This window comes from Benincasa hispida, chromosome 7 (genome assembly GCF_009727055.1).
Source record: "Benincasa hispida cultivar B227 chromosome 7, ASM972705v1, whole genome shotgun sequence".
Classification (NCBI taxonomy): domain Eukaryota; kingdom Viridiplantae; phylum Streptophyta; class Magnoliopsida; order Cucurbitales; family Cucurbitaceae; genus Benincasa; species Benincasa hispida.
The window spans coordinates 12,407,825-12,479,913 of NC_052355.1; the positions used below are offsets into that span (position 1 = coordinate 12,407,825).

At 33.1% G+C, this 72,089-nt stretch overlaps 1 protein-coding gene across 28 annotated transcripts; it reads right to left on the bottom strand.

Moving 5' to 3' along the window:
* Positions 1-3,496: 3,496 nt before the first annotated feature.
* On the bottom strand, positions 3,497-53,959 carry LOC120081626. 28 transcript variants are annotated; one of them, XR_005482895.1, is made up of 8 exons: positions 53,664-53,959; positions 50,861-51,531; positions 42,853-42,902; positions 42,401-42,643; positions 39,846-39,949; positions 34,067-34,172; positions 4,268-4,344; positions 3,497-3,844 (listed from the first exon to the last, which is right to left on the bottom strand). XR_005482895.1 is itself a non-coding variant. In XM_039036658.1 (7 exons), the coding sequence occupies exons 4-7, from the start codon at positions 42,877-42,879 to the stop codon at positions 7,239-7,241; spliced, it is 603 nt and encodes a 200-aa protein (XP_038892586.1). In that variant the 5' UTR covers positions 42,880-42,902; positions 43,360-43,437; positions 50,861-51,531; positions 53,664-53,959; the 3' UTR covers positions 6,644-7,238. The 28 variants fall into 28 exon arrangements, 7 of the variants coding, with proteins under 7 accessions (XP_038892586.1, XP_038892587.1, XP_038892588.1 ...); XR_005482897.1 differs by lacking the exons at positions 3,497-3,844; positions 4,268-4,344 and adding exons at positions 32,902-33,659; positions 33,839-33,925; XR_005482893.1 differs by lacking the exon at positions 34,067-34,172.
* Between the last annotated feature and the right edge of the window lie 18,130 nt (positions 53,960-72,089).

Below are 72,089 nucleotides of genomic sequence, written 5' to 3' on the forward strand. Positions count from 1 at the left end.
GAAGGTAGCATTTTTCGATACAAACACTTTATTCTCACATGGATCAAAGAAGTACCCACCTCTTATTTCCTTGGGGTAGCCTACAAATAGGCATACTTTTGAATGAGGTTCCAACTTTTTGGGATTTTCCATTAGCACATGGGTTGAACATCCCTAAATTTTGAAGTGGCGTAAACTACCTTTACGACCTCTCAATAACACAAAAGACATTTTAGAAACACTATTTGAGGCAACGTTGTTCAAAATGTAAATAGAAGTCTCTATTACACCCCAAAGTGAGTTAGGAAGCTGAGCATAACTCATAAACTGAACCATGTCCAATAGGGTTCTGTTTCTCCTTTCCGATACACCATTCTGTTGAGGTACTTGGGGCTAAGAGTTGAAATGTAATTCTATGTTCTATCATATAGTTCTGGAATCTTAAGTCCATATACTCTTCATCATGATTAGATCGTAGTGTTTTTATTTTTTTACCTAACAAGTTTTCAACCTCAGTCTTGTACTCCTTGAACTTTTCAAGTGCTTAAGACTTGTGTTGCATTAGGTATAGATACTCATATCTAGAATAATTATCTATGAAAGAGATGAAATATTCATACCTTCCTTGTGCTCTTACATTCATCGGACCATAGAGATTTGAATGTATAAGCTCCAAGGTCTCTTTGGCTCTATAACCTTTTCCAGTAAAAGGTCGTTTTGTCATTTTGTCTTCAAGGCACAACTCACATACAGGTAAAGAGTTTTCTTCTAAATCATTTAGAAGTCACTTTTCACAAATCTCTCAATCCTATTGAGACTAATGTGACCTAACCTTAGATGCCAAAGATGGACATTTTTTTTTAGGAGAAACTCTCGGTCTTTTGACAGTTGTTGTCATTTTGAAAATTTTAATATTTACCACGACTTTTGTAACTAATGACCTTAATACATATAAGTTACTTTCCATTGAACCAAAGTCTAGTTCCATTCCATTCTTAAAAATAAATACTTTATTTTCAGAGAAGGATAGGGAATACTTTTGTTCAATCAGGCAAGAAATTGAAATTAAATTCCTCTTGATCTTAGGAACTACATATACATCATCCAATAACATATATTGTTTCTTGTTAAAAAAATAACTTAAGCCTGCCTATAGCAACAACTGAAACGGACTCACCAGTATCAAATCTAAGAGTCATCTCTCCAGCTACCAATTGTTTCCAGGAATTAAAATCCTGATGAGAAGAACATACGCGATTAGTAGCTTCTGAATCAACTATCTAGGTAGACTCATCATTCTTTACTAAGCACGTTTACAAGACAAATAAATCAAATTTATTTTCTTCGGAGTTCTTCCTTTTCTGGAGAGTAGCGGGATCAGCTCCATAATTCATATCATAAACTCCAAGTTTCATCTCAAAGGACAATCCTCGTTGATTAATTTCACTAGATTTAGCAACATTTGCTTTTTCTATTAGTCCCTTGACATTCAATATGGACTAGAGTTTATCTAGGGAGTTGACATTACTGGTTTCAGCATCATGAACTCCATTTTTCTTGAATTGTGAGGACTTTCACTCAAACAATTCATGCATTGATCGCATGATTTGATGTGCAGTGACCATACTCTCAAACGTTTTGGCTAAAACATCAGGTATGCTTGCCAAAATGTAAACTCGGGCATTTTCGTTAGCCTTTGTCCACATGCATCACGAATATTTCGTGTTGCATTAGGAGTTGGGACTTAAGGACAATCCTCAGTCAAAACGATGTTAAGGTCGTTAACCACGAAAAACGTTTTAATTGAATCTTTCCAAGTTGTATAATTAAAAACGGTCAAATTACTAGAGACAAGTAACGGGAAAATACAGCTTGGCACTTTTGCTGAAAAGAAATAAATTGATCTACATTAGATTTTAGCATAACTCTAAAATATCCAATCAATTTTAGCAAAAACTATATGAACCCCATTTAACATCTAATTTTTATAATGATGCTTTAGTGATTTAGGAAAAAAGCCACCAAACGGTAGTCAGTTATCCCTTCATTGAACTGAGACATTCTCAACAAATTATTACACCATAATAACTTTTAATCCTATAACAATTAGTCACCATTGATTTGGTCAAGAAATCATTAAATAGTTTAACAATTTCTCGTAAATTGACCCTTCATTTTAGACCCTAGAGTTTCGACCTAATGAGCCAACCGAAGGAAAAAATCGATTGGGGCAAAAACTAAAACGATCCTATCCATTTTTGGAGTACGCCTTGACATTGACCTAATGCACAAACCATCTAAAGGGGGACACTTCTAGGGTGCCTCGAGGCCGTGCAAGAAGATCTCACAGTGAAAACCAATGAAGGAGACCATAGGACACGTTGACACACATCCCTCTCCCACTTACTATAAATACTCTCTCCATTCACTTTGATATTGACCCATGCAAACACCATTCGAAGGGGGACGCTCCCAAGGTGCCTCAAGGCCAAGCATGAATCTCACAATGTGAATATTAAAAGATAAACGTGAGTAAAAATTGGCATATCGTATACATCTTTTTGGTCCCACTGAGTATTTTAATAACCTAGGATTTATTTAACTTAGGAAAAATACGGCTAATTATTTTTACTAAGTGATTGTTTAAGTGTGCCCGAAAGTAACACTTACTTTGAATAGTTAAACAATTTTTATTAATGTTTGTTAAACACTTTAACAAATCTTAGTCAACAATTGCATGCTTGTAGTAAATCTATCTATTAGTAAATCTATCTATTTCAATTTTCCAGGCCAGTTCCCAAGTAGGAGTGTTCTGTTTCCGTTAGCTTAAATACCCCAGCCTAGACAAAACTAGCCTTAGATAAAAGGTTCCTTATATATATGTTTGCTACAAATTTAATCTTTTATTAAAATCAATTTAATTCTACTAAACTGATTAAAAAGATTAAACTAATTTCTAGTCTCATTAGAAACTTGTGATCTTAGGTCAAAGTAAATTATTTTTTAAAACTATTTTAAAAAAGCGATATTACTTAAGTTTGCATGTAATTCTGAATTATTAATTTTAATTTCTAATTTCATTTCATTATAACGATTATAAAATAAATGAAATAAATTAAAATAAATCAATTGCATCGAATGACATACTTTATAAAAATATAATATTTATAAAATTATTTAAAGTAGTGTCATGCATCATGCAATTCCCATTTTATTACTAAACATACATAAAGTAATGAGATAATTAATAACATACATTGTATCCATACATCCAAGCTATATATTCACTTATAATATAATGCATGACTATGTTATTAATGCATGCAAGCATATAGTATAACTCTTATATTATATGATGCATGGGTGTGGTATAAAATAAAATCATGCAACTATATATTATAACATTTATAATATAAATGATGCATAAATAAAATGCATAACCTATATTGGGATTTTTACTATATGGCATAAATTATGACATATAATAACAAATATAAATCATACATCAAATGCACAATAAAATAATTATTGGATTGGAATTGGATACCTAAATAATTAATTAAATTAATATAACACTTATATTAATTTAATTAATTAAAAAAATCTAACTATTACAAAATAATAGTCAACCGATTTGAAACAAGTGAATCGGGCCTTGAATTGCTCGAACTGAACCACCCACCAACGATCTCTCAGCAGCGATCTATTAGCAACAATCTCTTACCAAACACTGAGTGATCGCTAATAGCAAACACTAAGCGATCTCTTAACAAACGTTGGGCGATCTCTTAGCAAATGTTGAGCGATCTCTTAGTAGAGATTTTTTTCTCATCGTAGTGTTACTTTTTTTTTCCTCCAAAACTCACTGGGAACAACACGAGCGACTCAAAACTTTAAATTGCAGACTTGCCCAAAAAAAGGGACCTTACAAAGCATTTTGTAAATTGAAAGCGATAAATGTAAACAGTCCAATCCTGAAAACATCCAATAATCGTAAACTATTCACATTCACAAACATTTATCACATAAACATATACAGAATGCTACCCACTAATTTTGTTAAATTAATTATGGAAAATAAGAACAAAATTTGGACCAAAACCTGGCTCTGATACCAATTGAAAGGAAACCGATGAAGGTACTTATGCGAAAGCGTGGGGTTCGTTCCCAATTTCTAATTTTCACAGACTCACAAAACTTTTACAGAACAAAACAAAATTATTCATTATAAGATTTAAATTACAACATGCTAAAAATAGCAGAATAAGTAGGGAAGAAGAACGCTTACCCTTGAAGCCAATCTTCTTCATGAATTTCCTCTATCTAGATCACGAACTCTTCGATCTGGATCTAGATCTTCAAAAACTGAAAACACAACAGGACACCGCCACAAATGAAAATCCTGTATTCTCCTTAGAGATTGAGAATTAGCATGAGGGGTAGGCTCTGCTATGGAATTTGGAAGAAGAAAGAAAGTTTTGAGAGAGGAATTTAAAGAGTACACTCATTGTGAAGAACACGATTGAACACCCATCAAAACTAAACAAAACATCCAACTGCAAAACTCTTTACACGTTTTTCTTGAGTGAAAAAAGAGGGAAGGAGTTATAACTCCCTCCTTTTATTAAATTCAAAGTTTAATTAAAAAAGATATATATTATATGATAACAAACTTATCATACAAAATATATTAAACTATATATTATATAGAATATAACATATAACCTATAGTTTTTATGTTGTATCAAACGCAATATAACCTATAGTTTATATTTCTCTCAATAATGCATGACATTTAATATAAATCACGTTTATACTAAATTCAATTATATGAATCTCATCCATATAATTAATATTTGAATCACATTCAAATATTTAATTCCTCTCGAATAAACTTTATATTATAATGTATGAAATACATTATATTAATTATATCGCATATAATTAAATTAATCAATTATATTATATATAATTACTTTTTTCAATTAATTTGAACAATTCAAATTAATCCAAAATTAATTCTCAATAGTCCATGATGAGCTACAAAGGGGACCTTATAGAGCTGTAGATTGAAACTCCAATGGTACTTGGATAATTAATTAAATTCTTTAACTAAATTACCCAACATTCATTAATTGTTAGTCACTCCACTAAAGACTGACATATGTACTTTTTGCACTACAGATATATTTTATGTCCATTGGATATAACTGGTCAACAGTGCGATGACTCTTCACAAATTGCTCGTATGTACAACAGGGCAAAAATTACTATTTTGTCATTATAGTTACATCTAACTTCTTAAGTACCACTGATCCTTCTAATGAACAATAAATCAGAGTCTAACTATGATAAGTCTCTCTCGGGCCAAGAGAGGGTGTGACCACATTGTTCAAGCCCCAGAATCAGCCCCTAAAGGAGCAATTTATCTACTTATTCCGACATCAGGGAAGGAGTGAATTCCGTCTTGTGTAACTGTGTTTTTAGCTCCCCAATCAGACGAATCTCCAAAATGGTAGGCATATTGAGCTGGTAATCAAGCCACTCTTACCCATACAATTCAAAGGAGTGTCTTTATAGGCAGGAGTTCACAACTCACTAAGGATTCGAGTCATGTCACCTATGGTTATCCAGGTGAAATGCAAGTCTCCATTATCAACGAGTTTATATAATGAGACTAGTCATTTCGTGATCGATCTTATACAAACTCTTTGTATAGGATACCCTCACTCACATGTCTCCATATGAATAATTAGGATAAGATCATTTGTAGCATTTTACAATACTTGTAACATCTACAAAATGGGCCGTATCCATAGTATCACTAGGATATAGTACCCAGCCTTATCTATTTATTGCAAACTGTTTTGGTTATCATTTAAACATGATCCACTCGTATGTCTCTATATACATATTTAAATTACATAAATAACCTAGGATCTTAGTTTATTGGATTGAGTGTGCTCATAAAATAACAATTATTTTATTAATAATAAATTGTTTATACAAAGTTTACAAACTATAGGAATACAATAGAGATTTAAGACACCAATCCCAACAAGTGAGTAACAAGTTTTAATAAATTTTTTATGATGTGATTTTTACGAATAAATTCCAATACATAGGAAGTTCATATGAAGTTTTTATACACAATTTTCTCCAACGCATGCCTTAGAAATGAATCAGTTATGTATTAGCAAACTAGGGCATATAAGTGTGATCCATGTTTTTAAATGACAAAGTTATTTATGAGTAAACCTATGTTATGTATGTTAATGTTGATATTTGTGTTGTGTTGTATATAATACAAAAGCCGTGTGCTAGACGGTTTTAGAAAATGTAAGCCGTGTGCCAGAAGGTTTTGGAAACCACACTGATATTTGTGTTAATGTTGATATTTATGTTAATGGATTTAGAAACCACACTTATATACAACACAAACTCTACAACCGAGCTTAATTGTGGTATATAAGTGGTATAAAAACTTCGATGTGTTGTGTTGTATATAAGTGTGGTTTCTGAATTTGTTATGTATGTTAATATTGATATTTTCGGTTAACAGTAAATTATATGTTTTAAACTATTGTTGAGATTGGTAAGTCCTAGAGAATTATAAATTGCTAATCATGTTTAACAGGTGCTAAGAATACAGGTTTTCATAAGTATGTTGGATAGTAATTGTTATAAGAGGGTTGACAATTATTATCTTCACATCTCTTCTCGAATTAAAAGGGTAATCTGGGAAGGGGATGTGACACCAAATTTATTCTCTTTAGCTTTGATTTCTTTTTTTGTTTGTAATTCAAGTTAGGGAAAAATACTCTTTGCCCACGAGGTTTGGTTAATGTTGCATTTTAATCTTTGAGTTTTCAAACTCGAAATTTGATTTTGGTTACAATGTTGGTCCCTCCATTAATTTATTTGTTAACTTCTGTTATCATATATGAATATCTAATTTGTAAGTTATCCCTAATTTAGGCTGGACATAGACTTCCTCTATTTATTCTATATTTTGTGTATATTTACCCATGTATTCTCATTATAAATCAATCAGGCTCGTTAATAAAATACCAATATTTTGACATGGTATCAAAGCTCCACATTTAAGGGGTGTTTGTTTCAAGGGTTGGGATTAGATGGGTTAGGCATCCTAAACCCAACCTTTGATTGGGGCATGGATTTAGGAAGTCTTGATTCTATTCAAACCATGGGTTATTTTTTTAAAAAAAAAAATTATTTTAATCTAGGAAATATATCGGTCAACTTTCGGACACCACTTTCAGTGACCACTGCGGCCAACTCTGCCCGCCTCCCTTCAACGATCGTCGCGGGCCAACTCCGACAACCGCTGTAGGCCAACTCTGGCGAATGCCGCCGGTCAACTTTGACACCACCTTTGGTGACCGCCGCCGACCAACTCCGGTCGCCACCTCCAGTAACCTCCGTTGACGAACTTTGGCTGCCACCTCCGGCAATCGCCACCAACTCTGGCCGCCACCTTGGTGACCATCGTTGGCCAACCTCCAGTCGCCACTAGTCAACTCCGACCACCATCGACAAACCTCTGGCAACCCCCCTTCTCCCTGGCAAAATTTTGGCCACCAACTCGATTGCCCACCATCCGACTGCCACATCCGGCGACCGCCACCAACCAACCTTGAAAAACGTTAATAAAAATACTCTTAGTATATAACAAACTAGACAAATTTGTATATAAAAACACTTTTAAGAAAGAATTGCAATACATATATGTTTTTTTTTTTAATTTTAATGAGTTTTTATCAAAAGTGTTTAATTAAAAATGAATTTTTGAAAGATATTTTTTTTCTAAGTCATTTCAAACACGGCAATAGATTGTAATTGTATAGTTATATTTATTTAGATTATATGTGTAGAACTATATATGTTTGAAAGCTCAAATTTAAGTTAATAACATTTTAATTTTTTTTGTTGGTCACTTTAACTAGCTTGAAAACTTAAAATCATTTTCTAAATGTAAAGATTTAAAATGTTTAAACAACTTAACGACCAAATAAAAACTAAAACTCAAAATTTATGATTTTTTATTCCTCAAATATAATCTAATAAGAAAAAAAAGTATATTTTTCCAATTTTTGAATTTAATATTAAAATATTAGTTTATTTCAATTTTAAGTTAGTATATTATGGTTATAAAAATTGATAATTATCAAATTAGTTAAAGTGACAAAAGTCTATAAAATTTTATTTCAAAATCTAGTAGGATTAAAATATCAAATTATTAAAACAATAGATTAAATAAAATTATAATTTTAGTCAAAATCTCTATTTTAATTTTTTTTGAAAAAAAATATTCTTCTAAATTTTCTAATTTATTTTAAATTTAACTATATTAAAATAATTAAAATGATAAATTTAAACTAATCTAAAATTTAACCGATAATTAAACACAATAAATTATTTCACAAACTAAATATTTATAAATCTTAACTTCTATAGATTTAAGATTCCAAACCTATGTATCAAATGCCCCTTAACATTATAAGTCTGCCTCTACCGTGCCTTGTTTTCCGCCCTGGACCAGTCCTACGGTCGACCAGATCCACCGTTGACCAGCCGCGCCATGGTTCGTTCAGAACCGTCCAGTACAGATCTGGGTAGATCAGCTTCGACTGCCTCAGATCACTCCCGCTCAGATCCGTGCGCCTATCTACTTTCCATTCCACTCAACACTGCCTCTACCAAATCTGCACCGTAGATCTCTATTCCAGTACCAATTCCGTCTGCCTAGATCCACGCTGTTCGGATCATCCAGCATCGTCGCCCATCTCTGCTCCATCGCACTTCAGCTCACGAATCGTCAAATCCACGCTGCCAAACCTCTGCTCTATGCCTCCGTGGTTCTCTCACCGTGGGTTTCATTCTCAGATTTACACCACTCAGCGTGGGTTTCATCCTCAGAATCCTTCAGTTTTATGCCGCTTTATTGTCTATCCATCATGAACTGATTGATTCCATCGAAGATTTGAGGGTTCAAATTCCTCCTTGAGTTAATCGTGACATTCAGCCAGTTCGGTCTCATCAAAACTGGTTTGGTTAGATTGGTCCAATTAATTTGGGTCTGGTTCAGTTTAGTTCCTTGAGTTTTGTTCATTGGTTTGAGTTGGTCTGATTGATTTGGTTCACCCATTTATAATGGTCAAATACTATGAGTTTCTTTTCTACGCAAATGGTAAAAACTACATGGTCATAAATTTGTTGATTGTGCTACAATTGAGTTTAGGTATAGTAAGAAACATGATCATATTTTGGAAAATTGTGCTATTCAACCACCTCGCCATTTAGGCTGATCCATGCAATCAATGAGCTTTTCTAAAGCAGATTCCTCATTTATTGCTTATGTTGCCTCCCTCTTGGATGATCCTTCTCCTACTAAATTTTTCATCACTATCCTTCAAAAGTTACTTATACAGGTAATCTCTTCCAATTTTTCTACCCTTGCAATTAGATCAGGTAATTTTTGGCTTCTTGATTCTACTTATTGCAATCACATGACCTCGATATTTCACTTTTATCTTCCTTAACTCATTCTTCATCACTTCCCCCCATTCAGGCTGCTATTGGAAATTGCATGTCTATTTCTCATATTGGTACTATAACCACACCCACCGTAACTCTTCCCAGTACTTATCATGTCCCTAATCTTAACTTCAATCTTGCCTTTGTGGGCCAACTTTGTGACTTTGGTCTAACTATTACCTTTTCCTCTAATAGTTGTCTGGTTCAGGATCGGCACATGAGAAAGATAGTTAGTATAGGTTGCGAAGTGAGACGATTGTTTGAGCTCGCATCTCTTCGAATTTTTGATTCCCCATCTATCTCTGCATCTGTCACTAATTCTATTATATATCAATGGCATTGTCGTCTTGGTCATGCTTCTCCGGACAAACTTCACAAGTTAGTCTCTTTTGGAAATTTAAATAATATTTCAAAAATTGATTATTTTGGTTGTCTAAATTGTAAACTTGTTAAACAACCTACATTGTCTTTCCCTAATTCATCAACTTCATGTGATACACTTCTTGGCTTGGTTCTTTCTGATATATGGGTCTTGTTCCTACCCTAACTGTCAATGGTTATCATTATTTTGTCTTATTTATTGATGACTATTCTCGGTTATTTGGATATATTTTCTTAAAAATCATTCTACCTTGTCTCAAGTCTACATTGCCTTTGCCAATACGGTTCAAAAATAATTTTCTCGTACTATTAAAATTCTTCGCATGAATAATGCCATAGAGTAAAAAGGTTTGAGCATTATCTTTTTTCTCACCTAGTAGGGCACCTTTAGTCAACGTTCTTGTTTTCATGCATCCCAACAAAATGGTTGAGCAGAATGAAAACATCATCATATCTTAGATTCTGTTTGTATCCAACCTCTCTCTGCATCCTGTCCAGAGAAGTTTTGAGGTGAGGTTACTCTCAAATCTGTCTATATCATTAACCGTCTCCCATCTTTCATTCTTCATAATATTTCTCCATTCTAACGCCTATATAGCACTTCTTCTTTTTACTCTCACTTGAAAGTCTTTGGTAGTGCTTGTTTTGTCCTACTTCAGCCTCATGAACACACCAAACTTGAACCACAGGCTCGCCTATGCTACTTTCTCGGATATGGAACCAAGCATAAAGGTTATCATTATTGGGATCCTATCTCGAGACGATTATGCATATCTCATCATGTTACCTTTTGGGAACATAGTATGTTTTTCGGTCTATCATTCTTTCACGCTTCTCTCTCTAGTTCCCAACCATTCTTCTGCAGATGGATGTTAAAAATACATTTCTTAATGACACTTTATTTGAAGAGGTGTATATAAAACCTCCCCTTGGAACCTCACCTCCACCTTAGAAAGTCTACCTTTTTCGTTGAGCTTTATATGGTCTGAAATAAGCTCCACGTGCGTAGTTCGCCACATTCAGTTCAACTATTATTCAACTTGGGTTTATCTTTAGTCCCCATGATACATCTCTTTTTCGACATCAGACTCCTCAGGGTATTATCTTTCTACTCCTTTATGTTGATGACATGATACTTATAGGTGATGATCCTCATGTTGAGGTTTATGCCCTAAATCTTGTGATTTCTTAGTTTGTAATTTATTTGTACAAACAAATTATTTATTTAATAAAATAAGTTGCTATTTTATTTGACATTTAGTCGCATTGATCCAAAACCAATAAACTAAGATCATAGGTTATTTAATGTAGCCTAAACATGTATGTGGTGACATACAAGTAAATCATGTTTAAGTGATAACCTAAAAAGTCTGTAGTAAATGGATAAGGTTGGGTACCTTATCTTGGTGATACTACGGATACGACACACTTTGAATTGTTACAATTGTTGTAAAGTGTCACAATTGATTTGATTCTGATCATTTATGTGGAGACATGTAAATGAGATATCCGATACAAAGAGTTTGTATAAGACCGAACCATGAAATGACTAGTCTCTCTTTATAAAGCCGTTACTTGAAGAGACTTCATTTCATTAGGATGACCATAGGTGACTTGACCTTAATCTTGAGTGAATTGTGAATTCTTGCCTATGAGAGCGGTCCTTTGATCTGCATGGGTGAGAGTGGCCAAATTCGCTGACTCAATAAGTCTACCATTTTGAAGATTCGTTTGAGTGAGGAGTGAAGGATTGTATCAACAGCAGCGGAAGCACAAGGATTATCTAAGGATTGTATCTTCTCTATATCTTGTTGTAGACCACCTCAAGACATTCTCCACTATTCTCTTGGTGCTCTAGATAGAGTTGTGGGACTCAAAACAAGCTTGAATCAAGGGATGGAGGAGAAAAGCTCACTGCAACAACCTTGTTAAAGAACCTTTCTTCAAACCGAATTTTCTCTAAAATTCTCTATGGATTGCATGCCCGATTTTCACTCCAATCTCTTCATTATATTACAGATCAACATGCAAAGAGAAGAGTTGCATGAGTTGCAGCTCATGCTTGGAGAAGACAAGGCCAAGATATTGCTTCATGTGTAGCTACTTAGGTGATGGATAATGGAAAAACTCTTTTTTCCATTGTGTCTTTTTGGTTTTCCAATTTTCCAATTTTATCTAAAAATCAAAATTTGATTTTATAAAATCTATTGATTTTAAAAATGAAAATTTAATTAGTTTCATAAATTAATTATTAAATAAAACTTAATTAATTTAATATCAAATATTAAATTAATTTTAACACATATTCATCATTATATATTTAAATCATATTTAAATATATAAATTCTCCTATTCCGTTTAATTCTAAAATTAAACATATAATTATATCTCATATAATTACTAAATCCCTTAATTCTAATTTGAACGTTTCAAATTAACTTATCACGCTATTCTAGAGCTAGTCCGTTACGAGTTAGTAGGGGGACCTCGCGAACCTACAGATCATGGGCTCCAATGATCCGAGATTAATTGGCTAAACTCATTAGACCAACTTAATCTCCATTCGTTAACTAATGAGTCACTCCACTAAAGCCCATAGTTGTACTCCCCTCACTTAGATATATATTATGTCCACATGATTTAACCATAATCAGCAAGTTGACCATTCACAGGTTGTTCGTAATAACGACTAGGTCAAATATCTGTTTTACCCCCGAGATTACGTCTTATTCCTCAAGTCCCTACTGATCCTCTAATGAACAACTGGTTTGTGATCCAATCACTAAACCAAACTCTCTTAGCCCAGTGAGAGGGTGGGGCCCCTTATTCAAGACCTAGATTCAGTACTTGAGAGAACAACCTTTCTTCTATCCCTAAATCGGGTAGGTGTGTACTCCATCTTGCAAGGCTATGTCCCCAGCTATTCATCTGGTCTTATCCCTAAAATGGTAAGCTTATTGAGCAGTGCTGTTGGACTACTCTCACCGTTTGTAGATCAAAGGATAATCTCGAACAAACAGGAGTTCATGGCTAGCTCAGGATTAAGATCGAGTTAACCTAGGTTATATAGGTGAAATAGTCAGTCTTAAACAATAAACAACGTTATAAAGTAAGAGTGACTTATTTCTTGGTTCTGATCTTATGAAAACTCATTGCATAGGATGCCTCCACTCCTCATGTCATAACATGTACAAATTAGGATCACATTGTATGTAGCACTTTACAACTCTTTGTAACAACTACAGAGTAGGCCGCATCCAATGGTGTTACCAGAATAAGGTACCCAACCTCATTCATGTACCATAGATCATTTTGACTATTTACTCGAACCTGATCCACTCTTATGTCTCCACATAATGTTCAAGTACTCATATAATAGTCATGGATCTTAGTTTATTGAATTTACAATTTATGAGATCAATAACAAGTATATTAATATAGAAAATATTTATTATTTTACAAACTGCGAGTTTTTTAGGACATAAAACCCAATAGGGAGTTGGGAATGCAGCTACACAAGAAAGAATTCATGTAAGGGTAAGTAGATAAATTGCTCCCTTAAGGGTTGATTCTGGGTCTTGAATAATGAGATGCCTCACCCTCTCACTGGCTAGGAGAGATGTAGTTATAGTTAGACTATGACTTATTGTTCATTCGAGGGATCAGAGGTACTTGAGGAGTTAGATTTAACTACATGGGTAAAACAGTAATTTTAAGCCAATTGTACTTACGAGTAATTTGTGAAAGGTCAAATTATTGTTGATTAGTTATATCCAATGAACACAGAAACATATCCACGGTGCAAAGAATACAATTGTAGATCTTTAGTGCAGTGACCGGTAGTTAATGAATGTTGATTAATTTAATTAAAAAGTTTAATTAATTAATTTTATGTCATTAGAGCTTCTAATCTATAGGTCCATAAGATCCGCTTGCTCGCTCAATAAGGGTTAATGAGAATCAATTAATTTTGGATTAGTTTGAATTGTTCAAATTAATTAAAGGGAATTAATTGTATAAGATACAATTAATATAATGTATTTGGATACATTATAATAAATTTTAATGGGAAAAATCAATATTTGAATATGATTCAAATATTAATTATATGAATGAGATTCATAAAAAAATCGTCGGTTAAAATTAATGTGAATATGATTCACATTAAAACTATCGGTTTGTTGGGGTTGATGCCCTAAATCTCTTAGGGTTCTATAGTTTATAATTGTAATGTACAAACATTTTGTTTATGTAATAAAATTTTTCAAAATTAGTTGCATTAATCATAAACCAATGAACTATCATCCAATGTTATCTTGTAGCCTAAACATGTATGTAGAGACATATGGGTGGATCACCTTTAAGTGATAAGTAGATAAATTGCTCCCTTAAGGGTTGATTCTGAGGCTTGAACAATGTAGCGCCACACTCTCTCCTGGCTCAAGAGGGGTTTGGTCATAGTTGGACTAGTTCATTAGAGGGATCAGTGGTACTTAAGGAGTTAGATGTAACTACATGGACAAAATAGTAATTTTGGCCTAGCTATACTTACGAGCAATTTGTGAGGGGTCATTATATTGTTGATTGGTTATATCCAATGGTCACAGAAATATATCTGTAGTACGAAGAGTATAGCTAACGGTCTTTAGTGAGTGTTCGTTAGTTAACGGATGGTGAATAATTTAAATTAAAGAGTTTAAATTATTCACGTACCGTTGGAGTTTCAAGCTACAGGTTTATGAGGTCTTCTCGATAGCTTAACGGGATTTCATGAGAATTAGTTTTTGGATTAATTTGAATTGTTCAAAGTAATTAAGGGAATTAATTATATGTGATATAATTAATTTAATTTAATTATATATGATATAATTAGTATTTATGAGAGGAAATAAATATTTGAATATGATTCAAATAATAATTATATAAATTGGATTCATATGGTTAAAATTAATATAAATGTGATTTATATTAAAAGTCACTGGTGAGAGAAAAGTGTTGGGTTTGATGCCCTAAATCTCGTAGGGTCCTGTAGTTTGTAAATATGTGTATGAACAAACATTTGTGATGTAGTAATATGGGATATTTTCTTCATTATTATCTGTGAAATATGGGATATTTTAGTTGCATTAACCACAAACCAATAAACTAAAGATCTCTGGTTATCGTTGTAACTTAAGCATGTATGTGCATACATACAGGTAGATCATGCCTTAAGTGATAATCTAAATAATTTTTAGTATGTGGACAAATAAGGGAAACCTTATCCTGGTGACACTAAGGATACGACCCGCTTTGTCGATTACAAGTGTTGTAAAGTGCTACAGATGTCTGATACTGATCATTTATGTAGAGACTTGCGAGCGGGGGTATCCTATACAAAAGAGTTTGTATAAGACCAACCACGAAATGTTTAGTCTTATTATATAACGTCGTTCATGACAGAGACTTTCATTTCACTAGGATGGGTAACATGACCTTAATCTTGAATTAGTTGGAAACTCCGCCTATGAGGGCGATTCTTTGATTTGCATGGATGCGAATGACCAGATTTTCGACTTAAACCTACCACTTTGGGGATTCGTCTGATTGAAGAGCTGAGAACTCAACTACACAAAATGAAATTCACTCATTCCCCAAAGCAGAGGTAAGTAGATAGATTGCTCCCTGAAGGGCTAAATCCGGGCCTTGAACGATGTGGCGCCACACATTTTCTCATGGCATGAGAAATGTTCACTCATAGTAGAACTATGATGTATTGTTCATAGAGGAATCAATGGTACTTAAGGAGTTAGATGAAACTCTAGAGGAAAAACGGTAAATTGGTATAGTTGAATTTACGAGCGATTTGTGAAGGGTTATTGTACTGTTGATTGGTTATATCCAAGACAAAAATATATATGTAGTGCGAAGAGTGCAACTATCGATCTTTAGTAGGGTGTCCGACAGTTAACGGATGGTGGATATCGTGATTAAAGAGTTTAGTCAGTTATTCACATACCGTTGGAGCTTCAAGCTACATGTCCATAAGGTCCCCTTGATAGCTCAATGAATTCAAGTTGAGAATAAGTTTTTGGGTTAGTTTGAAGTATTCAAATTAACAACAGGGAATTTAATTATATATAATATTATTAAATTGATTCAATTATATGTGATATAATTGATTTGATGTATTAGATACATTAATTGAAGTAATTGATATAAATATGATTTATATTAAATAAAGAAGAAAAGAACTATAGTTCAAATATTACATATGATGTGATATTAATTCTATAGGTTATAAATATAATATGATAAGTTAGTTATTATATTTATTAGATAATTGTTTTAGTTGGTTTCTCCTTTTACCGTGTGTGAAGTGGGAGTTATTTTCAGTTTTAATAACTGAAGAATAAAATGAAAAGAGTTTTCATTTTTGGATGATCACTTCATTATAGAATTACTAATCGACTGCTCACGAGAGACTATATGATAGCCCTTTCGAGAGAATAAACGATCGAGCGAGAGATTGTTAGAAGGTTGCTCACGAGAGAGAGAGATTGCTAAACGATTACTCACAAGAGCAAGAGATTGCTAGATAATCGAGTACCACAGTCTATATGATAGACTAAACCTTTCTCCCACTTACTCGATCGTGTAGCTTGATCGTATACTTCCTCCTTCCCTCTACCAAATTCATACAGAGCTCACACCTCCTGGATTCTCACTCCGAGAATACCAAAGTTGTCGAGTGGTAGTGTCGAGGGTTGCCGTTCGAGGATCAAACAGATCGTGATTGTGATGAGAGCGAGAGTTTTTTAGACGATTGCTCACAAGAGCGAGAGATTGCTAGAAGAAGAGTTCTTCAAAGGTATGTCTCTCAATTTCTTTGTTTTAGTAAGAAAGCATGCTGTAATTTTCTCTATATGCATAACTGTTCTAGTATGTTTGTGAATGTGTTTATTGCTTGGAAAGATCTTGCTTCCGCTCACTAGTTCTCTTGAATAAGAGTTCCTTCGAAAGGTATGTTATATTTGATATAACATATAGTTTAATATATATTAAATGATAAGGTAGTTATCATATGAATATATATTAAATAAGGAGGGACTTGTAACTCTCTCCCCCCTCTTTCTCTCTAGATCATATATGTGGGTTAGTTATACTTTCTTCTTATTTGTATGGTGTAGGAAAAAAAAAGAAACTTTTTTTAAGTATTCTAATATCTCAGGCTTTCCCCTGCTTTTCTTTTCTTCTCCTCTCTCAACCCATTTCTTCACCAAAATAGTTAAGCCCATTTCTCTTCGATTCTTATCCAGTGAATACCGAGGTTGCTTTTGTAGTAGTTCCCTTTTTGATGTCGTGTTTTTCACAGTGAAGAAAAAACGTAAAGATTACGTTCTTCAAGGGTAAGTCTTCTATTCCCATTATCTCTTCTTAGTTTCTCAAGTATGCTATATGTTTCGTTTAATTCAATGCATGATCTATTTTGTTTCTTTGTAAAATTTCATTTTGTAAATTTTTTAGAATTGGGACGATTTGCTTCTTCTTTGGACCCTTCATAGGGATCCTTCAATTGGTATCAGAGTGGCATTTTTGGCCCAAATTTTTTTCCAAAATTTTAGATTAATTTTTACAGTTTATTGTGGGATTTAAGCATTATGTAGTTTTTCATGGGATGAATGTTTAAGAATGTGGGTGTTTGAAATTATTGGATAATTTACGAGATTGGCATTATTAGTTTATTGCTTTCGATTTACAAATTTATTTGTAAGGACCCCTAAGGGCTTATTTGTTTGTGATCGAGTCTGTAATTTAAAGTTTCGAGTCGCTCATGTTGTTCCTCGTGAGTTTCAGAGGAAATTCAAAGCAATGCTCTGATGAGGAAGAAAGATTTTGTTAAGAGATCTGTAGTTTTTTATATGAGATCGCATAACGTTTGTTACGAGATCTGTCGGTGTTTGCTACGAGATCTGCTAGCTTTTGCTACGAGATCATGTGGCGTTTCCTACGAGATCTGCTAGCTTTTGCTACGAGATCGCATAGCATTTCCTACGAGATCTGCCAATGTTTGCTATAAGATCCGCTAGCTTTTGCTACGAGATCTACCAATGTATGCTACGAGATATGCTAGCTTTTGTTACAAGATCGTGTAACGTTTACTATGAGATCTGCCAGTGTTTCCTACAAGATTTGCTAGCTTTTGCTACGAGAACATGTAACATTTTCTACGAGATTTATCAGTGTTTACTACGAGATCTGCTAGCTTTTACTACGAGATCGTGTAGCATTTGCTACAAGATCTGCCAGTGTTTGCTACAAGATCTGCCAACGTTGGCTACGAGATCTGCCAGTGTTTGCTAAGAGATCGCTGTTGACAGATCATTGGTGGGTGGTTCAGTTTGAGCAGTTCAAGGTCTGGTTCACCTGTTTCAAACCTGATGATTTTATCTTGTATATAGTTACTTTGGTTAATTAAATTAATATAAGTGATATATTAATTTAATTAGTTGTAGGTGTCCAATCCCGGTCCAATAATTTTTTTTAAATTATGCATTTGATCTATGATTTATTTTTATTATTATATGTCATAATATATGTCATATAGTAAAAAAAAAAAAAATCCTACCATAGGTTATGCATTTAATTTCATGCATCGTTTATATTATAAGTGTTATAATATATATAATTGCATGATTTAATTAATATAACATGCTCATGCATATTATACTATATGTTTGCATGCATTATTGCCATGCATCATTTATACTATAAATGTTATAATATATAGTCTTGAGTATGTATGGATGACTGTTATTAAGTATTTCATTACATTATTATATAATTGTTGTATATAGTTAGTAATGAAATGAAAATGTATGAAGCATAACATTACCTTAGGTAATTTATAATTGTTATAATTTTCTAAGTATGTCATTCGATGCAATTGATTGGTTTTAAGTATGTTTCATTTTTTATAATCATTATAATTAAATGAATTTAGAAATTAAAATCAATAATTTAGAATTAGATGCAAGCCTTAGGTTAAAATCATCTTTTAAAATTGTTTTAAAATATGATTGACATAAACCTAAGATCATATTTCTAATGAGATTAGAAATCTTAGTTTAATCTTTTAAATCAGTATAATAGGATTAAATTGATCTTAATAAAAGATTAATAATGTAACAAATATATCTATGATGGACCTTTTTTCTAAGACGAGTTCTATCTAGGCTGGGGTATTTAAGTTGATAGAAACGTAACACCCTTACCTAGGAACTTACTTGGAAGGATGAATTAGATAGATTTGTTACATGTATGCAAGATTGATTAAAGTTTATTAAAGAGTTCAGTAGATTCTGATCAAACTTGTTTAACTATCCAAAGATAAATATTGTTTTTGGGCAAATTAAACTTTTACTTAGTTAAAAATCAGTAGCCGATTTTTCCTAAGTTAATTATGTTGGGATTGGTATCCTAATTCTCCCGGAGTCTCGTAGTTTGTAAACTTTGTACACATTATTATTAATAGAATAACAGTTATTTTATTTGCATTTACTCATATCTAATAAATAAAAATCCGCGGTTATTGTATGTAAACTTAAGCATATATATGAGATATACAAGTAGATCATGCCTTAAGTAATAACCTAAATGGTCTATAGTATAAGGATAAAGGAGGGATACCTTATCCTTGTGACACTACAGATACGACCTTCTTTGTAGATAGTTACAAGTGTTGTGACGTAGTATAGATGGTCTGATCTTGATCATTCATGTGGAGACATGTGAGCGGGGGTGTCCTATATAAATAGTTTGTATAAGACCGGACCACGAGATGATTCGTCTTTTTGTATAACGCCGTTGATAATTGAGACTTCCATCTCACTAAAACGACCATAGGTGATATGACCTTAATCATGAGTGTTTTGGAAACTCCTGCCTATGAGGGCAGTCCTTTGATTAGTATGAGTGAAAGTGGCCAGATTGCCAACTCAACAAGCCTACGTTTTTTGGGGATTTGTTTGATTGGAAAACTGGGAACTCAGTTACACAAGACGGAATTCACTCCTTCCCTAAAGTAGGGGTAAGTCGATAGATTGCTCCTTTAAGAGCTGATTCCGAGTCTTGAACATAGTGGTCACATCCTCTCTTTGGAAGAGAGGACCCAGTCATAGTAGGACTTTGACTTATCGTTCATTAAAGGAATTAGTGGTACTTAAGGAGTTAGATGTAACTACAGGGAAAAAACGATAAATTAGCCCAATTGTACTTACGAGTGATTTGTGAAGGGTTATCGCACTGTTGATTGGTTGATATGGACACAAAAATATATCTGTAGTGAGAAAAGTGCATTTGTCGGTCTTTAGTGGAGTGCCCAACAGTTAACAGATGGTGGATCTCGTGTCTAAAGAGTTTAGTCAGTTATTCACGTACTGTTGGAGCTTCAAGCTACAGGTCCATAAAGTCCCCTTGGTTGCTCAATGAATTCAAGTTGAGAATAAGATTTTGGGGTTAATTTGAAGTATTCAAATTAACAAGAAGAAATTCAATTATATATGATATAATTGGTGTGAGGTATGAGATACATCAAGTGGAGGTATTAATGTAAATATGATTTACATTAAGGACCATAAAATAGAAAAAGAACTATGGTTTATATGTTTCATGAGATGAAATTTTAAAACAATAGGTTATAAATATATACATTATCATATTTATTTATAATATATTAATTATATGATAATTAGTTTCTATTTCTCTAATAACCGATTGAATGAGAGGTTATTAGTAGTTTTATGGTAACCGTGAGATAAAAGGAAAACTGTTTTCCTAAATTTAGAGTGTTGCTTCATTCAAAAAGAACTAATGGATAAGCTATCAAGTGAAAGAGTTTCACTAAGCGATAGCATTGAGAGACTAGACGATCAGCTAAGCGATCGCTTACCTTTGACCATACAATAGTCCTTTAGTTGATCATATCTATATGATCGAGTGGCTAAGTCCATGCGATAGGCTGCCGTTTACTAAACGATCGAGCACATCGTATATACGATAGACAATGACTTATTTCGCCTTTGCTCAATTGTCTACTTGATCGTAAACCTCCATTCTCTTCCTCAAGCCAAGATCAGATAGAGCCCACAACTCCTGGATTCTCACACTGAGAATACCAAGGTAACCGTTGTAGTGGTGTCTTTACTCAGTTCGTGAATTGAGTAGGACTGGATTGGTTTCGTGGAGGTTGTGTTCGTGTTGTGTTTTGTTCATTGTAATCGAGGGTTGTGTTGGACTCTTGGGGATTGATCGAGGGATTCGTGAAGAATAGTTCTTCAAAGGTATGCATCCTCTATCCCTTGTATCATCTGTTAGCATGCTGTAATTTCTATATTTTCATAACCTGTTAGTTTCCGTTTTAAGACTGTAATTGTGTATGTTTAATTCGAATGGAATTTGGAACGATCTCTTCTGCTGCTCATGGAAATCTTCGTATTTAATTTCCTTCAAATTAACCCTAGGCAAAATACTTAATGGGAGGAAAATGGGGTATATGATACTTCATTTTATCCTCTTCACATTTCTCCTTAAAATTTACACAGTGAGGTCTATACTCGGTCTTGAGGCACCATGGGTGTCCCCTTATGAGTGAAATTTGTATAGATCAAGATCAAGGTGAATAGAGAGAGTATTTATAGTAAGTGGGAGCGGGATGTGTGACAACACATCCTTTGGTCTCTCTCATTAGGTTGAACTAAAGATTTATGCATGGCCTCTTGGCACTATGGGTGTCCCCCTAAAGGATGACATTTTTGCATGACACTTTATTCAATCTCTAGAACTGGATAGAGTTGCTTTAGTTCATGTCCCAATCGATGTTTTCCTTACAGTTGGCTCATTAGGTCGAAACTCTAGAATCTAAAATGAGGGGTCACACTTACAAGAATTGCTAAGCAAGTTAACAAATTTTGGACCGAACAATGGTGACTGTTAGTTACAGTGACAAGGTGTTGTTTCTGTCTAATAGTTAAGAATGTCTTATTTCAGTGAAGGGGCACTTGATCACCTTATGGTGACTTTTGTCCTGCCTCACTGAAGCATCATTTCAAAATAGATGTAACTTAGGGTACATTAGACTATTTTGCTAAAAACTGATTGGTTGTCTTAGTGGTTTAATGCATATAAACTAAAATTATAAATAATTTGTATGTTTCAGAAAACTTGTTTCAATGGCTACCGCTTCTTTAAATCTTCTCGCCTCTGACAAATTAATGGACGCTTCATGGAAAAACACGATCAACACAAATTTAATAATCTATGACCTTTGTTTTATCCTAATGGAGGATTGTTCTCCCATTCCAGCTCAAAATGCTGCTCGAAATGTTCGAGAAGCATACGAGCGTTAGACACGGGCAAACGAAAAGGCCCAAGCATATATCTTGGTGAGTCTTTTTGAAGTCTTAGCCGAGAAGCATGAGCCCATGGAAATCCCTCCATAACACTGAAATGTTTAAAACTGCAATAACTCAACATAAAAAGTTTAAAATTTCTCTTAAAGAAAATGCCCAACTTTGGCACCTGAGGTTTGGACACATTCTCAATAGGATTGAGAGATTGGTGAAGAATAGACTTCTAAACAAGTTAGAAGAAAATTCTTTACCTGTGTGTGATTCATGCCTTGAAGGCAAAATGACTAAGAGATCCTTTACTAGAAAATGTCATAAGGCCAAAGAACCTTTGGAGCTAGTATATTCAGACCTCTGTGGTCTGATGAATGTAAAATCTAGGGGAGATTACGAATATTTCATCACCTTTACTGATGATTATTCAAGATATGGGTATGTTTATTTAATGCAATATAAGACTGAATCTTTTGAAAAGTTCAAAGAGTTCAAGGCTGAAGTTGAAAATGTATTAAGTAAAACAATAAAGACATTTTGATCTGATCGAGGTGGAGAGTTTATGGATTTAACATTCCAAAACTATTTGATAGAATATGAAGTTGTATCCCAACTCTCAGCACCTAGTACATCTAAGAAAAATAGTGTATCAGAAGGGAGAAATTGAACCGTGTTGGACATGGTTCGGTCTATGATGAATTACGCTTGCTTACTTGACTCGTTTTGGGGTTATGCAATGGAGTCTTTATTGTACATTTTGAACTATGTTTCATTCAAGAGTGTTACCAGAACATCTTTGGAGTTATAGAATGGTCGTAAAGCTAGTTAACGTCATTTCAGAATCTGGGATTGCCCAACACATGTGCTTGAGGCAAATCTTAAGAAACTAGAATCTTGTTCAAAATTGTGTCTATTTGTAGGCTACCTCAAAGGAACGAGAGGTGGTTACTTCCTTGACCTAAAAGAAAAAAAAGTTTTGTATCGACAAACACTACTTTTCTTGAAGAATGCCATATAAGGGAGCACAAGCCCCACAGTAAAATTGTGTTAAATGAACTTTCCAAAGAAACTACTGAACCTTAACCAAGAGTTGTTGAAGAACCCAACACCTCAACAAGAGTTGTTGAAGTTGGATCATCTAGTAAGTCAAATCCACCTCAAGTGTTGAGGGAACCTCGCCGAAGTGGGAGGGTTGCAAACCCACCAGTCCGTTACATGGGTTTAACTGAAATCTTAGCTATAGTAGCCGAGAAGATGTTGAAGATCGATTATCATACAAAAGGGAAATGAGGGATGTTGACAAAGATGAATGGATAAAAGCTATAGATCTCAAAAGGGAGTCGATGGAGTCGATGTACTTCAATTCAGTATCAGATCTTGTAGATCAACCTGATTTGGTAAAACCTATTGGTTGCAAATGGATCTACAAGAGAAAATGGGGTGCTGATGGGAAGGTGCAAACCTTCAAGGCTAGACTAATGGAAAATGGTTATACTTAAGTTGAGGGAGTTGACTATGAGGAGACTTTCTTACCTGTTGCCATACTTAAGTCTATCCGGATCTTTCTGTCCATTGCTTCATATTATGACAATAAGATTTGGCAGATGGACATCAAGACTACCTTTCTAAATGGAAATCTTGATGAGACCATTTATATGGAGAAACCCGAAGAATTCATAATCCAAGGTCAAGAACAAAGGGTTTGCAGGCTTAATCAGTCCATTTATGGATTGAAGCAAGCTTCTCGATCTTGGAACATAAGGTTTGATTCTGCAATCAAATCTTATGGCTTTGATTAAAATGTTGATGAGTCTTGTGTTTACAAGAGGATAATCAACAGTTCAGTAGCTTTCTTAATGTTATATGTAGATGATATCCTACTTATTGAGAATGATGTAGGTCTACTGACTGAAGTTAAGAACTGGCTAGCGACCCAATTCCAAATGAAAGATTTGGGAGAGGTGCAATTTGTTCTGGGAATTCAGATCTTTAGAGATCCTAAGAAAAAGTTGTTAGCTCTGTCTCAAGCATCGTACATTGACAAGATGCTTGTCAAATATCCGATGCAGAACTCTAAGAGAGGCTTACTACCTTTCAAGCATAGAGTAATATTGTCTAAGGAGTAGTGTCCTAAGACACCTTAGAAGTTGAGGAAATGAGACAAATTCCCTATGCATCGACCATTGATAGCCTAATGTATGCAATGTTATGTATGAGACCTAACATCTGCTATGCGGTGGGGATAGTCAATATATATTAGTCTATCTAGGATTTGATCACTAGACTGTCGTTAAAAATATCCTCAAGATCTGCGGAGAACGAGGGACTACACGCTAGTGTATGGTTCTATGGATCTGATCCTTACTGGATACATGGACTCTTATTTTCAGACTGATAAGGATTCTAGAAAATCCACTTTAGGATCAGTGTTCACTCTTAACGGAGGAGTAGTAATTTGGAGGAGTACCAGCAAGGGTGCATTGCTGACTTCACTATAGTGAAGGAACTCTAACAGGGAGAGAACCTTGAGCGGAAGCGGATTGACCAAATTTCATTTTCATTGAATACAAAGTTTACAGTAAACAATTAAACAAGATATGCATTTGTTTCTAAATTACAACATGCTTTAAAAAAGGTTTCAAGAAACCTCACCTTTGAAGACATTTTCTTCACGTTTTCCCTCAAACAAACCATGAACTCCTTGAAGACCTTCTTCTAGATTAACATCGAACAAAACAAGACACAACCACAAACGTTACCTTAGTATTTCTCAGGGTAAGAACCCAGGAGCGATGGGCTCTGGCTATTTTGGTTAAGTGGGAAAATTTAATGTGTAGGAGGAAAAATTGAGAACTCTCAAAACTCATGAAAAAATATATAGAAGTGAGACATTCTGAACGATTAGACAGAAACAACTCTTTATCACTATAACTAATAGTCACCATTATTCGGTCTACAAGATCCTTGTCACTGTAACTAATAATTCATTTACAACCTATAGGTTTAAACCCATCAGGTTGATCTACAAGATCTCAAACGAAATTGAAGTACATAAACTCCATTTCGAGATCCATGGCTTTGATCCATTCATCTCTGTCAATATCCTCTATTGCCTTCTTGTAAGATAATGGATCCTCAACTTCGCCATCAGCTACCACAGCTAGGATTTCAGTTAAACCCATATAGCGAATAGGTGGGTTCGCAACCCTCCCACTACGTCGAGGTTCCATCAACACTTGAGGTGGATTTGACCTACTAGATAATCCTACTTCAACAACTCTTGTTGAAGTACAAGGTTCTTCAACAACTCTTGTTTAAGATTCAAAAGTTTATTTGGAAATCTCATTCAACATAACTCCAAAGGTGTTCTGGCAACACTCTTAGAAGGAACACAGTTCAGGATGTGTGCTATAGTTTCTATAGCATAACCCTAAAACGAGTCAGATAAGGAAGTGTCACTAATCATAGATCGAACCATGTCCAATAGGGTTCGATTTCTCCTTCCAATACACCATTTTGCTGAGGTTTACCAAGTGCTGAGAGTTGGGATACAATTCCATGATCTATCATATAATTCTGGAATTTAAATCCATAAACTCTCCACCTCGATCAGATCGAAATGTTTTAATGATTCTATTTAATGTATTTTAAACTTCAACCTTGAATTCTTTGAACTTTTCAAAAGATTCAGACTTATGTTACATTAAATAAACATACCCATATCTTGAATAATCATCAGTAAAAGTGATGAAATATTCATAACCTCCCCTAGCTTTTAGATTCATCAGACCACAGAGGTTTGAATGTACTAGCTCTAAAGGTTCTTTGGCCTTGTGACCTTTTCCAGTAAAAGGTCTCTTAGTCATGTTGCCTTCAAGGCATGACTCACATATAGGTAAAGAATTTTCTTCTAACTCGCTTAGAAGTCCATTCTTCACCAACCTTTTAATCCTAATGAGGTTGATGTGTCCTAGTCTTAATTGCCAAAGTTGGGCATTTTCCTTAAGAGAAATTTAAATCTTTTATATTGAGTTACTGCAATTTTAAACATCTTTGTGTTATGGAGGGCATTTTTTGCTAACGGCCTTAGCACATACAAATTATTTTTCAATTTTGAAAAACAAATATCAACACCATTCTTTGTAATACAAATTTTATTAAAAGAAAAGTTGATATGATAACATTGTTCTAACAAGCACTTTACAGAAACTAAGTTCCTTTTTAAATCAGGAACTACAAATACATCTTTTAACATTAGAAATCTGTTATGTAAAGTCAATTGGAGACATTCTGCTGCCACGATTGAGATGACGTGCCCAGTTCCAACTCACATCGTCATCTCACCAGCATCTAGTTGTCGCCAGGAACTAATTCCCGAAAATGAAGAACAAACGTGGTTAGTGGCCCAGAGTCAATAATCCAGGCAGAATCATCATTTTCCACTAAACAAGTTCCCAATACAAGCAAATCATTTATCTTGTTTGGCCTTCTTCTTTTTTGCCAAATATCTTGGGCAGTTTCTCTTCCGGTGCCCATCTTGGTTGTAATGGAAACATTTTTCTTTGTCAGCCTTGATGGGTTGTCTATAACTATTTGCAGCAACTATTAGGTTAGCAGCCTTCCCCTTTCCACCCTTCTTCTTATTCCACTTTTGGTGCCGGAGGAAGAACGTATAGACTATTGAGGTTGATGCCTTAAATCTCGTAGGGTCCTATAGTTTGTAAATATTGTTGAACAAACTCATTATGTATTTAATAAAATATATGATATTTTATTCCAATATTTGATATTTTAGTTGCATTAACCACAAACCAATAAACTAACATTCAAGGTTATCTTCGTAACTCAAACATGTATGTGGAGACATACAGGTGGATCATGTTTAAGTGATAACCTAAATGGTTTGTTGTAGATGGATAAGGCTGGGTACCTTATCCTGGTGACACTACGAGTATGGCCCGCTTTGTAGGAAATGTTTTTAGGATACCAATTGAAGGAAATCTTAACAAAGAGAACCAGTGAGCGGAAGCAAGATGGTTCTAAATCTCATTGTGACAGAACATACACATTTACAATTAAACAAAAATAGTTATGCATAAACTTTATATTACAACATGCTTCATAAAAATAACACAAAAGATCGAGTGAACATACTCTTGAAGAAATTTTCTTCACGTATCCCTCGATCAAATAGCACGAACGTTCAACGGCACGAACGTTTAACAACACAACAATATCCTCGAACAGTAACAAGCAACACTCAACCCTCGAACAGCAAGCAGACACCACCACGAAGCTACCTTGGTATTCTCGGTGTGAGAATCCAGGAATTGTGGGCTCTGTATGGATTTGGTAGAGGGAATGAGGAATTGAATGATCGTGTAGACGATTGAGTAAGTGGGAGAAGACAGAAGTCTACCGTATAGACTGGGTATTTGATCGTGTAGACTTGGTACTTGATCGTTTAGATGTGAGCAACTATCGTATAGAACAACTCGATACACGATAGTTTATTTTCTCAAGCTATCGTATAACTTTTCCTTTTCTGTATACGAATATCATTCAATATTGAAAAAATGAAAACTATTTTCATTTTATCCATCAGTTACCATAACTGATTACAACTTCTAATATTTGGTTATTAGGAGAAAAAACCAAAACCAATTATCCCATAATTGATTTAATTATAAATAAATAATATATTGATAATCTATAGTTTTAATATCACATCTCATGCAATATATAAACCATAGTTCTTTTTCTCCTTTATGGCATAGCTCTCACATGCAATATATAAACCAATTTTCTCATGCAATATCACATCTCATGCAATATATAAACTAGTATACTAGTCCACTCGCGTGCAAGCCTCAATCGTTTAGCTCAGCGCCCATTGCATAGCTCTCGCTGTCGCTCATCATGTAGTGCTGATGCCTATCATGTAACGCATCACCCTCATCGTCTAATGCTCACGCCTATCGTGTAGCGCCATTGCCTATCGTGTAGCACTATCGTCTAGCGCATCACTTAGTGCCAGATGTAGCTACACAATCGTTTGCGCGCACAACACTCCAACGCCCAGCGCCCATGCTCGCGCACACCTGATTCTGCTGCATGCATGCTAAACTCCAAAATTTGGTTGCCGCATGTCTTGTCCAATACATGGCTTTTCTTCACTCGGCCACACTTAACTTCCTTAAATGCCCAACTAACCTCTCAAATGAGTAAAGCCAACTCCCTTGACTCAACTCCAATGCCTAGCACAAGGCCAATGCATGGGCAAACACTTAGCCAATTTTCTAGCTTCCAACGCATGGGTTACACTTAGCTAATTTTCTAGCTTCATCCAAGAGTCAAGCTTCCAACTTAATTATTTCTTCTAACTTCTTGCCCTTTTCCCTACAATTAAACATTAATTCTCACCTTAACCTACTCACCATACTGGTCTCAATAGGGAATATACACAAGCCGAGAAATTAGGGCTCAGGGTTTACAAATATTTTGATTTTCATTCTCACGTCCTAAGAGTTTTGGACTGTGAGATTTATGCGATGCTTCGTGTCACCCTGGTAGTGACCTTCATTCAAAAAGTGTTTGCATGAGTCAATATCAAGGTGAATGATGGGAAGTTGTTCAATATAAAATCAAATATACGATATATTGATTTCAATTCTCACGTCCCTAGAAAGTTCACACCGTGAGATTCATATGATGCTTCGTGTCACCCTGAGAGTGACCTCCATTCGGAAAGTGTTTGTATGGGTCAATATCAAGGTGAATGGGGAAGTAGTTCATAGTAAGTGGGTGAAGGATATGTGTTAACGTATCCTGCGGTCTCTTCCATTTATTGGGACTGTGAGTTTCCTATGTTGCACCTGTTTGTTGTCTTTAAATCGGCCTCGTTAGTCGTTTAATGACGACTATCCCCTTGGAAAGTTGTAACATAGGATTCAAAACAACTCAAACTCCAAAAATGGATAAGGATTTCTTAGGTCGTTTTCAACTTTGACTTTCCAATTTAGTAGCATCATTGGGGCCGATTTCTGAGGTTTGAAAACAGAGGGTTACATTTACAGAATAACTTAAGTGTTAGTAATTTCTGACAAAAAACGGTAGCTAAATGACTACCAGAATATGAGTTACTCGGGGGATAATATTTAGTCAAGAATGTCTTGCTATAGTATCGTTGCAAAAATAATGAGAATTTTGTGTACAACTATTGGCTTCTGATAAACTTACCGGAGATAACTATGCTACATGGAAATTGAACCTAAATACTATATTGGTGATAGATGACCTTCAGTTCGTTTTAACAGAGGATGTCCTCCCATTCCTCGCTCAAATGCAAATGAAAATGTTCAGGATGTATACGAAAGATGGATCAAGGCTAACGAGAAAGCCTGTACCTATATTCTTGCCAGCATATCTGATGTATTGACCAAGAAACATGAGAGCATGAGTACTGCCAGGGAGATTATGAAATCTCTGCATGAGATGTTTAGACAACCGTCATTCTCCCTGAGGTATGATGCTATCAAATACGTTTACAACTACCGTATGAGGACCTTTATTAGAGAACACATCCTTGACATGATGGTCCATTTCAACTTGGCAAAAGTAAACGGTGTTGTCGTTGATGAGAAGATTCAAGTTGGTTTTATTCTTGAATCTCTCCGAAGGGTTTCTTGCAGTTCTGTACGAACTCATTGATGAATAAAATAGAATAAAACTTGACTACGCTTCTCAATGAGCTATAGGCTTACCAAACCATGATGAGGGCTAAAGGATTGGAACCAGAAGTAAATGTTACTACTGCTAAGAAAATAGGATCGTCCTCTAAAAAACCTGATATTGCCTCTTCTTCAAAGAATAGAAGTATTCCGGTAAAGAAGAATAAAGGGAAAGGGAAGAAGAAAACTACTGGCAGAAAGGGCAAGGCAAATGTTGCAAATAAAGGAAAATGTTTCCATTGCAGTGACGACGGACACTGAAACTACCCACAATACCTTGCGGAAAAAAGAAAAGAGAAAGCAAAACAGGAAAACTAGTTCCTGAGTGTTGCTTACTGTGAGATAGTACTCCAAATTGTGTATATAAGAGCATATCTCAAAAGGACCAGTGGGAGATATTGCAGTTACTGTCAGAAGATAAACTTGTTTACTTTTTGTAATGAAAGTTATTTTATCTTGTTGTAAATAACAAATTGTAATAAACTTTTTGTTATAAATGAAATGTTCATTAGCAAATGTTATATTTGTTATACTGTCAAGAAATTTCTGTTAGAACCAACCTAGTTAAAAGCCATTTGCAAATATTTAGATATTTAAAAATGGCTAGCAAACAATAAAGGCAAACAGTTATTTAAACCTAAATTATAAGTTCAGAACACTTGAAAGGTTCAAAGTGTATAAAACTTGTTATGTAAAATAAGATCCATAATACTTTGATTGGATCAAAGTAAGGAATATAGAAAGTTTGAGATTTCTAAAGCTATTCTGAGAACATGAAATCAAGTGAGAACTTTTTACACCTAGTTGCCTTAATTGTTTTGAACATTATTTCAATCTTAAAGGTATTTCTGAAAATCCATATGAGATATGGAGAACACATAAAAGTTGTTTATGATATGTAAAAGATATTTACATAGTTCATAAATCCAACACATATGTTAGTGTCAAAACCTTAAGAATTGGAATACCGTTCAAATAGCATGCCTATATGTAGGCAATCTAAAAAGTAGTATACTTTTCATGTAAAATAAAAATCAAGTGTTTGTGTTGACAAACACTAAATTTTCCTATAAAAGTATAAGAGATCACCATGTATTATTTAGTTTCAATAAAAGCATGTGTATATTAATAAGAGTTATTAATTAAAGTTGACATTGTAAACAAAAGTTGTTTGGACAAGTCAAATACATTATACTCAAAGAGTTGAGGGTATTTTGATGTAGTGGGAGGAATGTATGACTTCCTAGTCATTATTTGGGTTTAATAAAAACTCAAGTCATCAAGTCTTGGTGACAATATCGAGAAACAAAAGTTGTGCAAATAAGATGCATTCCTTATATAGTTTAATAAGAAGTTTAACGTGTTTATAACGGTTCTCTCGGCTAAAGTGTTTGAGAATCTCGTGGTAAGACTAGGACTACAAGGTAGATAATCTAGGGCAAGTGGGAGAAAAACCCATAGGTATATGATACCTAAAGGCAAACCATGGGTATGTGATGCCCTAGTTTATTGCATTTATCCATAAAACTCAAAAACTCAGTATTATATATACATATATATGTTATCATTGGAGTTTTAGTTTAAGTGAGAATTTGTTGGATTTTATGTCCTAAAGCTCGTGATTTGTAAACAATAAGCTTATTCTGAAAATTCAATAAGTTGTTATTGAATATATGAATTGCTTATTTCATTTTAGAAATAAATTCAATAAACTAAAAGATTCATAACTATTATATGAGTACGTGAACTTTATATGGAGACATAAAAGTGGATCTGGTTTGAGTAAATCGTCAAAATGATCTATAGTATATGAATAAGATTGGGTGTCTTATTCTAGTAACACTATTAGATATGATCCACTCTGCAGTTGTTACAAAGAGTTATAAAGTGCTACAAATAAAGTGATCCTAATTCATACATGTGATGATATGAGGAGTGGGGGCGTCATATGCAATGAGTTTACACAAGATCGGACCACCAAATTAATCACTCTTACTTTATAACGCTATTTACTGTTTAAGACTGACTATTTCAAAATGATGACCTAGGTAACTTGACCTTAATCTTGAGCTAACTATGAATTCCCTTTTATTCGGGATTATCTTTAAATTTACATAGGTGAGGGTTTGCTCAATAGCGCCAGCTCAATAAGCCTCCCATTTTAAGGGCAACACTAAATGGATAGCTGGGGACATAGGGTGCAAGATGGAATTCTCTCCTATCCACTTTCTGGGATAGAAGAGAGGTTATTCCCTCAAGTACTAACTCCGAGTCTTGAACAAGGAGCCTCACCCTTTCATTGGCTTGAGAGGGATTCGGTTTGATGATCGAATCAAATACTAATTGTTCATTAGAGGATCGGTAGGACTTAAGGAACAAGAGGTAATCTTGGGGATAAAACAACCTTTTGACCCAGTCGTTATTACGAACAACCTGTGAAATGTTAACTTACTAATCATAGTTATATCGAGTAAGCACAATATATCTACAGTGAGAGGAGTGCAACTCTAGACTTTAGTGGATTAACCCAGTAGTTAATGAATGAGGGTTAATCCGCTGTAAAGAGTTTAGCCAATTAATCTCAGATCGTTAGAGCCCATGATCTATACGTCCACTAGATCTCCCTACTAGCTCACAAATGGATTAGTCTTAGAATAGCGTGATAAGTTGATTTAAAACGTTCAAATTAGAAATAAGGGAATTAGTAATTATATGTGATATAATCACACGTTTAATTTTGGAATTAAACGAAATTGGAGAATTAATTATTATTAGGTAGAGAGAATAAACGATAGAGAGAATTGATTAAGACGATTGGCCTTCACGACCGGTATCACTCGTCGTGTAGCGCTATTTATTAACATATGAAAAACCACATGGCAAAGTATCAATGGTCCAACATAACAACCATGAAAGAGAAAATACATAATTAATCACCAAAAAGTGGAACCTGAAGCTGAAGAAGAAAATGCAGAAAAATGAATGGAAAAATTTGTTATTTTCTTCAGTAAACGTTGCACTCATTTATCAGTAATTGAGAATGAAAAGTTTTTATATTGAAAAGAGTTTTCAAACCACTATATCTATGTACCTTGGTGATTAACCATATGTTATGTGAACATATTTCCATAGTATAATATCGCACTCAGACCGTAGGGGATGCAGGAGAATGTCGGGGCTATTAGGGTTTTACGTTTTCTTCTTCTTCACAGAAGTGGAGATCACAGAAGAGATCTGTGTGTATTTCAGTGGAACTCTCCCAAAAAAAAATTCTATTGCTCACAATTTCTTCCTCCCTCTCCCAAAATCATAGCAAGACCCACACATTCCTGCTAATTCTCAACCCCAAAGGAGAATACAAGAGGTTCACTTATGGTGGTGGCCAAATTGGGTTGCTGCAATTTTTGGTGTTCGAGATTCCAAGAGGATGGTTCATGACGAATCTAGGATGAGTTTCGTGAAGAATCGGTTCTTCAAAGGTATGTAATTTTAACCCTTCCTCATTCTCTTATTTTCATGTTGTAAAATATGTATATAATGCAATAATTATTTCTCCATAATTTTGTATTCTGTAAAAATTGGAAAATGGGAATGGTCTGTGCTTCCACAGTATATCTCACGGTTCCTTCACCTACAACATGCATAGTATGGGCGAACGAACATATGAGTTTTCATGATAAAGTTGTCAATTTAATATACTAATAAGTTCATCCTAAATATTCAAACAAGGAAAGGAAATCAAGAACAAGCAACAATTCCCAAGAACATATATCTAAATATCATAAAATCCAAAGAAAATGCCCAACAAACCTCAAAATCGACGTTTGGGTCTTTCACCGATCACCTACAAGTGTGACTCAACATGATATGCAAATACTGAAGGAACCATTGAAAGTCCTTGAGCAAAAACGAGATCGGATCCAAATTCCAAATTTACAAAACATCAATTTTACAGCAAAAAACATACAGATTATTCGATAATTACAGCATGCTTAAAAGAAAAATACATAAAAGGAAAATGGGTTTTAAAACTCTTACCTTCGAAGAACTATTCTTCAAGAAGAATCTCTCGAACTAAAGGAATCACCACCACGATGTTTCCACTGTATTCTCTAGATGAGAATCTAGGAGGTGTGAGCTTTGACTATTTTGGAAAAGGAAAAATTGGAGAGAAGAGATCAAGAGGTTGGGGAAGCTTGAGAGGTAAATTACAGAACTCTTCTATAATTTTTTTTTTTGGAAGAAGAAGATGAATAACATACTTCCCACTCTCACATTCTACAGAGAAAAAAGGGGAGGGAGTTACATAAAATTATTTTTAAAAATAAAATTAATAAAATAAATTAATTTTAATAAAAGCCTTAATATATATTTATATGATAACCACTTTATCATATAAATATCTATTAAACTATATGTTATATCAAATATAACATATAACCTATAGTTTAATTCTCTCAACAATGATATTTAATATAAATCTCATTTATATTAAATTTACTTATATGAATCCAATTCACATAATTAGTATTTGAATCATATTCAAATATTTATTTTCTCTCAAATAAACTTTATATTATAATGTATCAAATACATTATAGTAATTATATCATATATAATTAGATTAAATTAATTATATCACATATAATTAATTTCGTCAATCAATTTGAACAATTCAAATTAATCCAAAGATTGATTATTATTTATTCTCATTGAGCTACATAGCGAATCTCATGGATCTATAGCCTGAAGCTCCAACAGTACGCGAATATTTAATTAAACTCCGTTAATTAAATTGTTCACCATTCGTTAACTATCGAGCACTCCACTAAAGATCGACAGTTGCACTTTTCGCACTACAGATATATTTCTGTGTTCATTGGATATAACTAGTGAACAGTACGATGACACTTCACAAATTGCTTGTAAGTACAGCTGGCCCAGAATGATTGTTTTGCCTGTGTAGTTACATCTAACTTCTTAAGTACCACTGATCCCTCTAATTAACAAAAAATCATAGTCAAACTATGATCAGACCTTTCTCGGGCAAGGAGAAGGTGTGGCGTCACATTGTTCAAGCTCTGAAATCAACCCTGAAGGAAGCAAATTATCTACTTATGCCGTTGTAGGGAAGGAATGAATTCCTTCTTGTGTAACTGTATTCTCAGCTCCCCAATTAGACGAATACCAAAAATGGTAGGCTTATTGAGTTGATGATCTAGCCACTCTCACCCATACAAATCGAAGGACCGCTTTCATAGGTAGGAATTCATAACTCACTTAGGATTCAAGTTATGTTACCTATGATCATCTTGGTGAAATGTAAGTCTCTCTTATGAATGACGTTATATAATAAGACTAAACATTCCGTTGTCCGGTCTTATAGAAACTCCTTTGTGTAGAATACCTCCTCTCACATGTCTCTACATGAATGACCAGAATCAGATCACTTGTAATACTTTACAACAGTTATAACATCTACAAAATAGGTCGTACTCGTAGTGTCACCAAGATAAGGTGTCCAGTCTTATCCATCTAGTACAGACCATTTAGGTTATCACTTAAACATGATTCACCCGTATGTCTCTACATGTTTACGCTACAAGATAACCTTGGATGTTAGTTTATTGGTTTGTGGGTTTAATGCAACTAAATGTCAAATAAAACATCACATATTTTATTAGATAAATAATATGTTTGTCCAATGCAATTACAAATTATAAAACCCTACGAGATTTATAGCATCAATCCCAACAAATATATCTAAAAATATAAAGTAAACTCATGGGTTTTGGCCAAGAATTGCCAAAACAGAACTTAGAGCTCTAAGAAACAACCTCTCCTCCTCTTAACCTAAAATTGAAAGTTCCTATTTATAAAAATCTTATGGCGCTACGACACTAGAGGAAAATAAGCCCCCTTATCAAAGCATAGCAACACTGTGTGCTTGCACGAATGTCCATCAAACTTCAAAGTGTTGCGGCACTCTCACCTTTGTGCAGCTACTGCATTTTAGTGTTGAGCGTGGCACCATGATGCTAGACCTCCAAGCACATATTCATCTTTTTAATATCTCTTTTGAAGTTTGGTTGCTCTTTTTAGCTTCTAATTGCTCCATATTAATCCTAAACGACGTATAATGCTCCAGAATGCATTGTTTGCTCAAATCTCTATAAATTTATACATTAAAATACATTAAACATCATAAACGAGCTTGATTAGAGGCACTGAGATAGACATTTTGGGTGCTATTTAAAGGGATCGAATCCTCGTGCGGAACCATGTGAATGTATGTGCCGTTGATTTTAATTTAGGAAAAAACTGAACAAAACTGAAAAAGAAAAAACATAAAACATAAATATAGTGGGAACAGAAACTCACCCTTGAAGACTATCTTTCAATCGTTTGGACAAAATTCCAATAACACTTCTGATCATCTAGACAAAACTCCATGAACAGTAATAAGGACGCTACCACTTGATTACCTTGCTATTCTCAAGCAAGAATCCCGATTGTGGGATCCAAAGGTTTCTTAGAATAATGGAGGGGAAACAATTCTTCCAGAGAGAAATGTTCTACATATTCTTAAGAGAGTGAGAGATCTTTAGAGAGAGAGCGTTTGCCAATTTTAGTAGTTCTAATAAAAGAATGAGGGAGAGGGGAGGTGGGGGAGGGTGGGTGAGTACAGTAACTTCCCATCTACATTAAAATTAACTTCCCACATTAGAGGTTAATTTTATTATTTAATTGATAAAATATAAATCAATTTAATATAATAAATTAATTAATTAACCATTAATTAATTAATTTAAATTAAATATCATATATATAATTAATTATGCACTTGAATCATATCAAAGTACATATCTCATTCATAATCTATAATGTAAATGTGAATCAAATTCATATTAATTTTAACCTGTAGTTTCTACATGAATCTCATTCATATAATTAATATTCAAATTTTATTCAAATATATATCTCTCTTATATTCTATAGTTTAAACATAAATCTCATTCATATAAATTTTAACCTATAGTTTCTATATGAATCTCATTCATATAACTAATATTTGAATCTTAGTCAAATATATATTTCTCTTGTATTATAATGAATTTCCCTATTATATTTGAATAGTTCAAATTATTCCAAAACTAATTGATTCTTATTTTATCCTCTGTGAGATAGCAATGGGACCTAGTGACCTACAAATCAAATGCTCCAATGATACGAGATTAAATTAATTAAATTATGTAATAAATTAATCAACATCATTAACTTAGACTAAAGACCCACAACTACACTATTCGCATTATAGAATATTTCTATGTCCATAGATATAACCATTTCTAGTAAGTCAACCCTTAATGAATTACTCGTAATTACAACTGGGTCAAATTATCATTTTACCCCTATGATTACCTCTTACTCCTTAAGTACCATTAATCTCTTTAATGAACGAGTAGTTTATAGTCCAACCATAACTAAATCTCTCTCGAGTCAATGAGTGGGTGAGACCTTATTGTTCAAGACTTGAGATCAATACTTAAGGAGAAAATCCATCTACTTACCCGAAAGACGTAAAGAAGTGAACTCCATGTTGTGTAGCTATATTTCCAGCTCCTTACTTGGACAAATCTCCAAAATAGTAGGCTTATTGAGTCAGCGACTCAAACTACTCTCACCCATATAAATCAAAAGAAAATTCTCATAGATATGAACCCATAACTCACTCAGGATTGAGGTTGAATTACTTATGGTCATACCAGGAAATGTTAATCTCTTCAACCAACGATGTTATAAAGAGAGATAAACCATTTCGTAGTCCGGTCTTATACAAACTCTTTGTATAAGATACCCCCACTTACATGTCTCCACAAGAACGATTTGGATCACATCGTTTGTAATACTTACAACTCCTGTAATATTCCTAGAGTAGGTCGTATCTGTAGTGTTACCAGGATAAGACACTCAATCTTATCCATATACTACAGACCATTTATGTTATTACTTGAACATGGTCTACTTATATATTTATCACATACTGTTCAAGCTACATAAAATAACCTTGAATTTTAGTTTATTGGATTGAGTTAATGCAATTTAAATGTCAACTAAAACAACTCCTTATTTTATTAAATAAATAATTCGTCCACACAATTTACAAGCTACGAGAACCACGAGATTTAAGGCACTAACTCCAACACTATCAAGTACTTAGGAATGTGCCTCTTCCTAATTATGGTCTTTAATTCATCCCAAGTTTCAATTGACTCTTCATAATTTTTTCTCCATTCTAGTTGCAAGGATGTCCACCATACATTTGCATAATCCATAAATTCAGCTACAACAAACTTCATTTTCATTTTCTCACTACAATTATGGCAATAAAAAAAACATGCTCAATTTTGCTCTCATATTGCAAATACTTCTATGGATTCTTTGTCCCATGAAAGGTAGGGATTGTAAGCTTCACTCTCCCTGCCTCTCTTTCCTCTTCTCTCTTATTTTGGTACTCCCTCTTAGCCCTTCTTAGTGGTAACGTGTCCCTCCCCCTCTTTTTCCTCTTCCTTTACCTCGACCTACAACTCTTCCTCCCCTTGGATATTGTCTAGCTATTAGGTTTTCATTGTCACCCTCTTCTTCATTTTCAACCCTTTCATTACAAACCATTTCCCTTTGTTGAGGATTGCTTAAAGCTACCTCAATCCTATAACTCTGTCATGCCAAAGTATTAGTTACTTGGGTCAAATGAGTCATAGCTCCAGCTTGTGCTTCTTTCCACCTAGTTTCACTAGTCTCCCCATCATTTCCCGCGTCATTATTCATAGTCTTCAAACAGTAAGTAAATTATATTTAGGATCTAACACACTTACCTCATTGATTGTTCAATTGGGAACACTCGTGTTTGCACACGAAAGGTAGGCTATTTGGGAAAGTAACTAAATTATGATATTGAGAAGACTTATGTTGATCGAGAAACTCTTAAAATAGAAAGCTATTTAATACAAGCAAGAGAAGTTAATTATGAAAATAACAACAAAATAGAACAAGAAAACAATGAAAGGAAGAAACAAGTAAGGGTAAACTCAAGGCAGTTTTTAAGATGCAACTGAACACTGAAATGGAATAATAAACAAAAACGTCTTACGTTATGATTTTGATTAAATGCCCTTCTTAATAATTAAAGGTAAGAGTCTAATCTCAACTTTTGTTGAAGAACACATAATAAAATTCAATCGTTTGCATTGAGTTAGTATACAAAAGAGAAGAAAGAAATTCAACAGTTTCAGATTGGAACAATTTACAGCAAATAATGATTGGAAGCTAAATAGACACTTAAAGAATCGTGAAATTGATCTAATAATTTATAGAAAATAGAAAGAATTGATGTAATAACTCAGTTATATCAGATCAGTTCAAACACACAATTTGTATGAAAAATTGCAATAACAATTTATGGCGCTTTTTTCTTTTTTCTTTCTGCAAGATCCAAATGTGATCTATAAAATGGAAATGAGATCAGAATAAAAAGATAAAGAATAAAAAGATAAATAATAATGGATCGAATGAAAACAAGGATATGAATGGGCAGAATTGAATGAAACGCAAGAAAGCAACAAAGAAAAATCAAATCAATTCTAGAATAGGCTACAAAGATGCAACATATACTCTGATAGCAAACTGGTAAGGCAATCCTAATCCTCAGCCCAAAGACCCAAGCTTTGGTTGAAGCAAGAACCTTTGAACCTAAGCAACTAATACCCTCTTACACGAAATTTAGATCAATCCAGAAAAAAAGACAAAGATAGATTACCTCTTAGATCGAAGACCTAGAAACAAGATTTGGAACCTTGTTCTAGATTGAGTCATTGCACAACCAAACATGATCAAGACATGATTGAACAGTTCACCTGTACTCTATCCAAAGAATTGCAAGAAAAAACTTAGAAAATGCAAAAGTAATTGTTGAATACTAAGTAAAGTGGCTCAAACATCAAAAATATAATATATTAAGAAAATTCTATTTACATCCGAAGACTTTATATATTCTTTTATAGATTGTAGTCTATTTAATCTAAGGAAAGCAAAAGTAAAATAAACATTAAAGAAATATGTCATCTTCTTAACCTCCATCTTTTCAATTATCATCTTTTATGCATCTTCATTAATAGCGGCTTCAGTCTTTTTAACCACTATTTTTAATATGCACTCAGATATATGGGCCAATAGGAGATAAGACATTTAGTCTTTTAGGACATTAAGTATGTGCATCTAATTTTTCTTATAATATATATAATAGAAACACAATGAAATACGATAACCTTAATTGCAAAGCACGAAAGGTCGGTCAAGTGGAATAGTGACATTTATGAATATGTATTAACCATTGGACCAACAATTAGACACAAGAGTAATGGACAAAGACATGGCTTTTTATGTTGGCTAGTCAAATTTATTTTGTTGGTTCTTTCTTTCTTTCATTTTTGGATCAAAATATATTTTAGAGATCTAGTGAATTTAAACCCTCGATTAAAACTCGAGTAATACTTGGGTGTATCTCTTATCATTAACATTAAAAATTAATTAAAATAATTTGAAAAAATATATGAAGAATTTTCCACAAGGCAAATTACGATTTGACAATTTGATATGATGCACAAAGATAGGCACTGCCTTAGATACATCTTAGTATTTTTCTTAAAACTCTAAATTGTTAACGCTTTGTTGTTGGCTACATTTTTTAAGTGTGATTTGTTATTGTTGGTAACCTTGTTCTTCATCTTGTCCCATAGAATGTCTATAATCTTGTTTGTCATCTAGTCCCACTGTGTTGTTTTCTCTGGAAATTCTTTCCTTATCTGAAAAATTATGTGGTTATTTGTGAGGATTTTTTTCCTTCTCCAAGGCTTAGTGGTTATGCTAATTTGTGGTGCATATTTCAAGGTTTATGATGTGAGGTTTGTGTGCATGCAAGTGTACATGGTCAAGTTATAATATAATAAAATGGGTTTAAAAGTCGAGTATTGTTTAGCTATCTCTGAATAGTGTCAATTTTAGCTAATGAAATGAAAGAGAGTTTGAATTTTTTATTGAAACAATAAAAGAAAAGCAATAAAATCGTTTTTAAAATCCAAGAGCAAAAGTGTTATAGGGGTATTGAATCTATTATTACTTCATTAGATCTATTCTAGTCAATTCATGGAATTATGTATAAACCTCATGCCTAAGTGTAGAAACTTAACTCAAGATTTCTTCCACTAAAAGGTAACCTATTTTCCTGGAACTTAAATGATAACTAATTTCTTGAAATCAAATTAAGAAACAATGCACTAAGAATTGTCATCAACAACTTTCACTATTAACCTAACTATTTTTATGGAAGATTAATAATGGTTTTATGATATAAATCTAGTTAAACACTCAATATCTCAATTCCACATTCAAACTAACAATCATCGATGACCAATCAATAAGAATGAAGCACAATATCATTAAAAAAAATAAGTCCAACAAACATCCATGAAAAGACTAAATTTAACCTAATTTCATATAACTTCATCAATACCCTAAAACTATCAAATTTAGCCATTCATAACTTGCAATAACATATTCTCATACATAATTTCAAGCAAAATTATTAAAGAAAGAAAAGGAACCAAAGAATAATTCTTTTGAAGACTTCCTTGATCTCTTGAATCCTCCAAGTCCGCCTCGATAAAACTCAAACAGTCTCCAAAATATTCCTCAAATTCTCTAAATTTATAACATAAACTCTCTTTTAGGTCTAAAATTAGGTCTGAATGTCATCCTCTCCAAAATTTTGTGCCTTGAGTGTTGAAGAGCCTCCAAATATATAGATGATCAAAACTTGGAAACCAAGATATTACCAAAAATGCAAAATTTTTCATTTATAAAAGTTTGGTGCCGCAAGGCTCAATTGCAGTATTGTGACGCTGGTTTGATGTTGCCGCAATGTAATGCTATGCTCTAGGGCAGTGTTGCAACACTAGCCTAACATAGCGATGCTCAATTGAGCCGTTACAACGCTTTTCAAAACCTTGCTCTCGGATCTACAGCCTAAAGGGGCAGGGTAGTTATACTATGTGTTATGCTGTCCTACCTTTTGAAGTTTTGCCTTTTCCAACTCTTTTCTTCACTCTCTTTGATCCATTTCTCGATTTTGACTTCTTTAGGCATAATTTTTGTCTTTTTAGCTCATTTTGAATATAATTTTAATTCTTAATCATAACCTCTGAAAATCACTAGCAAAAACATTAAAAACAATCCTAAATCTAAGGTAATAATGTGCATTTTATGTGCATTTCAGTTTATTTTATTCATTTTAGGGCTATGTGTAATAAAACTTACCTTTGCTCTTGAAGCTCCCAAAGGCCAACGACTATAATTTTTGTTTTCCCTCTTGTAATAAATTACTTTGTTAAGCTGTTAAAACAAAAAACAGTTAGTTAGAGTAAATGTCTGAGAGAGGTCTATAAAAACATAAGAGTATCGGGTGAGAGATCTTATCTAAAAAAATCTGTAAATGTTTTCTTTTATTGCTTAATAAAATCTTGGCTCCCTCCCTTCACAATGGATGTAAGCTTCTTTAAGCTGAACCACTTAAACAAGTTGTGTCAATCTTCTTCATCCTTATTCTTCTTCTTCCTTAATTCTTGAAGAATTGGTAAATCGTGCAACAGAACATCTCGTCTACAACTCACTTTTCCATCTCTCCCCTTTTCTTTCTTCAAAATTGTTTCTTAAAAAAAGATTTGGAATTGATCTCATTCGGGCATAAAGTGCATGCAATATTAAGATACCTGCATGGCAACTCCCACATCACACATGTGTTCGCAAATCCTAGTGCCACCTGCAAGCATAAAGTAACAGTAGTATCTAAGCTCCAAAATACAAGAATTAGATTCTTGAAAATTCAAGAATGGCTATGGCAAGGTATGAAATCGAGAAGTTTGATGGAAAAACTAACTTTGGGTTATGGAAAACTAAGATCAAGGAGATCTTGGGGCAACTAAAGGCATCCAAAGCTATCCTAGACCCTTCAAAGTTACTAGCCACCATGTCAATTAAAGAAAAAAAAAAAATATCGAATTTGCAACGTATGGAACAATTATACTAAACCTTAGTGATAATGTTTTGAGATAGATAATAGAAGAAGAAACAACCTATATGATCTGGAATAAACTCAATGAGTTGTATGAATCCAAGACTCTACCTAACAAGATGTATCTTAGAGAAAGTTTATTTATGTTTAAGATGGACCTTGCAAAGAACCTGAATGAAAATCTTGATAAGTATAAGAGATTTACAATCGAGTTCAAGTCAATAGGTGAAACCGTTGGAGAAAACAATGAAAACTTTGTTCTGTTGAACTATCTTCCAGATTCCTACAAAGAAGTTAAAGCTTCCCTAAAATATGGCAGAGACTCCATTAAAGTTGATACAATCATCACAGCTTTAAAGTCAAAAGAAATGGAGTTGTTATATGCTACCGAGAAAAAGACACAAAAATGCGGATGGCTTGTTTGCCAAAGGGAATAAAAAATTTAAAGGAAAATAAACAAAAATCAGAAGAAAAGGAGAAAGGAAAAAAGAAGACTAAACGCACTTATTGTCACAAAGAAGGCCATTGGAGGAAAGAATGTTATTCTCTAAAAAGAAAGCAAAATGCAAACAAGAATAACAAAGCAAAATAGAATGAAACTCTGCACCTGTAGAAAACTCTTTCTCCTACACTAACGCACTAACCATCTCAGACACTTAAGACAGTCAGCTTTTGACAGAAGATTAGGTGCTGGACTCAGGTTGTTCATGTCATATGACCCCCACAAAGGTTTGTTTAGAACTTATAGAGAATGGGATGGTAGAATGGTGTACATGAGAAACCATGATGCTTACAAAATTGTAGGAATAGGATTACTGTCCCTAAAATTCAAAGATGGATTTGTTAGGCTTATACCAAATGTGAGGCATGTTCTTATTCTAAAAGGGGACCTGCTTTCACTTGGAATGCTTGATGCTATAGGTTGTGAATACATAGGGAGTGATGGAACCTTTAAGGTTCTTAAAGACTCCAAGGTCATGCTGATAGGTGTTAAGAGAAATGGGCTCTACATCATCAAAGATGTTCAAATGGTAGAATCAGCTCTGGTGATCACAAATAAATCATTAACATGGGGAGATTATTGGCACAGGAGACTATCACATATCAATGCAAAAGGGATTGAAATTCTGTTAACACAGGACATACTTCCAACAGATATATCTAAAACTCTATGTTTCTGTGAATTTGTGTTATAGGTAAATCCAAGAGATAGAGCTTCAAACACTCACAACACAGAGCTAAGGACATCCTAGAGTACGTACACTCAAACCTTTGGATCCCAAATCAAACCCCTTCCCTAAGTGGGTCCAAGTATTTTTTTATCCTTAATTGATGACTATTCTAGAAGAAGCTGGGTGTTTATCCTTAAATCTAAAGATCAAGTGTTTGTCAAATTTAAATAATGGAAGTCCCTAGTTGAAAAACATACCAATAAACAAGTAAAATTCTTAAGAAGTAATAATGGGTTAGAGTTTTGTAATGATGAATTCAACCAATTTTGTAAGAATTAGGGAATTAAAAGATATAGAATAGTTAGGTACACCGCTCAACAAAATGGAGTGGCTGAGAGGCTTAATTGCACCATAGAAAGGGTTAGATGTCAATTATCTAATGCCATACTTCCTGAAAATATTGGGCAGAGGTAGTGTCCTATACTGTTTATACTCTTAATATATGCCCTCATACTTCAATTGAATTCCTAACCCCTATTGAGAAATGGTCTGGAAAGCCCCCTAAAATAGAACATCTTAAAATATTTGGATATGAGGGCTATGTGCATCAAAACCAAGGGAAGTTGAAAGCTAGAGCTGTCAGATGTATGTTTCTTGGGTTTACTGAGGGAGTAAAGGGCTATAGACTATGGCACCCAATTGAGAAAAGATGTATAAAAAGTAGAGATGTTATCTTTAGAGAAAGGGAAATGTTCATGTCTGTGGGAGTTAGCTCTAAAGAAAGATCCCATAATGAATCCACACAAATTGAGGTGGAGTCTAATATGAATCCTAACTCCCTAAACCCAAACAACACATCTAAAACATTAGACACTGAGAATCAAAATACTGAACAAAGAAAAGACACAGAAATTCAACAACCTGACCTAAGAGACTGAAGGAACTCTAATTTACAGAGGACCTTTGAGCGGAAGCGGATTGTCCAAATTCCATTGTGAATGAACTCATATATTTACAGTCATACAGAACAGATTATGCACAAAACTTAAATTACAGCATGCTTCTTAAATGAAAAACAAAGGATAAGAGATTATACCTTTGAAGAAACCTTCTTCAAGTAAATCCCTCGATCAAACTTGCTCACAAACACAGCGAACAACTTGAACTCCCTCGAACAAGTAGCAACTCGATCCTCAAACAAACCGGATGCTACCACTAGATTACCTTGGTATTCTCAGTGTGAGAATCTAGGAGTGGTGGGCTCCGACTTATTTTGGTTAGATGGGAAGGTTTAGAGTTTAAGAGGAAGATGATCGACTAAAGGAAAATATGGTCGTGTAGAAGATGAATTCTATCGCATAGACAATGTACTCGATCGTGTACGTTCTCGAGTGATCGTATAATAAGACTCTCTTACTCAATTACTGATAATGTCAGTCGTGTGAGATTTTGAAATCAAATTTCATTTTATCCCAAAATTGCCATAAAACCGTATAACTACCCACTAAGGGTGGTTATGGAGAAAAGAAATTAATTATCATATAATTAATAAATTATAAATAAATATGATAACTAACTTATCATATTATATTTATAACCTATAGTTTTAATATTGCATCATATACAATCTATAAACCATAGTTCTTTTTCTATTTTATTGCATTTAATATAAATCATATTTATATTAAATTTAATAACTATGAATCTAATTCATAAAATATATATCTGAATCATATCCAAATATTAGTTCCTCCAATCAAACAAAAATGTATGAAATACTTTATATCAATTATATCATATATAATTGATTAATTTAATTATATCATATATAATCAAAATCCCTCTGATTAATTTGAACATTTCAAATTAACCCAAAAACTGATTCTCAACTATCCATTGAGATACCAAGGGGACCTTATGGACCTATAGCTTGAAGCTCCAATGATAAGTGAATAATTAGCTAAACTCTTTAATCACATTATCCACCATCCATTAACTGTCGAACACTCCACTAAAGACCGACAGCTGCACTCTTCGCACTACAAATATACTTCTGTGTTCATTGGATATAACCAATCAACAGTAGGCTGACCCTTCATAAATTTCTCATAAGTACAACTAGGCCAAATTACCGTTTTGCACCTATAGTTACATCTAACTCCTTAAGTACCACTGATTCCTCTAATGGACAATAGATCATAGTCTCATTATGACCGAACCCCTCTCGGGCCAAGAAAGGGTTTGGCGCAACATTATTCAAGACCCAAAATCAGCCCTTAAGGGAGCAATTTATCTACTTACCCCTGCTTCCGGGAAGGAGTGAATTCCATCTTGTGTAGCTGGGTTCCCAGCTCTCCGATCAGACGAATCCCCAAAATGGTAGGCTTGTTGAGTCGAAGATCTGGCCAGTCTCACCCATGCAAATCAAAGAACTGCCCTCATAGGCAAGAGTTTACAACTTATTCAGGATTAAGGTCATGTTACCTATGGTCATCCTAGTGAAAGGAAAGTCTCAATTATGGACGACATTATAAAACGAGACTAAATAGTTCGTGGTCCGATCTTATACAAACTCCTTTGTATAGAATATCCCCGCTCGCATGTCTAATACACGATGATGAGGATCAGATCATTTGTAGAACTTTACAACATTTGTAATACCTACAAAGTGGGCCATACTCATAGTGTCACCAGGATAAGGTACCCATGCCTTATCTATATACTACAGACCATTTAGATTATCACTTAAAACATGATCCACTTATATGTCTCCACATACATGTTTAAGTTACAATGATAACCATGGATCTTAGTTTATTGGTTTATGGTTAATACAACTAAAATACCACATATTTCATAGACAATGTGAATAAAATATCATATATTATTAATCACAAAATGTTTGTTCATACAAGTATATACAAACTACAGGACGCTACGAGATTTAGGGCATCAACCCTAACAGGGACTACTCCCTAGGTAGGGATAGACAGTGAAGAACTATAACACCTCTTGCTAGGTACTTTGAAGCTGATTTAGCCTCCTATGTTTTTAATGTTGAAGAGTTCATAAAAGATTACGAGCCTTCTAACTTTTACCAAGCCATAAATAGTACAAATGTAGGCAATGGATAAATGCTATGAATGAGGAGATGGACTCCCTATCAAGAAATGAAACTTGGATTTTACAACCTTTACCTAAAGGATATAAACCTATAGACTCCAAATGGGTTTATAAAATAAAAGAGGGAATCCTAGGTGTTCAAGAGCCTAGATATAAAGCAAGGCTTGTGGCAAAAAGCTGTACACAAAAAGAAGGGATAAATTATAATGAAATCTTCTCACCTGTGGTTAAACAAACATCTATTAGATGACTTTTTTCTTTAGTAGTTCAAAATAATCTTGAAATTAGATCAATTAGAGGTAAAAAAGCTTTCCTTTATGGTTTCTTGGATGAAACTATATATATAAAACAACCACAAGGATACATTGCAAAATGAAAAGAATACCCATACTGTCTTCTAAAGAATCCATCTATGGCCTGAAACAGTCGACTAGGTGTTGGTATCAGAGGTTCAATGAAACATAGCTAAACTAGGCTTTATTCGAAGTTCTTATGATAATTGTCTACATAACAGTCATATAAAGGAATAATCTACCTTCCCTTATATGTTGATGATATGTTATTAGCAAGGGAACACATAGAGGACTTGAACCAAGTTAAACATCTCCTAAAAAAGGAGTTTGAAATAAAAGACCTTGGTGAATCTAGGAAAATCCTTGGAATAGAAATTGAAAGGCCTAAAGGTGATTCAAGCTTAACTATAACACAAACTTCTTATAGTGAAAATTTTTTGTAAAAATTTAAAATGACCAATGAGCTATCACTATTTCCCTTGCCCTTCATTTCAAATTATCATAAGAAAATTCACCTAAAGAGTATGAAAATGAACACCAAGCCTTAATGAAAATAGTACCTTATTTATAAGCTATAGGTAGTCTAATGTACTTAATGATTTCAATTAGACCAGGCATATCTTATGCTACAAGTGTCGTTAGCAAATATATGGCAAACCTGTTGGGGTTGATGCCCTAAATCTCGTAGGGTCTTATAGTTTGTAAACCTTGTATGAACAAACATTTCTGTAATTAATAATATTTGATATTTTATTCACTTTGTCTATAAAATATATGATATTTTAGTTGCATTAATCACAAACCAAAAAACTAACATCCATAATTATCATTATAACTTAAACATGTATGTGGAGACATACAGATGGATCATGTTTAAGTGATATCCTAAATGGTTTGTAGTATATGGATAAGGCCGAGTACCTTATCCTGATAACACTACGAGTATGACCCGCTTTGTAAGTTTTACAAATGTTGTAAAGCACTACAAATTATATGATCCTGATTATTCATGTATTAGATATGCGAGCGAGGATATTCTATACAAAGGAGTTTGTATAAGATCGGACCATGAAATGTTTAGTCTCATTATATAACAACGTTCAACTTTCATTTCACTAGGATGACCATAGGTAACATGACCTTAATCCTGAGTGAGTTGTGAACTCTTGCCTATGAAAGCAGTCTTTTGATTTGTATGGGTTAAAGTGGCCAAATCGCCGACTCCACAAGTCTATCATTTTGGAAAAGCTGGGAACTCAGCTACACAAGATGGAATTCCTTCCTTGAAGCAGGGGTAAGTAGATAAATTGCTCCCTTAACGGCCGATTTCGAGTTTTAAACAATGTGGCGCACACCCTTTCATGGCCAGACAGGGGTTTAGTCATAATGGGACTATGATCTATTGTTCATTAGAAGAATCAGTGGTACTTAAGAAGTTAGATATAACTATAGAGGCAAAACGGTAATTTGGTCCAACTGTACTTACGAGCGATTTGTGAAGCTTCATCATACTATTGATTGGTTATATCCGATGGACATATAAATATATCTGTAGTGCGAAGAGTGCAGTTGTCAGTCTTTAGTGGAGTGCCCAACAGTTAACGGATGGTGGATAGTATAGTTAAAAAGGTACATTAATTATTCACGTACCGTTGGAGCTTCAAGCTTCCCCTTGGTAGCTCAAAGGATTTATTTGAGAATCAGTTTTAGGGTTAATTTGAATTGTTCAAATTAATAAGAGATAATTTAATTTTATATGATATAATTCAATTAATTCAATTATATATAATATAATTGACATAATGTATATGATACAGTATAGTTCAATTCGAGGAACAAATTTTTGAATATGATTCAAATATATTTTCTATAAATAAGATTCATAGTTGTTAAATTTAATATAAATATGATTTATATTAAATGCCATAAAATAGAAAAAAATAACTATGGTTTATATATTGTAAATGATACAATATTAAAACTATAGGTTATAAATATAATATGATAAGTTAGTTATCATATTTATTTATAATTATTAATTATTTGATAATTTATTCCCTTTTTCTCTCTAACCAACTTAGTGGGAAGTTATACTGTTTTATGGCAAAATGGGATAAAATAAAATTTGATTCTATTATTTCAAAGCCTCTTAGAGTTACACGACTTGCTAAGTCTTCTACACGATTTCCTTGAGAGACTATACAATCAACTTAGAAAGTCTATGCGAAAGACTTGATTGCCTACAGGATTGAGAGATCCTTCTATGCGATAGAGTTTGTCTTTCTCGATCGTTTTCCTCCTCCAACTCCTAAACTCCCTCTAACCAAAATAGCCAGAGCCCACTACTCCTGGGTTCTCACACCAAGAATACCAAGGTAACTAAGTGGTAATGTCCTCTTTTGGTTCGAGAGTTGCGTTGTTGTTTGCTGCTATTTGAGGAGAGTCCTTGCTTGTTCGACACGTTGGTGAATGTTTGTGGGATTTACTTGAAGAAGTGTTCTTCAAAGGTATAATCTCTTGAACTTTGTTTATTTTTAGAAAGCATGCTTTAATTTAGTTAAAGTTGTTAATCTATCTATATTACAGTAAATATTTATGTTCAATCGAAATGAAATTTGGATGATCCGCTTCTGCTCAAAGGTTCTCTATAAAATAAGATCCTTCAAAGCCTAGATAAAAGACACTGGAAAGCTACCAAATGGGTTCTTAGAGATCTTAAATACACTCAGAATGCTAAACTAATATATAAAGCTAATAAACCTTTACATAATGAATTGTTTGGCTATGTCAACTCAGATTTTGTAGGTGATCTAAACAAGCAAAGATCTCTATCAGGCTACACTTTCTTATTAGGCAAAAATCTTTTGAGCTGGAAAGTTTCACTACAACCAGTAGTGGCCCTTTCAAAAACTGATGTAGAATTTATAGCTTTGTCAAAAGCTGTAAAAGAAGGTATTTGGCTAAAATCGTTGTTAAATGACTCTGGAATTCAACAAAAAACAGTGCAAATTTTTTTGTGATAACCAAAGCACTATCGCACAAAACATATAGATGTTAAATTCCATTATATTCGAGAAGAACTAGAGAAAGGAGAAGTTGAAATTCTAAAGATTCATACCACAAAGAATGTATCAGATATGCTCACCAAACCCGTAACCAAACAGAAACTGAAGTTTTGCTTGGATCAAATCGAGTTCACACTGTCAGAAAGTGGATAGATGAATAAATCAAAAGGAAAGGTTTAAAAGCTTTCGAAGCTTCAAAGGTGGAGATTTGTAATCAAACTTATCTTTGCTCTTGAAGATCCCAAAGCCCAACAACTATAATTTTTGCTTTTCCTCTTGTGATAAATTACTTTGTTAAGCTGCTAAAACAAAAAACAATTAGTTAGAGTAAATGTCTGAGAGAGGTCTATAAAAATAGAGAGTATCGAGTGAGAGATCTTATCTGAAAAAACCTGTAAATGTTTCCTTTGATTGCTTAATAAAATTTTGGCTCCCTTCCTTTACCGTGGATGTAAACTTCTTCAAGCTGAACCACTTAAACAAGTTGTATCAATCTCCTTCTTCCTTCTTCTTCTTCTTCTTTAATTCTTGAAGAATAGGTAAATCGTGCAATAGAACATCTCGTCTACAACTCACTTCTCCATCTCTCCACTTTTCTTTCTTCAAAATTGTTTCTTCAAAAAAGATTTGGAATTGATCTCATTTGAGCATAAAATGCATGCAATATAAGGCACCTGCGTGGCAATTCCCACGTCACAAATGTGTTTGCAAATCCTAGTGTCACCTGCAAGCATTTAAAGTAACACTACGTTACAACTTTTGAAAGAGAAGGCTTGAGTTGTTTATTGTGTTTTACCGAGAAGAACAAGATTGTTAATTCGTGTGATTGTGAAGTGAGAAGGACGGTAGATCTTGAGTTCCCTACAAGAAAACCAAACTATTGCAGCGGTTTATGTAGTCTACAATAACGTTTTATAACCGCTACAACATTTATAGCAACGGTCTCACAACCACTGATAAAAGCAGTGTTGAAAGCTCAATTGCAGCGATTTTTAAAAGTGCTGGAATCAAAATGCAAACCGCTACTATATCCTTATCTATAGCAACATTTTTTTTGTTTGTAGCAATAAACGATTTAATTTATAGCAACATTTTTTTTGTTCATAACAACAAATGGTTCAATCTATAGTAGCACTTTTGTTGGTTTATAATAACAAATATCTTAATCTATAGCAACACTTTTTAGATTTATAGTAACAAAGGTTTTAATTTATAGCAATATTGACAGTAGTCTATTAAATCAGTTAAAAGCCCCAACTTCAACAAAATTTTCAAATAATTTGCAACAGTTATATTGTTATGAATCAATTCTTTAACAATATTGCTAATGTATTCCATTACTTTTTTACACAAAATTAAATTAAATGATATAATTGTTTAGTAATGAAAAATATATGCTAAAAAGGATATCTCCAAATTTTATCCGTAATATATAAAGTTTAAATACAAAAAACATTCAAATAGAAGAATGTTCAAATAAGATATCTAATGTCATCTAAAATATACATCATAAACAAAATATTAGTATTTAGGTTGTTGAGATATTATATTGCTTTACAACTACAAAAAGAGATACTAAATTATATGAAAGATGCTTGGTTGAGTTCATGGACGTGGATTCATCATTTCTTGGAGATCTGCTTGATCATAAAAATAAATAATGATAAAGATTAATAAATTTTCTAATAGGAAAGGATAGGATTTTAAGAATTAAACAGATTTATACCAAGGGAAACCATATCTTTGAAGTCTTTATAAAGAAAACTTGAAAATGAAAATAAACTACTTAAACCTACAAGTGTTTCCAAATTTAAAACTGGTCAATTAAGAGATTTGTGCAACTTGATATTGATATGTAGTCATTACTGCCATATTGGCTCCTTCTTCCTATGAAGAACCAAAAACACAAATGCTATATTAAAATTCTAAAGAGAGTAATGCCCCAATCAAGTCAAGGAAAAAACATTAATAAAATTATCACTAAACATACCTTTGTAAGGATTAGCACATCTACTATATTAAAGTAGTGTAGTTATAAAAATATAAGTAAATAGATCTTAAAACTAAATTGGTACTTCAAAGGGTATCACTAAATAATGGTACCTTCAATTTTATAAATATGAGCAAGATAATGTTTTAAAGGTCTTCATCCAACCGTATATCTAAAAGATAAAACAAAAATATGAATAAATTCAACCAGAATATATTAGTAATTTACCTAGACAAACTTCAACATGCAAAGTTTCAATCCTCATCCCATTTCAATCGGAATGTATTAGTTTATTTTACCACTCACATCCAATGCATGTTTTTCATGTGTTGAGTGAAGAGAAAGCCACATACACTTTAAATTTATTATGGGTTTTATGCTTTACCAACTTAGATAAAATACTCTTCATTCTCATTCAAGTCAGATGAACGGAAAATGAAAGAATGTTTTTAATATTCTCTTCCCCTCTCTTGATCAATTGCAAGCAAAACCAAGGCATACACATACAAGCTTCTCAAATTAAAAGGAGAAAAGAATGAAGAATTACACATCTTACATCCATTTGGAAAAGGAACTTTAGTTAATCTCCTTCCAAGGAGAAATACAATACCAGTTATAAATCTTCCCTCTCAATCACTCTATAATCTTGTGAAAATTAAATTAAAGAGTGGGTTTTATATGCCTTGAACTATAGTGTACCCAAGTGAGTTAAAACTTTGATTGATTGTAACCTGAGCCCGATAAGAAGGATAAGTTTCCAACATATTTCTTACCTTGAATCTAATTTTTTCAACAACCAAATAAAAATCAAAGAAAGATTTTGGAAGAAAAACCTATGTCTCGAAAGGGAAAAACAATAAAGCTACCTTCTGATTTGGAAGACTTTGTAGACCGGGGGCGATTCAATATTCCTTTGTTTGCTGACATGGACGATTTCTCCTTTGGCTACTGCGAAAATCCTCTTGCTCAAGAATGATTTAATCTTTGAGTTGATCTTTTGGTGCTTAGGTCTCAATCGATCAAGAACAAGATTTACAAAAAAGAATTGAGGATTTGAGAGGAGACTATTTTAGGGGGAAAATGGGAGAAAGAAAAATTTAAATGAATTGAGTTTTGAGAGGGAATGTTTGGGGAGAACGGGTGAGAGAATGAGAAGACGCAAGACTTTTATTTTGGTTTAGTAAAATATATTAAATTAATTTTAAAAAACATATATATATTAAATTAAATAGCTTTCACTTTTTTCAAGAAATTTTTTTACCAAAATTTTTTTATCAATTCGTTTTATTTTAATATATTTGCCACACTTGTAAATATATGCCACTAAAAAAAACTCCTACATTTGTACATAAACTTATAACCATTTAAAATTTTGAAAAAAATGGTCACATTACATCTAATTGCAACATATTTTCTTTTGTATGTGGCTAGAAACTGTTGCAATTTTATAAACTTTTGCTGCGATTTTTGAACTGTTGCAAAATATTTGTTGTTATGGATTTGTTTTCTTGTAGTGGTTGTTTCTCTTAATACTATTGAAGCATTGTCTTTTGCAAAAGAAGAGATTGTCATACTTTGAGGGAGTCTTAAGTATTTCAGGGGAAATGATTTTAATTTTAACATGAAAAGATTGAAGTTATTTTCGAGAGGGAGTCTCACAATTATTTCACTAATTAAGGTTGTTCGTGCGTCACCGAAAAAACCTTGCATTTACAGATAAATATAACGTTGTGAACGCTTAAATGTTCATTTGGGAAAATATCTTTCTTCCGCACAGTACCTCTCAAATGTAGGTGGTATTATATCGAATTGGATTACCAAATTTTGTATTATATTTTATCGCTTTATTATCTATGTTTATTTTAATTTGATGTTCTTAGAATTGTTGTGACATTACCTAACTTCTTTCGTAAATGAATAATCAAAGGTTGATCATGGTTGAATATAAGTGATCTTTTACACACACATATGTTATATTCAGAAATAATATAGTTTCAACTTTCTATTTTTTATAGTAATTATAATGGGTGTGGCCAAATGCACCGTTTCTCATTGATACTCACGTGTCAATGAGTAGTTCTTAATTAAGTGAATTAATTAATTTTCACTTCCATGTGTCGTGGAATTAAGATTTTTTTTTCTTACATAATGATAGATGTTTGTAGAAATAGAAAATTAAGACTAAAAATGTATTAGTTTTAAATTAGTATGTAATGTGGGGGTAAAGGAAAACATTAAAGTTTGTTTGATAACGTTTTTGTTTTTCATTTCTTATTTTTGTTTCTATTTTTTAAGAAACGAACTTGTTTGATAATTATTTCTATTTCTTATGTCTGACATTTAAGAGATTATTCTAAAAAAAGAATCAAATTTGAGAACTTACAAAAAAAAAAAAAAAATAGTTTCTTTCGATTTGTTTCTTACTTTTACTTAATCGTTTCACGGAGTAATCAATTCCAATCCATCCTTCATTGGTGTTTGGCACTAGGCTTTCCTTCCTTAATCCTCCCTTATCTAGGTTTGAATCATATTTAGGGGCTGTTTGGAGTCTAACATGAGATGGTATATCCCCACATCCTATATCATCTCAGTGTTTGGAGACCCATTATCTTATCTCACTGATTTTAATTGTTTGTGGTCCCCATTTTCAGAACGTGATTTTTTCATGATTTTCTGAAAAGCTACTTGGGATTTTATAATTGATTGTCTGAGATTAACTTGTAATATGTGAGATGTAATTATAAGTTAATTTCTAAGAAGTAAAAGATTAGATGGACTTGTAAATGGTTATCTATAACTGAGAGTATTATTCCTATTGACCTAGAAAAAACTATATTGAATGTTTTATAAGTCGATGGTAATTAATTATTCATCTTAGTGTAAGCCCTAAAGCGTAATGCATTTAGGTAAACATTTTTAATATGGATTCATTTCAGCATATTTAGCTAATTAAGTAATTAGGACCGTTGGTTCGATTTCCAACCAATTGGGCTAGGGATAGTTAAGAACTAAAATTACATTTAAATAATTCGATGATTAAGATTGCATTGAATCATTCCTATCTTCTAAGCTAGAGTGTTTTTATTAATTTCATTTTTATCTTTTTACTTTCTTGGACTTTACTTTCTATGCATTTCTAGTTATCCAATCCATATCAACTCCTCCCCCTCCCTTTACCACTTTGACTAAAAATGAGCTTCGAAGGGCTAATCTTGCTTCCCTGGGGTTCAACCCAAACTTGCCAATTACGCTACTCATTAGTATAAGTTGTTAGTTCATGAGATTATAAATATTATTTGATTGTCAAAGGGAGGCTTACGACACCCATTCTTTCACATTGATCATCCATTAGGTCCTTGTACTAGCTCACAACAGATTAAACAAGGATATTTAATGTTGAAAGAATTTGAAGTGTTCAAAACATTCAAGGGAACTTATGTTAATTGTATTTGATATATAATTAATATGATATATATAGATATATTATAATATGGAGTTAATTTTGAATAAGATTCAAATTTAAACTTTATAATATGAGAGTACTAATATTTGAATTTGATTCAAGTATTAAATTAATATGAATTGGATTCATATTAAGATTATAGGTTAAAGATTAATGTGAATGTGATTTATATTAAAACTAGGAAAATTATTTCAAATGACAAATCTACTGAAAATATTTATAAAATATAGCAAAATTTCAAAATCTATCAATATAAATACTGATAGACACTGATAGAAGTTCATTGGTGTCTATCAATGATAAATTCTGAAATTTTGTTATATTTTATAAATATTTTTGTGCATTTTCCTATATTTGAAAACAAATCTTAAACCTATAAGTTATGAGAGAATATGTATCTTAAAATATGATTCATATTTACATTAAATTAAATATATGAAATCGAATGAATTAATTAAATTAGATTTAATTAATATTTAATTAAATTAGATTTAATCACTTAGTTAAATACTCCTCTACAATTGCTGGGGAATGGGGACGGAAATTATAACTCCCCTCACGTATCTTCTTAAGACGGCATTCTGCAATTCTTGAAGGAACTATCTTTTTGGAGAACACAAAAAAACACTCAAAAAAAAATTTCTCTCACAAGAATTCATCAAAATTTCCTTCTTCTTCAACATAAGAATCCCAAAATGTTCCTTGTTCCAAGAGGATATCAGAGAAGATCTATGGGTCATATTCTTCTTTTGTACGTGAGGTGTTTTTAAAGGATCGGAAGAAATCTTTGAAGATTTGATCTACAAACATAATTAATCTTCTTCCCTTTTCTCTCATAGAAAAGCATGTTTAACTTATTATTATTTCTCTGATATGTATATACTTCCTGTAACAAAATAGGGGGCAAAAGGACAATCACATGCTTCCGCACATGTTTAATCCTTTTAATAACTTATCGAAAACAAAAATGTGAAAGAAAAAGGTACAAATAATTAACGGGTAGGGTATAATAGGCATTTAACCAAAAATGAAAGGCAAAATGGGAAGAGAAAGATTCTCCCCATATAACACATTTTATATATGATGTCGATTTTCTCTTCACTGAGAAGCATGACAATTCACTTCCTAAAATCTCTTGCATTTCTATAGGATAATCTCCTGACACAATTTGATCGTTTATCCTAGTCACATTAAAACAAATTAAATGGGTTTACAAAAGTCAGTTAGATAACGTTCCCGTTTCTCATTTCTCGTTTTTCATTTATTTATTTATTTATTTTTTTCTGTTTCCTACTTTATGAGAAACAGAAACAAGAATATGTTTGATTATTATTTCTATTTCTCGTTTATTGAGAAAAAGAAACAAAAACAAAAACTTGTTTGATAACTATATATATCATCATTAAAAATCGAAAAACAAATGATCAAAAGTTTATATCATCTAATACAAATAAGTTTTGATGCACAACTAAATACAAAACAAAGTTGTAACTATCCTTCAAATTTTGTCCAAATTTTGTCGACAATATCATCTCTTACTTGAGTAATTATCTCAAATAATTTCAACACACATCTAACTCAACCATATTACTATGCAAAATTTATAATTCAAAAGTTTAAGAAAGTTTCAGATTTACATATTATCTAAAATTTGAAAATTAAAATAATATATAAATCTAAATATTAGAAAATTTATAATTTAAAATTAAATTAATATATAAATAAAATATATTAAACTTAATAAATATAATAAATAAAAATAAAAGCAATACAATATAAAACAAGAAAGGTGAAAAAAAAAAGGTTTATAAATATAATAAATTAAGACAAAGGAAATATCTTTACAATAAGAAAAAGGAAATATAATATTAAAAAAAACAAAAAGATTCAAAAAATACTTTAAGGGGCTGTTTGGGGCGCTGAAATGATATAGGATGTAGGGAGTTCTAATGTCTTGAGAGTTCTGATTGAGTATGAACGATAGAGTATGATCGAGTATGTTCAAGCACTAAGATGATATACAATACACAGAAGGAAAATGATGATGAAAAAAAGAAACTCATAGCTAAGATATAAAGATTACATTCAAATAAAACTCCCAAAAATTATATTGAGTTCAAATCCCTAAACCCCTAAACTAGAAACTAGGTCTTACCTTCCCATGGAGATGAAGAGAAGAACCCAGTGAGTCTTCATTAATTACATGAGAAGAGGGAAAGAAAATAGAAGAAGAATACAAGTACAAGAGGTGAGAAGATGGAAAAAATTGACTAGGAACCGATTGGGGAAGAGGAGAAGATGATAGATCCTAAGATTGGATCATACAAAAGCCCTAAAAAATTATATATATATTTTGAAGTCGCTATAGCGCTGGACCTTATCCCACCGAAGCGTAGTTGCTATGCTTGCACAGTGCAACAATGCTAAGCTAGTATGCATGCCTTCTGATGCAGCAGGAGTGCCACCATGCCACAGGGGAGCGCCAGGGTGCTGCACCTCAAATGCAGCTACTGGAAAATGTGTCACGCCTAGCGCTTGCCCTGTTTCCACACTTATGCTTGATTTTGCCCATTTTTCTTGCTAATTGCCTTCTTTTAGCCTGAAACGCATCCAAACTATCCCCAATTCTCCTTATACTCGAAAACATATCTAAGAGCTAGAATAAACATTAAATTTAGAAGAACTAACATGATTTAAGTAGAGAAAGATAGCTCATTTGGAGAGCTATCAATGGACCTACATTTATAAGCTCCAATGATACAAGATTAATTAATTAAGCTCTTTAATTAAGTTAATAAACATTCATTAACTATGGAGAACTCCACTAAGGACTCATAAGTTGTTCGTAATTACAGTTGGATCAAATTACTATTTTACCCCTTTAATTACCTCTAGCTTCTTAAGTATCATTGATTCTCTAATAAACAATGTTTTATAGTCATACCACAAACAAAGTCCCTCTCAAGCGAGTGAGAGGGTGAAGCCTCATTGTTCAAGTCTCGGAGTAAACACTTAAGGGAACAACTTATCTACTTACCCTGAAGAGAGGAAGGAATGAGTTCCATCTTGTGAAGCCATGCCCCCAACTCCTCGGTTTATTAAGTCGGCGAATTGGGCCAGTCTCACACATACAAATCAGATGATAATTCTCATAAGCAAAAGTTCATAACTCACTCAAGATTGAGATCGAGTTACATGGTTATCATTTGAAATACTGATCTCTTCAGTTAACGGCAATACAAAGAGAGATTATATATTTGGTAGTCTAATCTTATACAAACTCATTGTGTAGGATACCTCCACTCATATGTCTCCACATGAACAATTTGGATCAAATCGTTTGTAACACTAACAACATTTGAAATATCTACAAAGTAGGTCATATCCATAGTGTCACCAGAATAAAACACCCAACCTTATCCATATACTTTTGGCCTTTTAGGTTAATACTTGAACACAATCCACTTGTATGTTAACCACATACTGTTCAAGTTACATTAAATAACCTTGGATCTTAGTTTATTGGATTTCCGTCATGCAAATAATAAATAATACTTAATTTATTTGAAAATAAGTAATACTTTATGTATTTGCAATTAATAGACTACAAGATTTAAGACATATATCCTAATAATCTTTCACGTGTCGTAAAGTTGTACAATACATGAAAGTAAAATACAATAAACTAGAACATACAATATATCCAATAGCATCTTCCACTTTCCCTAGACAATGTGATACATATCCCGTAGATGTAGACCTCTAGATGACTCTTGAACATTTTAGCAATGAGAGTCTTTGTAAATGGATCAGTAATATTGTGTTCCAAAGCTATCTTCGTGACGATCACGTCTTCTCGTTGCATAATCTCTCGTATCAGGTGATACTTTCTTTCTATATACTTGCCTCACTTATGGATTCGAGGTTCTCTTGAATTTTTCACAACATCACTATTATCACAATGAAGTGTGATGGACAAAGAAATATTTGAAACGACTTCCAAATCAATAAAAAATTACCTTAGCCATACAGCCTCTTTAACAGCTTCACAAGAAGCTACATACTCTGCCTTCATGGTGTCAGCTATGCAACCTTGTTTAATGTTGTGCTAAACTATAGCTCCTTCATTAAAAGTGAACACTAATCCGGATGTGAATTTTCTAGAATCCTTATCAATTATGAATATTAGAGTCAGTGTATCCTATAAGGATCAAATCCTAAGCTCCATACACAAGCATATAGTCCATCATTTTCCTAAGATACTTGATAATTGTCTTAACAACTGTACAATGATCAAATCTTGGATTAGATTGATACACAAGCATAGCATATGTCAGGTCTTATACACAGCATGACGTACATAAGGCTGCTGACAGTTGATGCATAGGAATACGTCTCATTTCCTCAACCTCTTGAGGTGTATTAGGACATTGTTCCTTAGACAATATAATCCATGCCTGGAAGGTAGATTACCTTTCTTGGAATTTCGCATTGAATATTTGACAAGCATTTTGTCAATATAAGATGTCTGAGACAAGACTAATGTTTTGTTCTTGTAATCTCGAACAATTTGAATTCTAAGAACAAACTATGCTTCTTTCAGATCTTTCATTTGGAAGTTGAACAGTTGGCCAATTTTTAATCTCAATTAGAAATCCTACATCATTCCCATGAATATGATATCATCAACATACAACACAAGAAAAGTAACAGTACCTTTGATGATATCATGTAAACAAAAGGCTCATCAATATGTTGAACAAAACTATAAGATTTGACTACAGTGTCAAATCTTATATTCCAAGATCTAGATACATGTTTCAATTTATAAATGGAACGTTTAAGCTTGCAAACCTTTTGCTCTAACCTTGTTTTATGAATCCCTCTAGTTGATTCACGTAGATGCTCTCATCAAGATTGTCATTAAAAAAAGTAGTCTATTTTCCATATTTCATAATCATAATATGTGGCAATGGATAATAGAATGCAAATAGAATTTTAACATGGCAACGGGAGAGAAGGTTTCTTCATAATTAACCCTCTCTATTTGGGTATAATCCTTTCCCACAAGCCTAACCTTAAAGTTCTGTACCTTTCCATCAAAACCACTTTTTTCTCTTGTAGATGCACTTACAACCTATAGATTTTACCCCATCAAGTCTATCTACAAGATCCCAAACCGAATTCGACTACATAGACTTCATTTCAAGATCATAACTCATTCATCTTGTCAATATTATTCATTGCCAATTTAAAAGACAATGAATCCTCAACATCATCATCAAGTATGACGACTTGGGCTTCTGTTAAACCCATATATCATGAAGAACGGGATATAACCCTCCCACTACAACGAGGCTCTCTTAGTAACTCTTTTCACTGGATAATAATTTTTTTCATAATTCTTGAATTTAAAAAATTACATCGGCACTAACTAAAAGCTTTATTTTTTTTAATTATAGTAAAAGTCTTTTTTTTTTTAGGAAAAAAAAATACTCTTTGTGTCCTTAAGTTTTAAGTCTAGTTTTGTGGTTCCTAGCTTTCAAAATGTTGTACTTTTACCCCTAAGTTTTGAGTTTGATTTTTATTAGATCAATAGGTTTCAAAATATTACATTTTTATCCTTATGTTTTGAATTTAATTTTCATTTGGTCCATATGTTTCAATATTTTACTCCTTTACCTCTGAGTTTCCATAAAATGTCTTTGACAGTAACTTTCAATTAATTAATCAAAAACAATTATGAAGTGAAATTTTAAAATAAATTTTAATCATTTTAAAAAATTAATGAAAATTAATTAATTATAATTTTTTAATTTATAATAAGACATTATCACTAAAGATCGAAATAATTGTTTACTGAAAAAATCAAGGTTAAAAGTGTAAATCTTGAAAACCTAAAGAAAAGATGAAAATAAAACTCAAAACTTAAGATACAAATAAAAAATTATTTCATAGTCTAGGAGACAAATGAAAATTAAACTAAAAAATTAGAAATAAAAGTATACTAACTTTAAATCAAGGAACGAAGTAGAAACTCAACCTAAAACCTTGATCCGAAAAAATATTACCTTCTTTAATTTTGTGTAATTATGTTATTACCTTTTTCATGGTTGGCCATTAACTATATTAAACAAAAGGTATACCAACCAGCCTATCCTCGTCATTAAAAATTGTAAGAGATAACTCGGCCTTATTTGATAATCATTTGGGTTTTTAGTTTTTGATTTTTTAAAGTTAAATCTTCCCCTTTCACCTCTAAATTTTTTTACTTTATTGTATTTTCTATGATGTTTTAAAAACGAAACCAAAATTTGAAAATTAAAAAAAAATAGTTTTTAGAAATTTTATTTTTATTTTTGGAATTTAGTTGATAATTCAATTTTATTACTTAAAAATGATGAAAATTATGATAAGAAATTGAGAGTAAAGTAGACCTATTTTTTTTTTTTTAAAAAAAAGCAAATAATTATCAAACGAGACCTCAATAATACATTTATGACTGAAGTGGAGATATTTAGAATTCGTTTAAAAAAAATGTTATTAAAATAATTTTAATGGGTTTTAGGAATTAAAGATATGGTTTTAGTTAAATTACATATTTAATTTGAAATTTGCATCAATTTAGTCTCTGAACTTTTAAAATATATAAAAACTTTCTACATTTTTAATTTTATACATAATCAACTTTTAATTTTCGATTCAATAGACCTACGAATTTGTAATTTTTAAATTTGAGGGATCGGATTCTTCAACACCATTCTTTTGGTTAAAGATCTCAATCAAGAGTTAATTCTTTGATTGAGATCTATTTAAATACTTGATGTTACATAAAGAGGAATATGAATTTGAATGTGAGAAAAAGAAAGTTATATTCAATCTCATAAATCCAAATTATTCATGACCTTATGACACAGAAATAAATGTCATTTGAGAGATTGAATAAGTGGATTCAATTATTCTTGAAAGAGGTTGCAACTACTAAATTTAAGAGAATATTAAATAGTTTCAACAACTAAAGGAATAAGTTTGTTCAAATGTTCATAATACCTTTTAAGATAGAAAGAAGCATATGGTAAATTTGTATATATGTGGAAAATTCTCATAAGTCAAAGATTTCAACTAAGGTGAGATGGATTTAAATGAATTTGAAATAAATAAAATTCTGTTAAAAAGAAATGCTTTTGGTATTAAAAATTTAGAATTTTAAAAGATAATGAATAATCATTTTACTAACAGATTATCAAACATTTCTCGATAGTCTATATCGATGACGTTATATCATTTTTTAAAATAATATTGAATTTTGTAACAATTCAATTGAGTTAAATTTAATAATTATATTTAAATTTTGTATTTATTTGTTTTGATTTTTTTAATCTTGTAGAGTTACTAAATTGCTATAAATAGCAATTTATTTCTTCATTTGTAGCATCTCATTCCAAATTGAAAAGTCATATTTTCATTCTTTCTTTTGAACTTGAGTTGAATTGAGTGCAAGTATCTAAACGTTCTACCAGATCCAAGTAGTTCAAGTGTTGCATTTCTACTAGAATTAGTCGTTGTATCCTATTGAGACTATCGTTATAATTTGCTTACAGCCTGTGCAAAACAAATAATTGTCTTTCAGACATCGCTTATCAAAAGCGTGCCTTGACCACCTTTTGAATCTCCACAAGTTTTTGAGATTTTTATAAGTTCATGGTTATTTCAATTTATGAGTATCGTAATACCATTTGGCTTAATTTGGAATGTGAATATTATTATTGTATACAGTGTGTGTATTGTATCTAATTGAGGTGTTAATCTAATTTCTAGCCTATTCAGTTTTTATATAATTTCCCCTAACAAATATTTCAAGAATCAATTTTCTTGATTACAAAACTCAAGGTCTTCGATCATTTTAAAACATGCTTTTTAAATCATACTAATGTCAAAACTACATAAAAGAATTAGATGCTCTCAACATACTAGCCACTAAAATATGCATAAACATTTAGAACATCAATCATTTACCATATAAATTCCAATTATAACATAAATAAATTTGGGCTTTATTGACCTACGATTTTTTACCATCAACTAAAAGTTTTTTTTGTTCATCAATAAAAAGAATAATAGATACTACCTATATTGACGAGCAAAAACTGTTAATGAGTATATTCTTTGACATTATTCAAATGTCAAAAAAAAATGTTTCAGTGCCTCAACAAATGGTATGTTGATATGAAGCCTCTTGAACATGTCTAGGAATTTAGAGAATTGTGAATCCAACTACCTTTAAAAAAGTCATACCCTTCTCTAGATTCTCCTTTTAACCCAAGAAGAGATGTGAAGCCAATAATTGTCAACCCTCTTATTGCAACTACTGGCCAACATACTCCTGTAATCCTATCTAGACATCCTAAAATAGTGTGCAATATTAGGGGCATTACATCATTACATGCTCATAATCTAATGCATGAGTCTGTTCCCAAAATCTCTTGCTCTGATACCAACTTGTCATACCCCCTCCCAGGTTCCATTCCTAACCAAGGAGAAGATATGCAGACAGTAGATGCCAACCCTTTAATGACAACTAGTGCCCCTCTTAACTCTCATCACCTGTTCGTAGACACCTGATGAGCAACTTATAGATATACACTTTCTCATACACTTTACATTAGATGCAACTAAAAGCACCTGCATAAGCTTATATATATATATATATATATACACACACATACATATACGCACATACATAATAGAGATATACACATGAGTTCATAACAGTAAGTCCCACTCGATCTACCTTTTGTCCCTAATATGTACATGATGTTCATTCTCAACAAGACAAGCTTAACAACCTAGACTTCTCTTTCTCTTCCTTTATTCTCAAACCTCGCACTTGAATGGCAAATAGCAGAACAATGACCTTCTGAGGAGTTGATCACTACCTGGGGGAAAAGAAAACATTGAAAACAATGAGCTACTAACCCAGTGAGTGACTTAGTTTTAAAAACATTCTCATTAAACATCAACTTAAATCATTTAATAAAAAAACATTCATAAAACATGTCACTCACAATCTTGGGCTATTTCCTCAAAGGTTTGTAGGCTTTCTCTATTTGTGTTTGCCTTGCGACATCCATAAATACCTTTGATTAATAAGACTAGCTCCATTTTAAGCTCAACTTTAACATTAGAACTTATCATCAAACTTAGACATTCCTCTTAATATATCATCGCATAGCCTAACTCAACTCATCACATCTCAACCCATCGAATCACATCATCAATACTTAATCAATTTACCTTACAGTTGGCTAAACAAAGGCAACTCTTGCTTATGGGTGCTCACTTAGGTGTCAGGACACGCTTGCCATGCCTATGCTACGAGGGTCCACTGCGTGTCTCCCTCAGCATGCCTTGGCTACTAACACCACACATTTCCATAGCCTCATGCTTCATTCTATCCGTGCACCTTACTCAACAACTTCCTTCTCTCGCGTAAGCCCTCGCTAATCACATATGCACATCATTGAAGCATCGTTGGGTCAGCTTCTTGTTTATTCTTTGGGTGTAGCTGCATATTTGTTCATCCATAATTTTATTCTAGATTTCAACTTCTAAATTCATAACTTAAATGCAGTCATTATATAACTAAATTTCCTTCTAAGAACTTAGTCATAAACATCGTAGCTTTATTATCTTAGAATTTGAGCTTCAAATTCCTTTGAATAGGCTGGAAATTCTCTAATCTCTCGTGCTTACCCAAGAACTCTTTAACACCTTCTAAACTTCAAGTGGCAGTAATCCCCTTCCTTAAGCATGTGCAAATTAGCAAACAGATTTCTTCTTCGCAAAACTTATTTATACTTGAGTTTGCATGTAAATTTATCTTAATTAAATGTCACCTAACCCATAACCCCTAGTTAATGTTTCTAATATTGCCAGTTGTCCCATTTACTAAGTGATTAAGTTGAACTCTTCCACTTAATTTCATCACATAGGGATTGCGATCATTTAAGTTCCTCCTTCATCTTTGCTTAACTCTAGCCTTCAATCATATCACCTTGTCTTAGGCACTTTCACAAGCCTTATCCAACCATCTTCCCCTGAACAATCTCCATAGCATACCTCGTTGCATCATCTATGTGACACCATTCCTTATGTCATCGCCTAATGTGTTCACGGTAGCCTTGCCTACCAACCTTTAAGCCTCTCAGCCAGTCCTTATCTTGCACCTCTCTTAGCACTTTTCCTTGGCATCACTTGGAGCATCGTCTAGGTGACTCGAATGCTCACATGTTGCCTACATTTAACCTTTATTTACATCACATGAAACTGGTTGCATACACCTTTTACCAGCCTTGGCCAACACTTTACTCACCCGATAGCCAACTTAACTTCCTTTATGGTCGTCCGCATCCATTATGGGCCATACTTAACCAAATCTTCCTCTTCTTAAATACCCGGCTACATAGCTTGGGATGATTGGCCGTATAGCTTGACTTGACTTTTTCGCATCAAGCTCACTGCTTTTCTTCTAAGTACTAATCCCCTCCCTCCCACCATCTCATCCGAGAACTTAACATCCCATACTTAGAACATTTTTTCTTCCTCTTATCATTTCATACATCCTCATTATACCTTCATATCATTTCAACTAACCCAACATCATTAGCTCATAATCACAGAAACTTATGCATAATTAATCAATAAAATAGGTTTAGGGGTTTACAGCTTATTACTCCTAAGTGTCACTACATTGAATTACTCATGAAGTCTCTCTCCAAATGCAATAGGAGTACCACCTACTTGGATGGAATTAACTGCAACAAGTTACTTCATCTTAGCCTCCATGTGGTGGATGGCTTTGTCATGACTTATCAATGTGCTCATTAAGCTTTACATAGTAGTTGTCATACTGTGCATATTGCTTGTGATGGCCCGCATAGTGGTCTCGAATGATGTTGTTCGATTCTTTAACTCCTTGGTGAAGTCAATCATTATTCCCTCAAGAGATGATTACTTCTCAATATCTACCGAACCTACAGCAGAGAAGCCTAGGGGAACCTACAACACATTTTTATTATTAGCATAAGAAAAACTTTCATGATTTTTCAAACATGAAGTATAATGTGTTGGAAAATGCTATTGTGAGCGTCCATGATGTCCTTGATTTCTGCTAAAAAAGTTTGTTTTTTCCCATCTCATTTGTCATAGCTACTTGGGCTGCTATGGATAGAGGCTTCATTGGGGTTTGACCATTTGTAGTTAGTTTGCTCAATACGTTAGTAAATGAAGCTAGTTGAGCTTTCAAAAAGCTTACCTCGTTAAGTTTATACAATCCTGCTACTCTAGGTGCAGATGATCTTTCACGGGGCTAGTTGTAACTTGCACTGGTGAGGTCCTCCTATAGTGCCACAAGATGGTGTGAGCTTCCTAGGTTGTTTTCGCGAACTCTTCTACAGTAGCATCCAAGAGAAATTTTTGACATTGGTCAAACTATTGTAAAAACATCTAGATTTGCAACCAGTTAGTATATATCCATGTTGAGGACATTTCCTGAGGAGTTTCTTGTACCCCTCTCATGCCTCGTAGAGATGCTCATCAACTTGCTAATGAAATGTTCCAATTTTTGTCCTCAGTTGGGATGTCTTACTTGGCAAGAAGTATTTATTAAAAAGAAAATGTTTGTGCTAGCTCATCCCACGTATTTATGCTATCTGTGGGAGATTTCCAACCACTCTTTTGCACTTGGTTCAACAATGAAAAAGGAAACAACCTCAGTCTAATAGAATTATTAGAAACATTGTTAATCTTTTCTGTTCCACAAATTTCATTAAATGGTCTAAGGTTTTTGTGAGGATTATCAATAGGATGTCCTCTAAAAGTGATATCTCGCCATTTGGATCAAGCTCGACTTCAACGTAAAGTTGTTTGCATTGATTGGGGCATGTACAATGCCAAGTCGAGCTGGCGGTAAGATAGGCCGGGAGTAGCCTCTTGTTGCCTTTAGTTGGTCTTTCGCATCTCTAATGATTTGTTTTTGTTGTCCTTCAATTTTTTCCTGAAAATTCTTTCAATTTTTTATTAATAGGTAAAATAATAGATTCTATAGTACGTGCATATGTCACCATACCTCCACAAAACAGCACAAAAGTAAAATACACCTTAAATTAAGATCTATCAAATTCTTTGAATATTTAACTAATTCGTTATTTTGATCCCTGACAACAATACTAAAAACTTGATGCCAAATCTTGATGTAACACAAGTGCATGTATCAAGTTATAGTATAGTAAAACGATCTAAGAGATCGAGTATCATTTTCTGGAGATCAAATGTCTGGATTATGCTTAGCTATTCTAGAATTGTGTTGATTTTATCTATGGATTGAACTTGTAATGAATGATTTTAATTTTTTTTAATTAAAGAAAACAAAGTAAAGAAAATTTTTGAAGTTCAAGAGACAAAGGTGTTTAAAGGTGTTGATTTCCTTAATTACTTCATTAGTCATGCAAAGGTTTCTATGGATTATTATATTAATTAATGATATGTTTATGTCTATAAACTATTGTTCAGATTATTATCTCTCAATAAAAAAAAAATCTCATGTAGATATAATTTATTACTAATTTTTTGAAACCGAATTAAGAAGTATGACATTAATAATAGTCATGATCAACTTTCATTACCAACCTAACTATTCTCATGATAGATTAGATAATGATCCAATATTATAGGTCCAATTAAACATACAGTCTTTCTAATTGAACATTTAATTTAACATGAATTGAAGATTAATCAATGTAGTAAGCACACTAATATAGAAAACAATCAACAACACAACATCCATAGAAAATACTATGAATTAATTGTTGGGATTAATGTCCTAAATCTTCTTGTAATCTCGTAGTTTGTAAACTTTGTATAAACATATTGTTGTTAATAAAATAAGTGTTATCTTATAAGCATATACATAAATTTAATAAACTAAGATCCTAGGTTATTTTATGTAATTTAAACAAGTATGTAAAGACATACAAGTAGATCTTGTTTAAATAATAACCTAAACGGTATGTAGTAGATGGATAAGGCTAGGTACCTTATCCTGGTGACACTACAGATACGACCCCTTTTGTAGGTGTTACAAGTGTTGTAAAGTGCTACAAATGATCTTATCCTGATCATTCTTGTAGAGACTTATGTGTGGAGGTATCCTATACGTAGAGTTTGTGTAAGACCGGACCACGAAATGATTAGTCTCTTTATATAACGCCATAGAGACTTACATGCCACTAGGATGACCATAGTTGACATGACCTGAATTATGAGTGAGTTGTGAACTCCTGCTCTTGAAGGTGGTCCTTTGATTTGTATGGGTGAGAGTGGCCAAATTGCCAACTCAATAAGCCTACCGTTGTGGGGACTCGTCTAACTGGGGAGTTGGGAACACAGCTACACGAGATGGAATTCACTCCTTCCCCGATATAGGGGCAAGTAGATAAATTGCTTCCTTAAAGGTTGATTCTGGGGCTTGAACATAATGGTCACACCCTCTCCTGGCCCGAGAGCAACTTAGTCATAGTTGTACTATGACTTATTGTTCATTAGAGGGATCAGTGGTACTTAAGGAGTTAGATGTATCTACAGGAAAAAACGGTAATTTTGACCCAGTTGTACTTACGAGTAATTTGTGAAGGGTTATCGCACTGTTGATTGGTTATATCTAATGGACATAGAAATTTATCTGTAGTGCGAAGAATACAGTTGTCGGTCTTTAGTGGAATGACCGACAGTTAGTACACATTGGCTAATTTAATTAAAGAGTTTAATTAATTATCCAAGTATTGTTAGAGCTTCAATCTCAGATCCGTAAGGTCCCCTCCGTGGCTCAATAGGAATTTAATTGAGAATTATTTTTGGATTAATTTGAAGTGTTCAAATTAATTGAGGGAATTAATTATATATGATATAATTAATATAATGTATTTGATACATATAATATAAGGTACTATGAGAGGAATTTGAATATGGTTTAAATACTAATTATATCAATGAGATTCATGTAATTAAGTTTAATATAAATATGATTTATATTAAATATCATAAATAAGTTAAGAGGAATTAAATATTTGGATATGATCCAAATATCAATTATATGAATGAGATTCATACAAGTGAGTTTACTATAAATGTGATTTATATTAAATATCATGTATGGTTGAGAGAAAATACATCTATAGGTTATATTGTATTTGATACAATATGTAACTATAGATTATGTGCTATACGAGATATAACATATAGTTTATATACATATAATAACAAATTATTATTAATTTAATTTTATTAAATTAATATTAATTAATTTTACAGATAGAGTTACAATTCTCTCTTCTTAATTTCTCCCAATCAAATACGTGATGAGAGGGGTCAGAGAAAAATCATGGTGCTTAATTCATCTTCCTCCATAAAAACACTGAGAGAATAGTTCTCTCTTAAAAAAATGGAAAGAGAAGAAAAGTTATTATCCTCCCTTTCCTCCTCTCCATCTCCTTTCCTCTTCCAAAATCCTAAGGCAGAGCCCACTCCTCATGCCATTCTCGATCTCTAAGGAGAATACAGGAGGCCCCGTTTGGTGGTGTCTCGTTTGGAGGAGGAGATCTGTTCGTGACTTGCTCAAGGGATTCTTGAAGAATAGTCTTCAAAGGTAAGGGTTTTTGAAACCCTAAGTTTTTCATTATTAATGCATGCTATAATTTATGTAAATGCATATCTTGTTCTTCATTTATTGTAAAACTTACATTCAATGAAAATTGGATTTGGGATGATCTTGCTTCCGCTCAAGATTCTCTCCTCATAGATTACTTCATTAACAAGTCTATAAAAAGTTCATCAACACCCTAAAACTAAAACGTTTGGCCACTCATCGTTGCTAACAAAATATTCTCATACATTGCAAAACCATGAAAAAGTAAAAAGAATAAATAGAAGAGGGAAAAAATACTATCGTGCTGAATCCTGTCGATGGAATGCATAAGAAACGCCTTAATTTGCACATTGGGATCTTGAACGGACTCCAAACGAAGCTCTAATCTTTAAATTCTTTTTTTTTTTTTTAAGATGAAACACTCTTTAAAGCTCTCTAATTTTGTGGTGTGCAGATTGAATTCGGCTGCCCAAAATCCTATAACATATAAAGAAAATAATTCAAAAAATATAGGATAGTGTTGTGGTGTTGGGGGTTTTCTTCGTGCATTGAGTGTTCTCTAAACAGCGTTGTATTGTAGCATCGTAAGACGCTCTAATATTGGCCTGTTTTGTAGCCACCTTGGTCTTTTTCTCTCTCTTTTTGATGCTTTAACTTAGTTTTGACTTCCTTAGACAAATTTTGGTTGTTGTAACTCTTTTTAACTCTAAATCTCGATTTCAAACACAACCCCTAGAAATAACTAACAAACTACGTCAAATCTAATAAAATTATATAGAAACTATTGTACATCCAAGGCAGATAATGCACATTGTAGTTGTGCTTAAGTGATAAAATGAGTGATTTTGAGGCTATTTGCAAATAATAAAGATAAACAATAATAAGAAACAAGGAATTCAAGTCAAGTTTCAACCCAGATAAACTTCCTTATGCTATGCAGCCCCATCAAGTCAACATCGACCGATTATGAACCGAGAACAACCCATATTCAACCTTGTATTACAAATACCCTTAGAAGCCTAAGTAATTATTCCTATATTTCTATAGCTAATTAGATATATAGAGTTTCATGCAATCCCTTGGTCCTATAGCGTGCCTTGTGTCTAAGGTCACCTGACATTCTATGTT

Bases quoted from the DNA above. Each gene is read 5' to 3' on its own strand.
- LOC120081626 (XM_039036659.1), bottom strand. From the start codon at position 42,879: ATGTGTGATGTGGGAGTTGCCATGCAG. The intron at 39,950-42,400 runs GTAAGTTTTATT...TTCTTTGGATAG, and splicing joins TGGGAGCTTCAAGAGCAAAG to AGTACAGGTGAACTGTTCAA. The intron at 7,636-39,845 runs GTAATCTATCTT...ACGTTTTTCAAG, and splicing joins CTAGGTCTTCGATCTAAGAG to GTTGGTTGGTGGCGGTCGCC.